Consider the following 72,089-nt stretch of genomic DNA (forward strand, 5'->3'; position numbering starts at 1 on the left):
TTTATTGGTTGTTCGTTTATTTCGGTAAAAGAAAAAAAAAATCTGCTGGAGTACTGAAGTAATAATGCGAATGCATGTCAATGACAGCTATGAGGCTATGCTTTTGTTTTTTTGTTCTAATCTAAATATGCCAATTGCAACTTATAACACTTTATCTATAGAAACTTCTGAAGCTTAGAAGTCGACTACTTTATAGTCCTTTATAATATTTTCATGCCCGATTTAAATGACACGTTTTAATTTCTGTTTCCTTGATTTTTTTTTTATTTCTATAATATTCAAGCAAACATGGACAAGGAATGAAAATTATCGTCATAACGGAACAGGTCTTTGAGTTCTATTTAATCGACCACTCCTTATGCCACGACACGTAGACGGAGAATGAAACAATCAAAGAAAATAATTATAGTTTCTGAAAACAAAGTCATTGATCAAAAAGAGTAGTATTGCCCTTTATTCATTGCCTTTTCTTGAATACAGCCAGCTAAAAGTTGACACGCAACATTGTGATACAAACAGACATCTTCAAAGAAAGTTTAGCATAATCCAGGGAGCAGAGAATTAGAATAAGAAGAAAGGAAAACCTTTTAATGTAAACCTGTGAAAGAAAGTTGAAATTATTACCTCGCAGAACATGGATGATTTTATTACAGCAAACTATAAACAATGTGAAAGCTATTCGACATTATAACGCCTAGGGTCCTATAATTAGTCTTTTTATAGTTTTTTTTTAATCGTTTGTGAAGGAGAATTGTCTTGAAGTCGACTCATGAGATTCGAATAATTATTCTCGTTATCTCACGACAACATTCTAACACATTTCAAATATATTGTTCATAGAGTTCTGATGGATAATACACGTTATACAACACAACTATCTACTGTGTATATCATTTTGACTGGGATTATTGTATCAAAACATTTATTCGTTTCAGTCGTCAGAACTTAATCGCCTGAACTGAGTGAAGCGATAGTAAAAGAACTTTACTGCGTACGGGAAAATAGTTGTATAAAAAATTCAAAACACTATATATAAAGAGAGCATTACATCACAGGATTCAGATACAGAATAATTATGGATAGCAAGGGAATTGCTACAATGCACAGCATGTGTTAAGCCCGCCGCACACTGTTCGAGTCACGACTATACGACTGTCAGACTTTGGATCCGAAATAAATCACAATAACCCAGTCTTAAAACGCTTGTTTATTTCAGAGCAAAAGTCTGTCAGTCATGTAATCGTGAGTCGTATATAATGTGCCGCGGGCTTTAAAAAGTAGATGATTAGTGTCAACGCCATTGTGTAACCCCTTGCCACCGAGCACGCACTGCATAATGTTTGTGAAAGCAATTGAAGAGTTTGTTAGCAAAAACTGATAAGTCCATATTTGCCCAATGGAGATATTTGCGATTAAAGGTCAAGAAAAATAAAGAGAATAATAAGAAAATGTGTGCTTCTTTTGACCATAACTTCAAAAATATACCTTTATATGTAGTTACCAATATATCATTTACACGGTATCATTTTGTACTTTATGACAGAGAACATAAGTCAAACTCTTTAAAAATAGACTTATCGTTTTTTGCAAACAAACTCTTCAATTGCTTATTTCCTACTGCCTGCAAAAGGACACCAAGAAATCCTACATCGTGCAGTACAATTATGAAATCCACATGCTGCACAATCATAATGGTCGTCAAAAATGGGCGTTGGACTAATCCCCTGCGTAAAATAATCGCAGACAAACACTAATGAATTCCATGCATTTTCCTCTCCCAAAATTAAGCAAAGATGGACACACGACAAAATGAAATTTTAAATTCGACTCTGATCGTATTCATGAGCATTAAAGGTCCCGTTTACCTTTGGGAGAGTGATGTCCAAGATGTCACATTAATTTTGATGCATATGTGTAGGTCTGTTGTATCACAAAAAGATCCTATACCATATAACATTTTTGCAATAAAGCCAAAAATATAAGGAGAAAACTTACTGTAGACGGGTTAATCTGGAAACTTTTTATCATAATATCAACATTTTCTGTATTTAACAATACAAAATGTACTTAACATTGATTATACGGATTCAAATTGTTACAGTGGTTGTTTGGTTATACCCCAAACTCACATTTTATAACTATTTTAAAGCACTAATGCTGGGGTTTTCTTTTTTCTGCAAATGGCAAATTATGCCTTTAATTTGGACATTCGTGGGGGGGGGGGAGTACATCTTAAGGCTATCAAAATAGGCCTACAGTTTGTGAGGTTTCTCAGTTGAGTTTTGAGCGGTGTTAAAATTTTTGGCATGAAAAAAAAAGAACTTCGTACAAAATTGAAAATTCAAAATTGTGATCCATCGCGTGTGAATTTTGGAACAGCGTAATGTCTCCTTTAACAAGGAAACCGTCAAAGGAAACAAAACAACCAACCATGCATGACTTCATATTAAACGTTTGCGATGTGCCTTTCATAATGGTATCGCAAATGCCTATAGTTACCAAGTAACATTGTTTCTTAGTCCCATGCATATAGGACACACAAGGCAAAATTAGTTCATTGTATTAAAGTGCCATCTCTTTTTCCGTATTTCTCATCTATGCCATCATGGTGTTGAGGGGCAAGGCAAGACAAACGGTCCCAGGAAGGTGCAACGTCGGGGGCAGGGCTAGCCTAGTCTTATATCTATGCTGTCTCGGTGGAGATCACGCTGTTGGTGGTCCATACAAGTACATAGTCCAATATAGAAAATTGTCGCCTTATAGGGAAACAGGAATGTCCAGTTACATTTTTGATGCCACGTTAGGGAAGGTTGAGCTAACATAACGTAGTCCCTTATTGGACATCATGAAATGTATCTACAGAGATGACAATGTAGTCCAAGGTGCACGTGACATTGGCCTAGTCTAGCTGGGGTTAGCCTTTCCCGCTTTGGTCTATGACCGCTCGTGAGTAGACAACCCAGACGATTATGGAGAACTGCATCAGAGAACCCACCAGGATTCCGGACCCGGCCCACATGCGCGCCGCCGTGGCCGCATTGCGCTCTCCCACAGTGTCACCCGCCCTGTGTCTTGCCTTCATCTAGATTAAAAAAACCCAAACGAAAACAAAGCAAAAGCATCAAATGAAGAGAATTAAAAGATATCAAAAAATACGGCATTATCCAGTTTTACAATGAATACTCATATTCAGCAAACCAGCAACTGTTTTCTGCCAGTGAAAGAGCATTTCAGTAAGTATCAATAATTCCCCTATAAGTTGCTGTATACATATCCCATAATAGCGATAACTGCTGCCATTAAAAATAAATATTACACTTATCATTACTAAAATGGACAATTTCCACACAGGCACCCTATATTACAAACAAGCACACACATACACACACACACATACACACACACAAGCAAAATAATTTATTTCTAACCCTGTTCATAATTGAGGAAATAGTAGGTGCCTTTTGTATTCTACAATGTATTGACAACCCTCGAACATGTACTACCGTTAATTGGCACTTTCAATGTTATTGCCGCTTTGACCTATCATAGTTCTTTTTGTCTGCGGAGTAAAGTCAAAAGATGATGATCAAAACCGAGAAGAGACTATTATTATCAATAGGGGAGGGATTTGGATTTCATGAAAAAACAAGTGGATGCCAGGGCCAAGTAGGCCTACAGAACAGCTTTACACTTATTGAAAGCAATCATAGTTGCAGCCACTATATAGGCCTATGCTTGAATGCCACGAAAGAACCGTTTGGTTGCCTTTTCCCACTCCTCCCACCTTTCCCCATTCATTATTTCCCGACGGCAAAACCACCTTTATGAAATGTTCCTCTTTCCCGGACAAGCCCCTAAAAGAACATGCCTCATCAAAGCGTACACGCCCTATAATACATGACGCCCCGCCCCCTACGCTCCCAATTATGAGGACACGCCCTCACCTCCATTGACTTCACGACGGCCACCATTCCAAAGGGGACGCAGCAACAGAGGAGAACGAAGACGGAGAGACACATGATGTAGTCGTGGTGGGGCTGGTCCAGGAACTGGCTGTCTCGCGGAATCGACCGATGTGAGGGATATCCCGTCTGAGGACGCAAGAGGGCGGTAAAATACGAATATTAACTGCTCCTCTTTTGTTTCTTTACAGACCATTTCGTAATTTGCTGAAGTGCACATTTAGGAAAATGACCTCTCTTTCTTTTCAGTTGCTTAGGTACTTCATTCGTTTCAGGGAGATATAACGTATATATGAGATGACCCGTCGTAATTCAATTCATGGGATTCATGTTTAAAGGCATAAAACCATTGCAGATGAAATAAAAAGTCAGCTTTAGTGTTTCAAAAAAGTTCTAAACTATGAGTTAGGGATGGAAACAACCATCGTAAAAACTTGAATCAGTATATTCAATGTCAAATATTTTAATATGCAAAATGTGAACAATAGTTATAATAAAGATGTTTTCTAGACTGATCAAATCGTACGGTTATGGCTTAGTGAGAAAATAGTAACATCTCCTGATATTCTAGGCTTTATTGCGAAAACATTTTATGATGTTTACATGATAGGATGTTTTGTGATACATTTAACTGACCTACACAGTCCCCTCTAATGTGACATTTCACTTTTTTTTTTTAAATCACTGCTCCCATTGGTAAACAGTAACTTGTTTTATGTTGCTTCAGGAGATATTTATGGCACCAAAGGAACTGACTGATTGGATCGAGAGATATTTTAAAACAAAAGTCATCCAGCTTTGAAGTCAGCCCTAAACTTTGTATTTTTTAGGTTTCATTTTCACATATGACATGATTCCGTAATAAAAAAAAAAAGAACACTCACTGTTGTTGAAATACTATGTGTGTAGTGACCGCAATGCGCATGCGTTATTGCATTTCTTGATACGTCAGCTGTCCACGCTTGGCGCGCATGAGGACAGTGACAGTGTCCTTGACATAGCTCTTGACCTTGACCTTGACCTTCGAACTGACTGCCATGATATCGTGGAATGAAGAGACCGGGGACGGTATTGGCCGAGTTCTCATTGACAACACTGGCGTACGGCGGCGGGAGTTCATGACCTTTGGCCTCTGGGTCAAATTGTGAGTACTCTGGGGGCGAAGGCGATAATGACGATGGTGCTGGGGTCACTTGATTAATTGTGGTCGGCGGGGGCGTTGTACGGGGGTAAAAAACTGTTTCCGTGTCCATTTTGATGCGAAATGTAGTAGTTGGCCTTCCTGTTGTTTATATGTCCACTCTTCTGTAAAACAGGCATATAAGAAGGACATCGAAAAAAAGATGACTTGCAAAAGTGAGATTCCATTTATACTGATGTGTCATCTCAGACAAACGCAGTTATAAACACACAAAAGATAATTATGTGTGTTGAGGGTGGGGGCGTTCTGATATCTACCAATATACAGTGTATAATTATATAATAGTAGGCCCCGTATCGAAAATGATATACACACTAGCTGTATGACGATCACTACTGAAGGAATTTCAACATCCAAAAAAAGCATTCAAACCCTGAAGTTGAAACAATGAGTTAATTTCCAAAAGGAAAAGTTGCTTTACTGATGACAATATTTTTTCCATCACCAAGAAGCCAAGAACTGGGTAGTTTAGAAACAGTCCTTCTTCGCGCCTTCTGCACACAGTGATGCTGACCATTCATAGCACACTTGGTTTATATTGCGCTCTTTTTTCCCCTCGTTTGCCATGGTTTAATGAAAAATGTTTTTTACCGGTAAAAATTCCTGAGAATTGACTGCCAGTGGGAGAACATTACGAATTGTCCATTATCGCATTATTGTTCCGTCAATTAGTGACCCGTACTTTAATGATCGATATAAGAATAGTTTTATACGCTTATTTTGATTACAGTTTTTTGGCATAATACATACCTAATTATAATCATAATAAGATATTCCATATTGACTATACAGTTCTTTTTACGGTGTATTATTGCTACTATACAGATAGGGAGGGAGATGAAGAGAGAGAGAGAGGGAAAGAGAGAGAGAGAGAGAGAGAGGGAGCGAAAGAAAGATCCCCAGAGTTATACCTGCATCTCCCCTCCCAGATAGTGCAATAAAATATCATCATTCAAGGTTCGGATGAAATTTCGGTGTATTATAGACAATGCCAGACTTTAGTCTATATTTATAATGGCTGTGCCAGAATGGACATTAAAGGACAAGTTCACCTTCATAAACATAAGGATTGAGAGAATGTAGCAATATTAGTAGAACACATCATTGAAAGTTTGAGGAAAATCAGACAATCCGTTCAAAAGTTATGAATTTTTGAAGTTTTTGTGCAGTACCCGCTGGATGAGAAGACTACTGCAGTGTATGAATAACTTAGATGTCACATGCGTACAACAATATAAGGAAAATATAAAGAGAATTTCACAAAATTCCATCTTTTGAAAAATGTACACATTCCCTTGACTCGTTACCGATAAATATTATGGGTAATACTATTCCCCCTGCCTTTAGAAAGAGGCAAGTCAATTGCTCTTTTATTATGCGAAAAAAGTGAAAATATGTTGAATTTTCTTTTATATTTTCTTTATACTGTTGTACGCATATGACTCACAAGCTGTAGTAGTCTCCTCATCCAGCGGTTCCAACTCAAAAATTTAAAAAATTCATAACTTTTGCACCGATTGTCCAATTTTCTTCAAACTTTCACTGATGTGTTCTACTAATATTGTTGCATTTTCTCAATCCTTATGTTTATGAAAGTGAACTTGCCCTTTAACAACGCATCAATTCTCTTTCAGCATTCTCTGTCATGTATAGGAGCTTTGTGTGTGTGTGTGTGTGTGTGTGTGTGTGTGTGTGTGTCGGATAATTTTAAGTACGATTTGTTCACCTGTCACACGAGCATACTAGATTCATACCCCATAGTCCTGGCTTGTGTTATAAAGATAGTCTTTGCGGCAGTGTTGCAAATATATTCACCACCTTGACCCATAGCAAAGGAATAATATTCTTGTTATCCGTCATTTATATATAGTACATGAAAGTACCATATTCATTTCATGGACTGACGTCAATCTATAATAACGCGATCCCATGTACTTCACGAAAGGCGTGGTCACACTAGACATTTTTTCCTTAAAGGAATCTATCTGTAATATCTGCACTGCAAGGACCAATGTCATACAAGATGATATATAGGATAACAAAGTAAGATATTATTTTCTAAACATTACGTGACTAGTATTAACAACAATATTGTACCTACCTGACAAATGCTTATCGCTCAAACGCCACCACGCTATTATCATAATCATGAAACTTTCTTGATTCCAGTGGATTATAAACGACGGATGAAAATATAAACACGTTCATGATAAAATCTCGAAGACAAGATGATGTCCATTACATACATTGTGAGGTGAAAAACAACCGGAAAGTGAGTTGATTGTAAGAAAAGCAGTGCTGAGAAAAATTCCCGGAATTTTATATGCGTCTATGATCTTCCATAGTACGGCTGCCACCCCAAGTGTTACAACACGTTTGGATGTATGTAATGTACGCCCACACACGCTTTCAATACACACAGGATCCTACCTGCAGGGACCCTACCGACATGCGATTACCACTCTATAGAATTGTGTCCGCCAAAGTGCTATTGATATGCATAATGGTTATGGCGGCGGCCTTCAGTCCTATTCGGTATTGATCAAGGAAGTGGTGATGTGCCTTTTTTATTTCACTCTGGGGAAAGCAAAGAAAGCCCCATTATCTATGTGCGGTAGCCGCTTGTATAGATGGAGCAGTCACAGCGAACGCGGTGTGTATTGGAAACGGGATAAACAATGAAGGCGACGCCACTTCTGTTCTATTCTGCAATTGGTCAGATTATGCATCGGAAATGTTCCACTGACGAATGGCGTCTACGCTTTCTTACGAAGGTGTGTAAATACACAATGCTTCCCCTTATCCTCCTCACCACTATTAATCTACACTGTATACCACTTTCTCCATCATCATTTCTCTCCTTATATGCATCAAAACTTCCTCCAAATCTCCACCACCACGATCTCCACCCGAATATCCCTCTATCTCTTTCTATCTCTCTCTCTGATCTCTCGTTCCCTTTCTCTTCAATGATAATCAGAGTATAATACATGTGCGTTGTATATTCTTAATAAAATGCACATGTTTATGTTACATCTATAGCTATGCATATTTATATATATTATATATGCATATTTATATATATATTATATATGTATATCACTCTCTTTCTGTATCGCAGTTTTTTTCTATATCTTTATATTATTTCAACAATGGCTGTTCATACCTCATTCTATATTTTCACCTCTCTTTCCAACATATCCTTAAAGGGACATATAAAGCATATACCTATGCGAAAATGATTTTATTTTATTGTTGTTGTTTGGGGATGGGGTCTGGCTTTTTATTTGTTTATTTGTTTGTTTTATGTTCCAATGTCCTTCTCTTCATTGTATATAAGTGGGATGGGGAACCATTCATTTCAATTTCAATTTTTAAATTCATTTGACGATTGCATAGCTTGCAAGCAATGATATAGTATTTTTGCGTATTACGTTTACAAAGGAAGATGATTTGCACTATTCATGAGATTGGTCAGCGACGGTGCGATAAAGAAATCGAATTTAAAAAAGTTAGATAAACTAATTTGAGCCATGATAATAGAGAATGTGTGTGAGATAAAAAAATTACAAATAACTGTGGCAATCACAATTTTGAAAATTACTGTCTGCAAATGTATGATAGGTCATTAAGCTAATCTATACCAAAGAGAGGGCATATAACATTTTATGGTATATGAAGAGTTTATCAATTTGATATATTTTAGATTAAATCTACCGAAAACAACAAAGATGCATACACACACGCACACACACACACACACATGCATAATTATGTGTATATGTGTGTGTGTAAATGTGTGCGAGAATATATGATATTCTTATGTTTTTATATCTTGTTACTTAGCGAATGCAGTGTTACTGGAAAAAAAAATATTACTGTATACTCTGACCTTATTTTGAAAGCTTGGAAAATGGTGTTTGTATACCTGTAGTTACATTCAGACATTACATTTCCATGAATTGACAATAAAAAAAAAACGCATTACTATATCCTAACATTATCATATCAATGATAATTACTCCAGTTTGGACAGTTGCAAAGTTTGTTTCGTCTTTGCGTTCTTAACCTTGGGGATTTTTCTGTCCAAGCTGCACTGAGTTCCTTGCTAGAGTGCAAGGCGGCCTTGAAAAGAACCACATCAGTGGGTCCTTACGATGAAGGCCACCTCACACCCCAAACAAGGTGAGCTGTAATTCACCAAGGCTGTATGCCTCTCACCATGGTAACCAGTCCTCCTGAGAACTCTTTTGCTCTTGCAGGCGTTTCACTACGATTCACTTCCATACATTATCTTATTGCCTGGAAAAGTAGCCAAACTCTTATTGTTTGGTTAACTCCAATATCACCAAGTTAAGATATTTAGGACTAAAACCATTAAAACAAATAAAAATATGCAGACGTTTCATTTGAGAAATTACGATTTACTTGCATACATCATCATCTTCTTAATGATTATCTGGAAGATTTTTTAAACTGTAATACCAAGAGTTTGGTAGTACAGGGAGATAACTCCAATTTCTTCAAGTATAGGTATTCAGGACTAAAACCATTAAAAACAAATCGAATAAATGACTTTTAGCCCGTGTTTTTTTTTTTTTTTTTTCGACGAAACCTATATTAAAGCCGAATTGGCGGATTATGAATCAGGTGATTGTTAAAGGGCGCCACCTCTTGTCTCGTTATAGAAATAAAAAAAAAATGACATAAGATGGATATTTCTCAAAATAAATGTTTGCTTAAAAGGAAATGACAGCCTATCTAAGCCATTATCATTCATTCTCAAACGTAAATCTCAAAGAGAGAGCGAGGTGGACATAGCTTCAATACGTTTGTTCATATTACTTACCGGAAAATTCCTTCAAAATACTTATTGTTGTAAAATTCTTCTGCTACAGTATATGCAGGGTCGGCAGAAGGGGGAGGGGTGGGAGGAATAAAGGGTACATCTATACCAACTCCCCCCTCCCCCGAAGTGGCATTGAAAATATTTTTAAACTGCCGCCTCATTTTCAAAATCAATGCGCTTGATCAAATTCTGATATCAATTACCATGTGCATAGTCTTACAATACACTTGACGTAGATCTCCAAAAACACGTTAAAAAAAAAGCAGGAAAGAGGGGAAAAAATGCAATCGCATGGACAGTGATGTACAGAGGTATTTCAAAATACTCTTGACCAAAAACAATTAAAAAGGGTAAGAGTTAAACAGAGATGTTGTCCATGGATCACAAAAGATATTGTAAAGCTGAATTATAAAAGAGACTATTTAAAGAAAAAATGTGAATCCCAACCTCTTTTTAAGAAGGAATATCAAAGAGTCAGAAACAGTATTACAAAACTTAGACGCAGTAGTAAAAAGAAGTATATGAATGTTATGTTAGATAAATGTAAAAATGACAGTAAGAGAGTGTGGAGAGAACTGAATAGAGTCACGGGTAGAAAACGTAAAGAAGATAACGTTCCAATGGAATTGACTGCCGATAAATTGAATGAATATTTTGTTAATGTCGGTAAACAAATAGTAGAAGGTGGTAAAAGTACTTTTCAATGGAATCATTCTGAATGTATTTATGAGTTTATTTTTGATTGTGTCTCTGTCGATAGCATTCGTAATTCTCTCATAAATCTTGGTAAAGATAGCAACCTTGACATTCTGAGTTTTGATTCTAAGTTGTTATGTATAGCTGCTCCTGTAATTTCTGAAACACTTTGTATTATATATAATAGGAGTTTGACTGATGGAATTGTTCCCACTGAATGGAAAAGGGCTAAAACGACGCCTATATACAAGGGCAAAGGAAGTAAAAATGATCCTTCAAATTATAGACCAATTTCTGTCGCTTGTCATGTATCAAAAATTTTTGAAAAGCAGATCAAAGATCAGTTACTGGCATATCTTCAGCAAAATGATTTGATTAACATAGATTAAGCTGCATTCTTGCCCCATCACTCAACTAACACTTGTCTCCATCGAGCTGTTGATGATTGGTTGGAGTCTTTTAACGATCGTGAAGTAGTTGCAGCATGTTTTCTTGATATTTCTAAGTGTTTCGATTCAATTGATCATACGTTATTATTGCATAAGTTGGAATGTTATGGCATCAAGGGCAAACAATTGAAATGGTTTTCTGATTATTTAACTGGTAGGAGTCAAAATGTTTTTTGTCATGGTCATCTCTCAACATCTGAAAGTATTACGACAGGGGTACCACAAGGGAGTGTACTTGGGCCTATACTTTTCCTCATATTTATTAATGATATTTCCGAATCTGTATATTCATGTTCCTGTAATGTATTCGCAGATGATGTAGTAATTTATTGTTCGCACAAAGATACTGATAGAGTTACATCAATGTTGCAGAATGATCTGAACTCGATATATAGATGGTACAAGAGAAACAGATTAAGTATTAATTTAGATAAGACTAAGGTAATGTTATTAAGTCCACGGTGCTCCAAAAGTTTGAACATTTTTCTTGATGGAAAAAGGATTGAACAGGTTCATGATTTTAGGTATTTGGGTGTTATAATAGACGACCATCTTCATTGGGATGCACACGTACAAAATTTAGCCAAATCTATTTCTATGAAATTATTTATGTTACGAAAAATGAACCAATTTTTGGATAAAGATTCACTTAAACTTTTGTATACTGCAGTTGTTCAACCGTGTATTGATTATTCATGCTCCGTTTGGGGAAATTGCTCTGCTAAAAATAGAATAGAATATCGATTACAAAAGAGGGCAGCACGAATTATCACATCAAATTTTGATTACGAAACTGCAAATGGGAATGACATAATCAAGGTTTTGAATTTGCAAGCATTTGAAAATAGAAGGAATTATTTTTTGTCAACGCTCATGTATAAATGCATCCATGGACTTGCCCCCACCCGAATGTGCAATAATATTGAGATGATTTTTGACAGGCATGGGTTTAATACAAGAGCAGCTGATTCTTTGAATGTGGTACCACCTAAACCGAATGTAGAGTGTTTTAAAAGCTGTTTTAGATATGCAGGAGGAAAGGTATGGAACTCTCTACCAAATGTTTTAAAGAAATCAAAGTCATTGTCAGCTTTGAAGTTGTTATATAAGGAAATGTATTTTCATTGATTTTATCAAACGCCCTGTTTTTACATAATATGTACCATATTATTTTTTGTCACACTGTGTTACCCACACTTGCCTGGTGCAAATTATGTGTGCATGAATACCTGAATGTGTGTTATGGGTATACATGCATTCGACTGTTTAGGTTAAACGGGCATGACTGCCAGATTGCATGTAATCTATTTATTAGTGTAGATTTTTACATAGAATTTCTATCTGCTTTTTATGATCGTGGACTTGTTGATTCAAGTCCTTTCTGGCAGAGTTTTTACATTCCTTTTGTACACCAAATGGTATGATTGTGTATATAATCTTGCATCATTTTATTCACTGTTTTAATATATTCTTTTGTATCATATTGTTTCATTATATCATACTTAGACTGGTTACTACTGATTTCAATTTAACGTATTGCTCCTTTCAGCTCTGATTGCTTGTTTAATTGTAGTGGTTTTTATGCTTATATTTATGTAACATGATTTTTGTATCTATATGGTTGGATTGTACAGGACCTTGATGTAAAACAGCATTCACTTGCTGATCTTGTTATCCTGTCAAAATATGATGAAATAAAATAAAATTGAAATAAAAATAATGGTGTTTACACAGTTAGTAGATCTGATGTGCCTACAAAGACAAAAGTCTTCGTTTGTGGTGGATATTTGTTTTCTATATTAGATAGGGATCTCCTGTGTTTCTTTGTTTTCATAACAACCCTACAAATTTTAAATCTTTTGTGGAGTTCGACGCTCTTCGCTGATTGAGACACCAACAAAGAAACATACAGCAGACCTGCCTTCGTCCCATCAAATACGAAGGTGTTTATGCGCATGCGCGTACGTGTGTAATAAAGACTGCATGCAAGCATAAACATAATAACGTGAAAAGGCGCCCCTTTGTTAGTTTGTTTGTTTATTTGAGTGTCTTGTTTTGTTGCTGTTGTTATTTTTTATTTGGTGGGGGGGGGGGGGGGGTTGCAAAAGAATACAATATCTGTGGTCTGTTAAAAGTATAAGTCGAAATTCATGCAAGTCAAAATTCATGTAAGTCGATGGATCTTCACCGATTCCTTTTGATTCGACTGTGACGTTGACTGTATCTTTCAAGTGATCGCAGTTATCAAGTCCGAAGACACTGATCCGAGAATCTCCTCCTTAACCGTAGAAGATGATTCCCGAGTGTACTCGGGCAGGTGTCTATGAGAGATGCGTGTTGTAGCAAAATCAGCGGGTTAAAGTAGATATTGAAAGAAATTTTAGTACAACACAACTTGCAATATGGGGATTTCATTGTGTAATGAAGGTTTTAAGTCATGTATCAAGAGAGAGAGAAACAAAAATGTTTTGTTACTTCATTAAAATATTCGTTATTCTAAAGTCTGTCCAATCAGCGCCCGGAAAGACCCCGCTGAATGGTCCGCCAGAAGGCCCGTCTCGCATGACGTCACACACTGAGTTGGATTTCAGACGCAAAAAGAGATAGCGGCATTATATCGGACAGCGTAAAGCATATCTCTAAACACGTTTACAAACGAGTTCTCTCTGCAGGCTGAAATGGGTCAAATAAACTGGCATGGTCTGCATCAAAACTCCTTGCGACATTAATTTGACACATTTTCCTAAAAACCAAAATGGTAAGAATGGCACATCATGACAAAAAGCTGTAAAACTTGATTTTAGACATTATAGACACTTACTGACAGGTACACGTCTGCATGGTATACGTACAAAGGGAATGACATATATGAAATTGTATATAATACATGTACATATACATGTATGTATATTATGAAGAGCTTCTTGCTTCCAAAAGGCAAAAGGCGCTAAATCCATTGAAAATGATGGATTTAGCGCCTTTTGGATGCAAGCTCTTCAGATATACATATATTTTTTTCTTTTCTTGATTCCCATGCCATGCAGAAAAGTAGATATTTTCGAAAAATTGTCATACAAAAGACATGATTCATACTCCCCTCCCTAGGAACTATTTGCTTCCCTTACCCATTTACCAGAATCTGCCAATCATAATACATATAGTATATGAGTGGTGCGGCTGCCGATAAACTTGCATTTTTATCTCTTTAAATCGTGTTCAGAATCAGTGGCGTACTCTGTACGATAAACACTGTAAATAATATTACGTGACAAATTTTATTTGTCTACTGTAACAGCCATATTAACCCGTTCTCTATATACGGGAACCTGGTGGACTGTGCAGATCTATGGGGATTTCAGAATGCAGTCTGGAAGAGGTTGAGTAGGTTCGGTGATTTCAGCAGCTCGATAAACGAGGAATGTTCGCGTGCATTTTAATTTCGCGAATTTCGCGAGCGCAAAGATTCGCGAAATTGCTTTTCTACACTATATGCATTGAATGCCAGTGGCAGTTTGCGAAAAATTAATGCCGCAAAAAGGCTGTCGGCTCCAATTCGCGAAAAATTCATGCCGCGAATATATCATGTTTTTACATCCCACAGTTAATCATTCCAACTATTTCTTCTTCTTTTTTATCTCGTATATCATTCAGCCACACTGAAACGTCCATGCCATCCAGCAAAACCAGATTTCAGATCCATTCTTCTTCTCCTTTTTGTTTGGTTGTCAGGGTATACTACTTTTTCATTCAATACTTTATTTGATTGATACAAGTTTTGATGGTAAGTTAAAGCTTTGCTTTTTAGAATTGTTTCAACCACCTTCTGTTCTTCTTTTCTTCAGGTATTGACATTACTTGACAAAATGCTAAGTAGAACTTAGTTCTAAAATCAAGACACTTTGCTATGGTATTTCATCCTGGAAGCTAAATGAAAGCTATCAGATTTGCGTACAAATTTGTTTTATCGATTGTTTATCTCAGATGTAAACATGAACAAAGCAGAAATAAACTCAACTCAAAAGACACCTCCCTGTTTTACTATCATAGTGTATCAATGCTGCGCAAACAAGGAGAGCGTGATCAGTAATAAGCAATAAAATCGGACTGAATTCTTTTTCATGGTCCGCAAGAGTAAACTTTTCATGTGATTTATAACAATGGCTGAATGATAACAGAACGTATTTTGACAACAAGTTATGAAGCAATAAGCAAAACCATAGGTCAAAGGGTGGGGAGGGGGTGGGTGAGAAAAAAAAAAACACCCTCCCACCCACATCACGGGAAAACACGCAACAACTACGAGATCGTGTAAAAAAAAAGATTTGAAAAAACAAGCAACTATATAAGCAGTTATAAGGTCATAATATTTCATTTTCATAGACATCAAAGAAAAAAAATTGCAATAACAACACAAGAGAAAACCTGATATGTGTGCGTGAAAAGGTAGAATGAATACCGATAATACCTGATGTGTGGTATTTTTTTTTACAGGTTATAAGATAGGGAACAGTGATTTACACACTATGGTATATGCGCGCACGCAAAAGTGGCGTGTGGTGAACTTCATAATCCGTATCCGAAAATATTTTTGATTGCCCATTTAACTGCCCATACAAACTATTATACATACTATTATGACGAGTTTGTTCGCAAAAACCGATAAGTCCATTTTTGAAGATTTTGAAGTACGGTCTCTGTCATAAAGTACAAAATAATATCTTTTAAATGATATATTGGTCACTACATAAAGGTACATTTTTTAAGTTATGGTCAAAAGAAGCAAAAATGCTCTTATTATTCTCTTTATTTTTCTTGACCGTTAATCGCAAATATCTCCATTTGGCAAGTATGGACTTATCGGTTTTTGCGAACAAACTCTTCATAATATATAGGCCACTTTACGCGGAGACAGCGACTGCTAGTGGTAAGACTGCACTATGTCTGAACCGGGTAGCAACATGTTGGGTCCCCCCCCCCCCCCCTCTCTCTCTCTTGGTAATATGCCAGTGCGTAGGAACCCCTGGAGCAAAAAGAAAGATTCCTGGTTCTGATATTTCTGCACACGCCCTCTTAGACTTTGGACGGAGGGAATTAAATGGGTAATTACCCCTTAATGACACCATGAAAATGGTTGGTAATTACACCCCTTTAACAAATACCTATCTTGTTTGAAGATCTGAGTGCTTCTCTATCTCTTTGAGCCCCCCCCCCCCCCCCCCCACCTGACACATTGATAAAGACAAAGGAAAAATGGTGATATGGAAAAAAAATACATCAACAACTGCTACACTGATATAATACATACTCAGAATAAACACTTTTACAGCACATAGTTTGTATCTTTGCCCTTTGGGTCAGTACTGAGTCTGCTTAGTGGTTAGAGTCACACACAAATTTCATAAACTGTATCTCTTCAATCATGCCATGACACGTTTCTGTTTTTGGTGTTGTTGTTTCTAGATACAAATTGATGAAACGAATGTCATATCAAAAACTGATATGGGTAGATGATTATAGAGATAGATAAAAATATGAATAGATAGATAGATAGATAGATAGATAGATAGATGGATGGATAGATGGATATAGAGATGGATAGATAGGCAGAGATATAGAGATAGACAGATAGATAGCGAGATATATATATATATATATATATATACACACATATATATATATATGTATATATATATATATTAAACAGACAGAGATGTAGGGAAAAGAGATGAACAGATGGGCAGAGAGTGATACAGAAGCAAAGAGAGAGAGAGAAAAAAAAAACAACAAGGTGGAGGAGTTGGAGGGTAGATAAATTCTAAACACCACAGGCTGTCCAAAATAATTTACCCAATTCTGGATTTGATCTCATGAACAATTTGACATAATCAGCCCGATTCAGTTGAAATGAATGTATACATGTTAACATGCCAAATTAGAAAGCTGTGGAATGACACATCCAATTGGCAACACCATGTTTATTACACCATTATCGATTATAGAGCTTTGGAGTTTTGTTTCATCAACACAATAATTTTCGCAAAATATAATTTGCTTGGATGTTACTACGATAGTCGTTTTGTTCTTGTTAAAAAGAATGGAAGATGTTGAAGTTACTTTTGCCATCCTGCCAAATAGGTGTCTTATCCAGTGAAAGGATGTCATGCTAAATCACTTTCCTTTGGCCGATGAAGTGACAAAAGACTAGTTGTTTAGTAGTAATTATTGAATTCAAGTATTCAAGTCATCTATTTCTATGTAACTGAGAAATCAAATTCAGAAAATGTGCACAAAAAAGAGCAATGCAAGAATAAGAGAATGAATTTTTCGCATAATAATCCTTTTACCCTAGTAAAGACATTAAATTTTGAATTAGAAAAAGTTGCTCAATGGATAAAAGCTAATAAATTATCTCTCAATCTCCAAAAAAACAAAATATATGCTTTTCAGCAACTCCATTGAGGCACTACCTGCTGATATTATTTTTGATGGCACACCACTGGAAAATGTTTCTTATATCAAATTTCTGGGAATAACAGTTGATAATAAGCTTTCATGGAAATTTCATATTGATAGTATATGTAAGATTATTTCTCGAAACATCGGTATAATCAACAAGATTAAATTTTGTCTTCCTTTGTCGTCCCTGCTTACATTATATTCATCCCTCATATTGCCTTATTTAAATTACGGTATTCTTGTATGGGGAAATACATATCAAACTCTTTTGGATAAATTACTTCTGCTACAAAAGAAGTCACTGCGTATTATATGTCACACTGCATATTTGTCTCATACTGATCCGTTATTTTTTGAAAATAAAATATTTAAAATTAAAGATTTGTATTTGTTTAATTTAGGACAATTTATGTATAATTACAATAAAAATAATCTTCCATATATATTTGAATCAATGTTTTCAAAAAATCAATCTGTTCATAATTATCCTACAAGGCAATCCAACGAATTTCATTTACCATTTTTTAGGACTTTGCTGGCTCAGCAAACCTTCATCTACGAGGGGCCTAAGTATTGGAACTCACTTCCCAACGACATAATAACAGCACAAACTCTGAATTTTTTTAAGAATAAATAAAAATTCTTTTTGTTGAAATCTTATGATATATAACCAAATTAGCTTCGGTTTCATTCTCTCAATCAAGTCGTTTGTTTGTTTGTTTGTTTGTTTTTACAAGTATTAAGATATCACACAGAAATCATCTTTTAAGGAAAACAATCTGTCTAACATAAGTTTACCTCAGATATTTATTTTATTGTACCAGTAACAGTGAGTCTATTCTCTTTCTCTTTTTTCTTATATCCGTTCCTATGCATTCATACCGGCATATGCACCCAATCAATCGCAATTTCAAACCAGGGAGCGTTGTATCGTTTTGTTATTGCATTTTAATCATGAAGTACAGTATGCTTGTGTCCACGATGGCGCGTGTTGTACCATAGTCTTATTTCCCCCTTTTTTTTTTGTTCTTTTTTTGTTCTTCTTCTTTTTTTCCCCCTTCCTAAGTTAATTTCATGTCAGTTGACATTGGTTTCTTTGACCTTGTGTACGTATTTTTTGAGGGTCCCATACCCTACAAGCTTTGCTTTTTAAGTGGGACCCTCCATTTCCATTCTAATCTTTGTATTAGGTATATACCTTAGAAACGAAATTCTGTTGTTACTCGTGACCATTTGTACGTTTTCTTTGAAATTGTTATAAATTTGTTCTGTAAATGTATTGTATATATTTTTTTCTGTTTATTCAATGGAAATGGAAATAAAATTGAAATAAAAAAAAAAAAAAAATCAATTTGCCAAGAACTAGTGACTCAATCAATCAATCCTTCAATCATTAAATTTGATCAATTTATCGTCCAATCAATAAATCAATTAACTGATTAATCAATCCAGCACATATTTGGTTAATAGACAGCGGCAGTTACAACTGTTTGCCATAAACATTTAGATCACTACAGTCTATATCAACGCATGCGCAGTTAATCCCCGTCCCAATTCGTCTAAGAGAGGTTGCGTGAGTCCCATCTTATCGATCAAAGACCAATAATTAAAGTAGTCCTAATCTGATTACTAAAATCAGTGGCAATTTGGGAGTTTACCAAACGGGCGGAGAAGATAGTTACGTACCATCAGCAACCCTTATTACTAAACTCCCTTTTTGATGACGCGAAACATTTTACCCTGAAATCGTGCTCTTTTGTTTTTTAAAGAGCGGAATTTCAGTTCATTTTCTCGAACCCGGCGTTGGAAAAACACTTGTCGTTGTTGCTGTTTTGAGGAGGAAAGACATATAAAAAAGTTTTTCTTTTTGGGACAGCACTTGCACCACCAAGAATGGCGGTAAAATATGGTATCGTCACATTTCTTCTCTGGTTGTCGTTATCACATACGGAAGGTAGGCGTTATGCTTTACATTTTCATTTTGATTAGATTACTCTATGGTATTTTTTTTTTTTGGGGGGGGGGGGTCACTGTCACTTTCTTAGCAACAGTATTCTTTAAGACAATTTATTTTTGACTATTTTTGATCAAAGTACATTTTGGCAAAAGTACAAGTATTAACGGAATTCAAATAAAAGCGCATTTTAATGTTAATGTTGCGTTGTCACCTTTAAAGCTAATATAATGTCAGGACAACATTAGTGTCACACAAATCTATTACATTTCAAAATCTACCTAGATTCAAGGCTAATAACGAAGAACAAAATTTTGCTTGAAAGAAATGTTTTAAATTAAGTTGTCAATTTTCATATCTGATCTACCTTCAAAAACTCGTGATATGCACGAAATCATTAAGACTCTCTTTGTATGTTTTTGGTATGGTATTCATGTTATATGAACTTCTGTTTTCTAGTCGTCATGACTATACTGTGTCAAAGATTGTACTATTGAATTAATGATTAATTAAAGCATTGCTATTCAATACTTCTAGCTTTTCCTCAGTGCATGAACGTATCGTGTACAACTTGATTTCACCTGGAATTAAGGTCCAACAATATTTGGGCTCTGTGTTGTAAAATGCATGTAATAAATATTGTAACAGGAGAGTGACGATTGTCGTGTTAAGAAAGCATCATTTAAATGATAAGACATATCTTTATAGGCCTCTAACGTTTTGCAGGATACAACTTAGAAACCACTTTATGAAATATTAAAGAGCATACAATTCTCAGGGAAATTCAAAGTTTATTTGATAAAAATCGGTTTTGGAATGACTGGGATATCTAAAAACAAGGTAAATCATATAGAGATCATAATAAAAGATGGTCCCACTTTTTATTAGGATTGCTTGTTTTGAATATCTAAGCAAAGTCAAAACAAATTTTCATTAAATAAGCTTTTAATTCCTTTTTAGAATTATATGCTGCAGCATGTTTCGTAAGAGGTTTCTCATTATCTAATAAAGATTATCATCAAAACAATGAAAACCCGAAAACTCATCTCTACCGAAACTATATTATCCCTTTAAGCCTGTCAGTGACAGGTCAAGGAAATGATGTACTTTTCATACAAGTAAAGGTTGTAATATTCCTTTGATATGTTAGATTGTGCCATCTTTTCTTGAGTTGCTTCAGAGTACTATTTCAGAGGGAGAGGCAAATGGTATTCAACAAAATGTCAGAAAGTTAGAAGAAATTGTCTGAATTTCCTCAATCCTTCTGCATTTGCTGAATACAGATATTGTAGGTCCTCTCATGTACATGTTTGGGAAAATTTACGCATTCAATTGTGCATAAGGCACAACAACTGTGGTGAAATGCGCTATAGCTCAAGTTTGATTTAAAATGATAACGATGATGATAATAATAATAATAATGATAACAATCATACTAATTGTTCTCAGTAATGATATATTTTCATAGATATTGCTGCAATCACTATTTTATTGTAATCATCGTTATGTTATTGCCTCTGCAACCATTGTTACTATCATTAAACATACAATGCAATGGATACATGCACTAAAAAATGTCAAAAAATCCAGTGTGTGACTTTTATTGCGAATCGCTACTTATGATGAAAATCACGTCGTATACTCTAGTCAATTTGGATTTTCAAATTCAACTTATTTTATTCTCCTCCACTATCCACCTCTTTCTGTCTTTCTTTGTTTTCTACATCAATCTCTAATACTGATGGAACGAGTTCCTATATATTAAAGATGATACAGTCCGATCTCTCCTATCCGGCCTCCCTTTATCCAGATCTCTCTCTATATCATCCGGATGCGATCCCCGTGGGATTTTTTTAAAATAATAATTACAGGGAGAAACGGGAATTTCAAACTCAAACAAAATTCCTACACAATCTCACATGAATTACATTATTATTCCAAACATAGCCGACATGAATTCACATCATATTTTATTTCCACCTAAATAACATGCATTCAAACATTCACTACCCTCAACTGTTGGGCTGATAGCAAAGAAAAAGGTTCAGTTTACGCTACATGCAAGAGGTTCCACGAGAAATATTGAGGGAGAATATATTATAATCATAGTGAAGGCATGGAATGAACAAACTGTACTAGATCATGAATTTGCACATCTCTTTTTTTCTTGTCGTTTTTTTTAACCTTTCACAGTCGCATTTTTGTCTGATAGCAGGCCGGAGGTGAAAAGTCCTGTGTAAACACGCCCGGGCCCGTTTTATCTTAATTACCGTTACACCGAGATAGCTTTTGACCTCTCATCAAATTTGATTTGGGAAAAGCTCAACTCTTTGTTCCCTGGCAAAACTAATCACGTTACAAAATGCATTCTTTCCTGTCTGTTTGTCGATATTATGTATGTATATGTATGTATATATGAAGGGTTTGTTTGCAAAAACCGATAAGTCCATTTTTGAAGATTTTGAAGTACGATCACTGTCATAAAGTGCAAAATAATACCTTTTAAATGATATATTGGTCACTACATATAAAGATATATATTTTTGAAGTTATGGTCAAAAGAAGCAAAATTTGTCTTATTATTCTCTTTATTTTTCTTGACCTTAAATCGCAAATATCTCCATTTGGCAAATATGGACTTATCGGTTTTTGCAAACAAACTCTTCATATATATATATATATATAGATATATATATTTTATGACGAGATTGCTTCCAAAAGGCGCAACGGATTTAGGGACTTTTGGAAGCATATACATACATAATATATATATATATATATATATATATATATATATATATATATATATATGCTACCTCTCTCTATCTATCCCAAAATCCCGAAATGAAGCATCATCAAAATCAAAACTTAATAAAAATTTCTTTCACTCCACTGTTGAATATTGTTACAAGTTCTTTGCCTATACATTGATACATCATTGATATCATGTTATATAGATGACGTAGTCATACATCCCATCAGTATCATCATTACTAATATTATAGTATTGTCATAATTTGCATCATTATTAGAATCGCTGCCATTGTTATCATAATCTTGCTATTGTTACTCTTATTGTTATAATCTACAAGGTACTCCTACAGGGAGTCAAATGGACCTGTGGTAGAGGTCAGTGGGTGAACATAGAACATAGAACAGGAACGATGAAATCATAGAAAGCCGTCATATTCTGTACCAGAGCCCTATTTTGTTGATTTAAATCTCAGTTTTATGTTTTGCCTATTTCCTCGACAGCCATTGATGTCTGCGGTACTGGTGGCTCACCAATTGCTAACCTGAGTGGGTCGATCACCTCACCTGGATATCCGTCCCCTTATGCAGCCGACGTCAACTGCGAGCTCGTGCTGCAGCCACCGGCCGGAAGCCGGCTTCGACTCCGCTTCGATGTCGTCGACCTCCGCGAGGGAAGCGATATGGTGGTGGTGAGGAACCAAGACGGAATCGAAACGGTGTGTGGACAAGACCGAGTACAGTAATGATAATATTGATAATGACAATAATAATATTAATGGTAATGACGATAATAACAATGATATCTATAATGATATTAATAATGACAATAAATGCAATAATACTTTGCAAGAAAAAGAAAACCCGAAATAGGCCTTCAAAGTGAGAGTATACATAGTTTATTAGGTAACAGATAATTTCCTGAAAAAGAACAGTGAAAATCCTGTGGGATTTCGATGTCTAGCTTGACAATGTCATCAAGCATAGACGTCCGTATAGCGTCATCGCTGAAGAGACTGGGAAGATTTGCACAATCGTTGATGGCGCTGTACTGAGAGATAGCAGAGTAGCCTAGAAGGATCGAAATGTAAAAAAAAAAGGCGAAGAACAACAACAAACAAACAAACAAAAAAGGTTTCATGAACTGGCTAGAGAACCTCGCCGTCTATACAGTATAAAATTATGAGAATGAATGTAGTCCCTGCTCCCTGGAGCGGTTCCATGACATTATTTGCTCCTGCGACAATTGCTCAAATGAAATATTTGCACTCTTTTATAAGCCAAACGTTCTACCCACAAAAACAAACTTAACCCTAATCCTAATCCTAATCCTAATCCTAATCCTCACATCAAACTAGACCTAAAACCCTACTACACTCCAAACACCAACACTAAGTCCTCGGAGAAAATTAGACCGGAGCAAACACTTGAAGAATTTGTTCGCAAAAACTGATAAGTCCATATTTGCCAAATGGAGATATTTGCGATTAAAGGTCAAAAAAATAAAGAGAACATAAAAAAATTGCTTCTTTTGACCATAACTTCAAAAATGTACCTTTATATGTAGTGACCAATATATCATTTAAAAGTTATCATTTTGTACTTTTTGACAGAGACCGTACTTCAAAATCTTCAAAAATGGACTTATCGCTTTTTGCGAACAAACTCTTCACTTATAAGCGGCCATGTTTGCCCTGAGTCGAACTCATCACTCATCACTTGTATCACTCGTAGGCTATATTACTGTTTTATATTACTTTATATTACTATTTGCCTATATGGCTCTATGGCTGTACGATTAGTAGATTGGATCTTTTTTTTATTTGTATCTATGTGGTCTGGTTTTCATTTGTGCCCTGCAAAGTTGCATGATTTCTGTTTATTGGTTTTAAAAGCTTTGCCAGATTGAACGAGACACACTTCGCGGAACAAGGAATAAAGACGGAAAAATATAATCCTCATCCAGTCACTTCAAGAATGGCTTTTTTTTAAAATTCTCCTATTAGAATTGTTTCCTACTGTGACGGGTAGACGGGGTGATTTCATAACAGATGCCGCCTGCAGCAAGAAAAGAAAATGACCATGCTCCAAATCCTCCCCTTTGGTTTGTCACCCACTATAAAAACAAAGCTCAAAACAAAACAAAACCAAAGAATAAACAGAGACAGCAACAATTCAGAAAGCATATACAGTAAATGATACATTCAGACAAGAGTTCAAGAGTAACAGGTTTAGAGTTTGAATGTTTTCGTTTTTGTGCATATTTTTTTTTAATGAAATGATAGTAGTGATATTGTTCATTAAATAACGACCTTGATTTGGTGCAATGTTCGGATGAGGATCTTTGTAAAAGAAAGATGTATAATTTTTTTTGTTTCTTATAATGCCTGAAGTTGGGTGACGGTTGTACAAGGGATTTTGATGTTGCCTCATTTGCAAATCTCATACCCTTTTCAAAATGTTGCAGATTTAATGATTGACAAATGTTGTTTGCAACACCTTGAAAATTGCAATACTGCCATGCTGAGTTTTTTTATTTATTTTTTCTTTCAAGGTATCAATAATCATACATTTATATCGCTATTTTTTTTTTTTTTTTTTTACAATTTGCATGCTTGAAATAGTTTAGTGACCCGGAACTGGGTCCGTGGGGGTCACACACACCGTTCCGGGTCAGAAATGATTTGGAATGGGGTCAGATATGACTCCATCCAGAGTCGTGAATTGGGTCAGGGTGACCCCATTCCGGGTCTTCATGACCAAATTCCAAGTCATTTTTGACCCGGAACGGTGTGTGACCCTAACGGACCCAGTTCCGGGTCAGTTCTGACCAGGATTTTTATAGAGTGTGCTTCTGATAGTCTCTTTTAAAGCATTTTCCCCTTTTGTTTTATTTCCTTCTCTCTTTCCAAGACCGTCATGGGTACCACTCTACCGAAGGACTTCATTGGAAGTCAGTTTACAATAATGTTCAGTTCAGACAGCGTCAACAACAACGGCACAGGTTTCTCGATTTCCTACGACGAGTACCCACGAGGTATGGTGGAGACTAATTATTGAAGCCTATAGACCTAAATGTATAGGTGGTATTAGAAACTGTGAATGTTCGTTGCATGATGCATTAAAGGTCCCACGTAGTACTCGTATGAGTGAACAAAGACTAGAAATGTATTACAGTATCCCGAGGGGACTACTCATGAATATTTCAGAAATGAACATACTACGAATAGCCATTCAAATTTCCAATGCACCCATTTTCGTGTGCATGATTATGTGCTATAATTTTGTACTCTTAATTCATGGTAGTCTTTTTATTTGTCTGCTTTTTATTTAAACACAAAGAAGGGCTTGTACCAACTTTCAGTCTGTGCATCTTATGACATTTAACCAAACAGAAATACAATCATAAAAAGATAAACAATATTGAGAGCAATCATAATACGTCGGCCGTGTTGCATGCGTGATGAACATCATTAATCATTCATGGTTATGTGCTTGTTGTTGTTCTTGTTGTTATTGTTGTTGTTGTATGTGTGTGTGTGTGTGTGTGTGTGTCCACGATTCCACAAACATTGTGTACATGATATTGCAGGACACTACTTCAATAGATTAATATATCGGTTTACATTTTACCTAGCACAGAAAAATAAAGGAGAGATGACTTATTAATGCTTAAACTATTTTTTTCTTATTTTTGTGAAATCTCAGAGGAAATCCAACTGAAATCATTTCTGCACGAGGCTGATTTACAAGCTGGCAAGCCTCTTCACTTACACTCAAACGACTACCCGACTCTCTATGATGACGACACTTACTATATGTGGAACATTACGTCATCGGTGTCCAATTACGTCGTATTCACCTTGCTTGACATGGACACTGAGATAGAGCGTGATTGGTTGGATATCACAGCACACAAGACGGATGGCCAACGAGAAGTGCTCTTCCACGAGTCCGGTACCACGGAGACACGGCAGATCTCCGTACAGGATTTTGCTTACGTCACAGTAGAATTCAGAGCGGATTACTCAAGAAATGGACGTGGTTTTCATATTTTGGCCGAATCTGACAGCGGTAAGTATTTTCTCACCAAAAGCCGAATAAATAATGTTAGATGAGACCAACATACAAAGAGTCCTTTAGCCGAATCATGTTCAGCTAAATGTCATTACACTATGCAATGACATGTACGTTTGTTTGTTTGTTTTTGGTGGTTTTACGCAGACACAGATATCCTTAAATCGTCTGGAATGGCCCTTCAATGTAAGCGGGACAAAACTCAAAATTGTCTTCGTTTTAATTTTAGATTCTAACACAACCACAAGACTAGTAATGCTTTCGGTGATATCGTCTTAATGCGAATAATACCTTCAGTGCCATCGCCAGATTTTGAATTTCGGGGAGTTTTTGGCACCAACGTAGGTGAAGTCCAATCCTTTCCACACCATCACTATTCATGGATGGTCTTAACCGTGTTTGTGTTATTAACGAGTAAGAAAGACTCCGCCGAGCATCTATCATTAAGTAAAAGTAAACATAGAGAAACTAACCAGAAAAAAAAAATAGAAACAACCGTGCAATAAAGTTACATCCACCTATAACAATCTTTGCTGCTGTTCAGGTAATATAGGTTATACGTCCTTACGCCGGTTACCATTAGTTACTATTTCTTTTTTTCTCAAGGCGTGGATGGCATCATCTTCAGTCAAAATTACACCATCAACTGTGGAGGGAACTTTTTCTTGGGAGACATGGGTAAGTTTATAGCACAATGCGTGAATCGTTTAGGCCTACGTAAAGGTCGGCCAATGTTCTTGCACCGATTCTTAATTGCAAAGAGAAATATAAAGGCAAAGCTGGTATATGTTTCCATGTGTTGTACGTCTGGACACAAGCGGTATACAAGTTTATTATACAATAGAATGAAAAAATAGATGAATTTAGACGGATGAATAGGTAGATAAACAGATGTATAGGTAGATATGTGGGTACACATAGATGGATAGATGAATAAATAAATGGATAAATGAATAAGTATACTAGACAGGTATGGGTAGACAGATTGACAGATAGATAAAGGAGAGGTAGACGGATAGATGAATATAGATTGATAGATAAACAGTTTGGGTGTGTGTGAGTGTGTGAGTGTGTGTGTGTGTGTGTGAGTGTGTGCGTGTGTGTGTGTGTGTGTGTGTGTGAGTGTGTGAGTGAGTGTGTGTGTGTGTGTGTGTTATTTCTCCTCGCCATATCAGTGATGTACCGCTTTTGAAAGGCCAGCTTGATTGGGCTGCACTCTTTAGTCTTTGCCTTAAGAAATCACCAGTAGATATTAAACTGGCACCGTTGTACATTATGTAGTGTTTAGTAATGGCTATTATATTTAGTGTGAGTCACAGTGCCTTACCTTACAAAAATACACCGAATGACGTACTGATTTGACAATACCAAAGCACCATTCCTTTCGCCGATCAACGAAAAAAGATAGCGTAGTATAGCCAATGGTTGTTCTACGGAAAATACTTGTCTGCATTGATTCATAAAGAACTCATTATCAACACATTGCCAAATTGTTCAGAGAGGATACAAGATTCTACGGCTGTTTGTTAATAAACAGTGATTGTTTCCTTAGTAGCTACATAAAACATATCATAATTCAATTAGAAATAAATGCAAGCAAGAAGAAGAAGGCAAAGTGTGGGTTAAATGTGAATAGGCTTACTCTTGCAACTTTTGGTTTGTGCTTCAACTGACAGAAATGCAACTGGAAGTTCCGGACGACATCGACATCCCAATCTGCGTTTGGGCGATAACGAACAACGTAACAGGGTCTCGGATTGATGTCGTGATCAATGACCTCGACCTCGAGATGGAGTAAGATTCTGTTATTTTTTTTGTATCCATGTCATTAACCTTTCCTGTTTATGTAGTTTGCTTCCTCTTTACTCATGGTCCATAAATAATCAAATACATGTATGTTGAAATGCGATTTCTTCTTTAAGTCGCTGACTCTGACTCATTTCTTTTTTTTTTTTTTTTTTTTTTTTTTTTTGGTGGGTGCAAATTGGCCGCTGCTTGGTCGGCCCGTTTTTAGTGATACCTCTTCACGGCCATGCTCTTGTATTAGATTTAAATCAAATACTGTGAACCTCGACTGAAGTCGAATTCAATTGATCCGTGAGAAAACCGTTAAATCACACAATGGAATGAAAACATTCATCCTGGGTACAGATATCTTCTTCGATTTAGCCTGTTTCTCAATCGGGTTGGGTCGACATGGGCGAGGTTGACTGTTTATCCAATTTGAAAACCACAGAAAATCATAACAAAACTTAGGTCCTGCTGGTGGGAATATGTCATTTGAACATCCTCAATTTATAGACAAATAAGTTCATATTTCTGTAAGAAATGGCTGGTTGTTTCAATCCCCTTTTCTTTTTGCCCCATGCGAAATAACGTAATTGGTAAATTTTGTTCGGTTTGGTTTATTCCAATCCATAAAGAATAAACTTGTGAACAATCAGATACAAATATGCTAACATAAAAAGTATTAGTTGTTGCACATGATAGAATCATGTGCAACAACAAATATTAGCTACGGATAATGCAGGAACATGAGGGATCAGAACGGGCCACAAACCTCCACTCTTGCCGCGGGCGGCCGCTCGGCTTCCCTGGGTCAGCAACTCGTGCACACTTGACGCGAAGTCTGTCATCTTCGTGTGTGTTTTTTTCCGTAAAATGATACAGTTACACAAATTTGTAGCTCCGATCAAAGGTAAAGTAATATAGTTCTAGTACGCCTGCAGAATTGTCGAATTTCGCTCTTGAATGTGCACGTATGCCTAAGAGATGTGGAATAACGCTGTAATAATAAGATATTCGTTGAGTAATGATGAAAATGCGAAATATTAATCAGAACTGTTTGCCGGACCCGCAATCTCTGAACAGGGCCAGGCTAACTCGGACTCTGGGACAACTCGGCCTCGCTTTGACGGCGGGGCCGAGTTGTCCCTGTGGACTGACTGATTAAATCAATGAATCATTGAAACAATATATCATAGGAAATGGTGCAAGACGGGTTCTCAAACATTTATCAGACCTATGTTTTCACTTTAAGTCGAAGCCTTGCCCGTTAATGAAAGAATCGTTCGAAAATGAACGTAGACTTACATGAAGAAAAAAAAAAATAGATCACGTAAACCTGACACAATTTAGTTGCTGTTTTCCCCGTAAACCAGTGTGGACTTCTTTGAGGTTTTCCACGATGCGTCACCCGGGGACGGATGGGGGAACTACCGGCGGAGATTGACGGGACAGGCGAGCAATGAACACGTGTACATTGAGGAAGGGGACGGTGTCTGGATGGTTTTGTATACCGGAAATACGTCATACCCTAGAAGATTTGACGTCACTGTTCGACAGGTGCAGGGTGAGTAATACTCACATTCTGATGATGCAAAGATGCTTTTGTCTTCTCATTTGTTTTTGTTGTGTGGAAGTATAACGGAGGATGAAGGAAACCAAACCTTTAATATGATGTGAATTGAGTGAAAGCATGAATGATTATCATTAGTAGAACACATCACTGGAAATTTCAGGAAAATTTGACAGTCTATTGGAATAAGTTATAAACTCTTTAAAGTGCCTGTGACGTCATCACTTAATAAGGATATTACTATACCTCATAATGGCATTTTTGGACAACAAAATAAAAGATACAAACAAAATCAAAATCAATACCACTTTTCTAGCAAAATTAAAGAACACTTGATCCACTTCTTTCATAAAGAAAGTGAAACGATATTACCGATGATATTTGACTACATAATGTATAGAGAACAATGGTATTATTATGTAGGCCTACGTTTAACGAAAAAAAAATTGTAGGGTTCTCTCAATATTTCCCTTATAGTCCATAATGACGTCATGAAATGTGGCAGTTCATAATTTTTTAATTCGTTGAATATTTTCCTCAAACTTTCACTGCTGTTTTCAACTAATAGTGTTGAGTTCGAGCGAACATCGTCTAAAAATCGTCGTAAGTTTCTTCCTAAGTTTCTTCTTAAGTCAGAAACTTAGGAAGTGCCTAGGAAAGACAAAATTGGTATTCTGAAATTTCTTCCTAGGCACTTCTTAATGCAAATTAAGCCATCCTTGTCCCCACCCACGTCCTTTCATAAGCCAATACGAAATGACGTATCATAAGGAACTAATCAATGTCTGCCAATGACAATCGAATATTACTATGACGTAGGGTCAAATACACGAGTGCGCAGCATGTCCCCTTTCTCACGCTCATTTCGCGCATCAAAGTACATGTGCGCGCAATGACTGACAAGCGCGCCTATCACGATGCTTGCAGTTTGTTATTCTTAACAACGTACTTAGGACAGGGGTGGAGCTTTCCTAAATATTTTCCTAAAATTCTTTCCTAAGTGCGTTCTAGAATACCAACTTCTTCCTAAGTCAGAAATTTGCATATTCCCGCCCCCTTCCTAAGTTTCTTCCTAATTCCACTTAGGAAGAAACTCAGGAAGATTTTCAGAATACCACTTAGGAAAAAATCCAGACTTAGGAAGAAATTTCTTCCTAGGAAGGATTTCAGAATACCACCCTGGGGTGGTATTCTGAAAATCTTCCTAAGTTTCTTCCTAAGTTTCTTCCTAAGTCAGAAACTTAGGAAGTGCCTAGGAAAGACAAAATTGGTATTCTGAAATTTCTTCCTAGGCACTTCTTAATGCAAATTAGGCCATCCTTATTCCCGCCCACGTCCTTTGCTAAGCCAATACGAAATGCCGTATCATAAGGAACTAACCGATGTCTGCCAATGACAATGGCATATTACTATGACGTAGGGTCAAATATACGAGTGCGCGGCATGTCCCCTTTCTCACGCTCATTTCGCGCATCAAAGTACATGTGCGCGCAATGACTGACAAGCGCGCCTATCACGATGCTTGCAGTTTGTTATTCTTAACAACGTACTTAGGACAGGGGTGGAGCTTTCCTAAATATTTTCCTAAAATTCTTTCCTAAGTGCATTCTAGAATACCAACTTCTTCCTAAGTCAGAAATTTGCATATTCCCTCCCCCTTCCTAAGTTTCTTCCTAAGTCTACTTAGGAAGAAACTTAGGAAGATTTTCAGAATACCACTTAGGAAAAAATCCTGACTTAGGAAGAAATTTCTTCCTAGGAAGGATTTCAGAATACCACCCCTGGTTTCCCAAAATATCCCATCAAACACACTTTATTGATGTGCGGACACCAATGCTAGAACCCCCCCCCCCCCCCCAAGGAAAAAAAAAAAGAATTTTAAGAACAGATGCGTATAAATTTTGATAATTTGTATTCATTTTTTGTCATTGTTCACTTTAAAAAAAAGATTTCAGCTGCAACGGGGAGCTTGATTTGAATGGCGCCTCCAGCGGTGAGATTCAGCTAGGCAACTTTACGGATCTCTCCACGGTCTACTGCCAGTGGCTTGTCAAGACGCCATTCCTAACGAACGTCAACGTGCGCGTAGCTTCGCTCGTGTCAGGTCAGTCCATTACCCGGAAGTAGTAACCTAAACATTATGAAAAATGCAGTTTTCCCTGTCCCTCTAACGGTTAAATTCATAAAAGAAATGATTTTGTCCTTTCCAGGCATGATGACGTTGAAATTCAACAATACCATACAAAACAAAACAAACAAAAATAGCATGTCTTTAACCCGATGAAGACTTTTCCCACACTATGATTATGTGGAGACTTCTCAATTGACGTTGCCTTCATATCATGCGAACCTATAAAAATCAATTTTTGTTCCTCCATAGATTCGTCATGCACACAAACAAGCTTGCGCAATTTGAATTTGTACTTGTTGTTGGTTTGATTTTTAAGGAGCAGGCAGTTCAGCTGGATTGATATTTACGCCTGTTGTTGTTGTTATTGTTGTTGTTGTTGTTGTTGTTGTCATTTTAATTTTTAAGGCGCTTGTCATTCAGTTTTGAATTGAGAGATAAAGGCGTAGCAAGGCGTAGCCTTCATTCAAGTAATGCGGTTCACTTATTTCCAGAATTGAATCGAACTTGTTGGACTATTCTCTGAAGCTAAACTTCAAACACTTTGTATTTCAGGATACAACAAGTCACTGAATTACAGTCAGCCAGATATTCTCATCTATTATGGGATGTTATTTTGAGGAAGACAGCATAAACTACAGTATTGTGTATTCTGCGAAAAGAACAGTTCAATTTTAGTGATATAAATTCTTTAAATTCTCAACCTATATCAAAAGCAAATATTGCATTCGTATGATTACCTGTATATAGTATCCTTGAGAGTTTGGAGATGGTTTTAATTTATAAAGTTTTAACGGTCCCGCAGAACGCATGTGATATACGACAAGCTGAAAATCGGGTCGGGATCGGATCCGACAGCAATCGGGTCGATTTGGATGATTCTGCGACAAGAACAGTTCAATTTCAGTGCCATAGATTGTTTAAACTCTCGAACTATAATAAAAGCAATTTCATTCTTATGATTACCTGTAGTATAATAGTATCCTAGAGAGTTTTAAGTTTAAACGGCCCCGCAGAACGCATGTACGACAAGCTGGAAATCAGGTCGGGATCGGATCCAAAAGCAATCGGGTCTTCTTCTTCTTCTTCTGATTAAGTCTGCCTCCTTCAATAGACTGAAGATTCTTGCAGACTGGTGCTATTTACTTTATTATACAATTTATTTACAGATATTTACAAGCACATAGAAAATATGACGAAAATAACTAGCCACTGTGATCAACCGTTAGACGGTTTCGAAATGATCCCACAGATGGCGCTGAAACAATTTCTGACGACAGGGAATTCCAGTTCCCTGTCGATATGGATCATTAAATTTCAGTGACATAGATTATTTATACTCTCAACCTATATTGAAAGCATATTCATTTGTATGAATACCTGTATTATCATAGTATCCTTGAGAGTTTGGAGTTCGTTTTAACATGCTAAGTTTGAACGGTCCCGCAGAACGCATGTACGACAAGCTAGAAATCGGATCGGGATCGGATCCGACAGCAATCGGGTCGAGACAGAAGCTGATTACAGGCGATATGGATGATGAGACCTTCTCGACTTACGGAGGCGATCTCTGGATCACCTTCACCGCAGCCGACGCCATGCCCGGCGACAACATCGAGATCAACCTCGCCTTCGACGACGGTTAGAAATGTCTTCTCTTTTTTCTTTACTCGCATGCTACAAAATAATAATTCCGACATCATTTTTGACATAAAAATTATACATTTGTGTTTCTAATGCTCATTATGAGAAAAGAACACATTGATGGTTCCTTTACTGCTTAGTCTTCAGAAACAAAACAATGTTACAAGAAAATACCAAGAATACGCACTAAATTAAGATGGTTTAGATATTTCAAACGACAGAAAAGCTATGTCAAATCATATTTCTTAGAGAATTTTTCTGAGAAGCAAAATCAAGACAATCATGTCATAATAAAACCTGTTTTTTTTTGTTTTGTTTTGTTTTGGTTTGGTTTGTTTTTGTTTTGTTTGTTTGTTTGTTTTTATTTTTATTTTTTTTTTTGGGGGGGGGGGGCTTCACCAGTGGAATGTGTCATGACGTGGAGTAAATGCAGTATCAACCTTTCATACTAAGCCCTCATATTCAGGTCATTTTACACTTGTATATACCTTTCTCCCACGATGTAAAATATAGTTTGATTGAGTTGTGTTTAAGCAATAAAATATTTACTTTGACAGCTGCCTGCGGCATCGAGACACTTCTAGACCTGTCGGGGACTATAATGTCCCCGATGCTTGAGGGCGGACTCTACCCAAATGACGCCGATTGCCAGTGGATCGTGCAGGTCCGAGGTGGTTTCCAAGTTCGTCTCCACTTCGTCGAGTTCGATCTCGAGTACGGTCACGATCGCCTTCTGATTGGTGGCACCACACCACACGAAGACGACGTTGACTCCACCTACCTGGTAAGATCCTAGATCTATTCTCTCCCTGCGCAGGGCGGCGTGTAAGATACGTATTATTCAATAATCTGAACTTTTAATTAATGTAGAAAACATTTGAATATGTGCGCCGTCAAGTAGCAATCTCATGGTTAAACGAATAAACAGAGAGCATTTTCACTTTACTGTAGGATTTTAGAGTCCAAGTACTGTCCTGTGCAGTAGGTAACAGCTGTAACCATGCTGCAAAGGGCTTAAGGCAAAAGGGTGCTGGAATGGCTTTGTAATGATAACCGGTTACAGCTGTAATTAATGTTCTCCCAACCACTGTTGAAATGTAGGTTCTCACCGGATCGGAGATCCCTTATGACGTCATTAGCCGCTTCAACGGACTCAACCTGCGGTTCGTGAGCGACGGCTCAGGGCGGAGGACGGGCTTCAGTCTCACTTACGAGGAATTTTGTAAGTTGGCCTATAAAACATCTTAAAGGGACTGTACACTACTGGTTGAGGTGGGGATTTAGGTTTATAACATTCCTCTTAAGTGAGATAATGAAAGAGCATGTAATTTTAAGAAGGATTCAACGTTTATTTGATGAAAATTGGTTTTCAAATACCTGAGATATCCAAAAAAGTGATGATAATAAAAGGCGACAGGCCGCGCCTTTTATTAGGATCTCTTTGTTTCACCTTGTCTTTTGATATATCAGCCATTTCAAAACCGATTTTCATCAAATAAACTTTTGATACCCCTTAGAATTGCATGCTCTTTGACATCTCATAGAGTGATTTCTGAATATCTCGCAAAATGTTAAACGCTAAATCCTCACCTCACCCAGAACTGTACAGTACCTTTAAAACTTCCATTATCCGGGATACTCTATAATCCAGAGGTCCCCAAGCGGTGAAGAAAAAAAGAAAACAAAAGCCCAGTGATTTGAAAAATTATATCTCTTAAAAAAATTATGCGGTATTATGATTTTCATTTTCTGCAAAATGTTTCAATTTTTCGCACGCATTTGTGCCTTCCTCTTCCTTAATTGGGCAGTTTGTAAATGCATTGGATGTACTTTGATTTCGTTTTTGATTTGATTTTAGATTTGTGTGTGTGTGTGTGTGTGTGTGTGTGTGTGTGTGTGTTTTTGGGGGGGGGAGGGGATGATACAATGAATGGCTGCAATCGAGACGATTGGAACTATATAAGAAGAATATTGATCGAGGGAATGCATGATTACGGATAAATATAAGAATAAAGAAATGAATGAATGAATATACAATCACAATGAGTTACTCATGCCTTCTGCATGACATAGTTTAAGTGCTTCAAGGTACTATACGTCACAAGAGGTAAACAAGTGCAATAAGTAGAATGGGAGGCAAAATTTAAAGGGGCATTCCAGACGATTTTCATAATTTCACATCGTGTAGTACATAAATCGACAGCTCCATGTATAGATTTGTGGAATTTATTGTGGTCTTTGAGCAGAGAAACCAATACTCTGTTAAATCTTTGAAAATTACACTGAACAGTCTTGATGGCACAGGAACCTCACATATTTCAGAAATGTAGTGTTACAATGCCGCTTGATTAACAAGTTCACATGTGTAGAATGTATGCATACCTTCTTCTTTTGTTCTGTTTTCTCTGTTTTGAGTCCCAACCTATGCATTCTTATGGTGAGGCTGCCATGTCATCATCCGTGTTCACTGCAATTTGTTATATATTTTAAAAACATTCTTATTCCTCATCCCAGTCACTATAAATCATTCTGAAACCCTGTACCCAGTGTAAGTAATTTATCGTTGTTCAAATGTAAAAATCCGAAAATCATCCGGAGGTCTCCTTTAACACAATGTCAGTGTAAACGGATGCAAAAGACCAATTTCGTGAATACATAAAGGAATATGAATTGTTAAATGACGAAAGAATCTATTTAATAGTCGGATCTAATGAATAACAAATGAAAAAAAAAAACAACAACAACGAAGCAAAACAAAATAGAGAAGTTTCTGTTCTCGTGCTAACATAGTTACCTGTCCCGAGGGATACGAGTACAATCCCGCGAACGAGACCTGCTACAAGTTCGTCACCACGCCTACGCCCTGGTTCAATGCTCGCTACGACTGCGACGACGTCGCCGACGGAGATCTGGTCGTGATCAACGACCAGGCCGAGAACGATTACGTCATGAATAAGATGCGATCTCTGCAGAACAACAGTATCTGGATTGGTGAGAAACTCATTGTAATGACATAACTAACATGTGGCATTAAGCTAGTCGTCGCTTTTAGAAACCGGTTTAACCATAAAAATGACTTTGTGGAAGAATCGTTTTGCTTGTGAATATCTTTTTTTTAAAATTTGTTCCCAATTTCTTCTTCTTTTCTTCTTTTTTTTCCTATAGTCGACAGTGCACATTGATACAAATGACCTTTCCTTTTTTTCACAGTTGGTTAAACATTTCACTTGTTTTCAAAGCAGCATAATAATAGTGCATGCATAAACTTGCTCGATGCTACAATTTCGGTTATTTATGTTCATACACAGAATGAACTCGCGTATAGATCAGGTGACCAGACTTTAGGCTGTCAATAGACAATACGTCGTTCATCCATTTCATTGTTTTGTATGTAATTCATTGACAACCCTTTTCTATTCTATTGCTAAATACCAGGCTTGATTATCAAGTCATTCGCTAGTAAGACCTAGTACTATTTATATGAATTTTACGAATTATTATTACATCACGGATGCAGAACTATAACGATGCTTGATTACAAATGAACTTTTCCAACGTATGTGCAAAGTGGAAGAGGAAAATGGCTGATTATCTATATACTCTTTCTTAAACAACTATTATGCAAGGCTTCTACGATGCTGCCATCTACGGTCAGTGGGCGTGGGTCGATTGTGCCGAATCGTCGGATTTCGGCAATTCCCGCTGGGAGCTGGGTACTGCGCCGAGCAACACATCCAGTAACGGCCGAAATTATGCGTACATGTCTACAGAGACTGGTCTCTATGGAAACGATGTGTGGACGACGGAGCGGCCTTATGTGTGCGAAATCACGAGGAAGAGTGAGTTAAAAACGATGATTTTAGATGAAACGGACCCGTTTTCTTTGCCGTACGGCACTCTGATGTCACGAAATATAACTATAATTTTAAATTAGCAGTGTAAACGTTATCGTGCACAATATCCCTTTGTCATCACGATAAATGTTTCTCATGCTTTTTCTTGTCAGTCAAGGTTAACATCTTATATCAATGCTGACTTGATGTTAAGGTTGGATGACTTAAAAAAATAGCCATGATATAGTGTGCAATAATATTATTTGATAACGGACATTATCAAAATAAAGTTAACATCAATCTTGATTTGACTATTTCCCAGACGATGAGATGTTGACTGTGATTTTGAATGATGTCGTGACGTTAGCAAAGAGTAAAATATGTAAACAGCCGAAATTTGTTAACTTTTTCCTGAAATCTTTTCTCTAATATTTTCTTTTTTTTCTATTGACGTCATAATGGGTCTACTTATCTCTCTTTGTGTCGTCATCCTCAAAGACTACGTCGACTCTGACTGCTACCCGTCTAACTTCCGAGTCACGTTGGTTGATTCCCGCGAGGTTGTTCTGTCTTTCGACCTTTCCCCGTACCTCTGTGACGTAGCTGGTTACAATGTAAGTTTCTCTTTAAGCATAGATAGATAGATAGATAAAGAGAGAGAGAGAGAGAGAGAGAGAGAGAGAGGGAGAAAAAGAGAGAGAGAGAGAGAGAGAGAGAGGGAGGGAGAGAGAGTAGCGACCTCCACTCCTCAAAATCAAAATAATTCCCAGGAAAAAAAAAAAAACAGAAACCTATTTCTACGTCAGCTGTTCACTTGTATATCCTTTATACAACAAAGTGCGTTTCCAAAATTACTGTAAAATAAATACGAAACAACGTAGCTGCAATGTTTCTACAAAAAAAAAGAAACCCATCTGGAGGGCAAAGACATTATCATTCTTACAAAATAATAAAAACAAATAAGTGCACTCCAATAGTTACTATGGTTACGCAGTGCCCTTGTCACCGATATAGAGATATGTGAACAGGCAATAAACAAAACACCCCCTCAAATTTTGCTCAGTCGCCTCTTGTTATAACGAAGTCCCATGGGCCGGCAGCTTTCTTTCGTTAAGTCGAAATTTCGTTCAAACCGAAAAAACAACAAAACGGTAATAACCATAAAAAAGCGGCTAATGTACTATAATTTCAATTTTCTGTAACCGGAAATTTCGTTATAACCGTGTTTTGCTGTATTAATGCACTGAATGTCTCCATCGCTCGTCAAAGTATGGGCTGTCATTTTTTGTTCCTTTAGTTATCTGCGTTCAGATGATATTACTTCGTGAAAGTGATAGTGATAGTGCTGTGGTTTCCTCTACTTGTACTGATCCATAATACTATGCAAATAAACATTTCTTTTTTTTGCCCGTCTCTCATATTTCACTTCTGTTCTTTATTCGTTCTAATTTGGATATTTGTCAGTATTTGCCTGTCAGTTGGTCTGTGAGCCTCTCGGCCGCTTTTCGGTTCATCTTCCCTCCCCCTTTTCTTTCTTTTTGCTCCTCTTTACACCATTAGTTCTGTGCCTTCCATTAGAAAAGAAAATTAACAAGAAAAAGAAGAGAAAAAGAAAAAAGAGGAAGATGAAAAAGAAGTTGAACTTATACAGTATTTTCTAAAATAATTATGATTATTTATGATAATGAGAATATAGTGATGTTAGAAATTGTCAATGTATAGTATGTGTTTGTTTCGCTGTGAATGTTAATATTGTGCGATGAATACGTTTGATATCCTCTATAAATCGTGTACATATTCTATAGTAATCATGCTTATCAATTTTCTGTAAAATGTCTGCGGTTCAGCCTGTGGGCTACAGTTGATATCAAAGAGATCGTATAGTTTTGTTTGAGACCTAATTTCAGGTTTTTAATTTTTTTAAATTGGTGAGATAATGAGAAACCACTTATGAAATATGAAAGAGCATGTAATTTCATAAAAAATTCAACGTTTATTATTTGATGAAAATTGGTTTTGAAATGGCTGAGATATCCAAAACGGAGTGATTCTAATTAAGTGTGGGACCCACATTTTATTACGATCGCTTTGTTTTACTTTGTTTTTGGATGTTTCAGTCCTTCCCAAACCCGATTTTCATCAAATAAACTTTGGAATCCTCTTAAAATGGTATGCTTTGTACTATTTCATAAGTGTTTTCTTGGCATCTCGCAAAAAGTTAAAAACCCACTTCTCATCTCCCCCGATACTGTACCATCCCTTTAATCAAGAAAATACCCTTTCGATTCAATTAAATTCTCTTCTCTTCTTCTAATGATCTCGTTTCTCATCACACAAAACGACGCAGATGCGATACAACATTTCCGGTTCTTACGTCGAGATGTACATAGAGGGCGCCCTTACCGATTCCGTGGTGGTGCCAAACCTGGATCCGTTCACCACGTATCTATTTGAGATCATTCCCTGCACCATCTCCTTCGGTTGCTATGGTTACTCCACGGCTCTCTCTGTCCTAGCTACAAGTATGAACTGTTAACCCGAAATGAATACTGAAAAACGAAGAATAATCAAATTCGTCAATGTAGACATGTTTCGCACAATTATAGCGTATTGCACGTATTATTATTCTGAATCAAAATAATGGAAGGCACAGAACTAATGTTTTCCTTGTTTGATATCATTAAGATAGAACCTCTGAGGCAAATTAAGCATGCCAGCTGACAAATTATTTGGCAAAGGGGTAAAATTCGTTGAAGAAAATAAACAACCGCTTGTACTTAACACAAACAATCTTCTAAATGGTACCTTACTGCCTATGTCCCAGTTTGTTAGTTTTTCCATTATCATTCCAAAGTCTGTTATTTTGTTTCTATCAATGAATGTAATTTTTTTTTACAGTTCTAAATCATGTCTGAAAATGACAAGTCTTTACCTCTTAAAGAAATGAAAGAACGTTAGTAGTAATCATAATTTGAAGCAAGACAAAAAAATCTCACTTTCACCCTTATTCTAAAGACCAAAAAGTTGTCTTTACTGTCTTGTAACTTTAAAGTAATTCATCAATCATGTCAATATGAAGATCAAACGGATTGCTCACTCTTTTCGTGTTTCATTTTGTTTATCTTATATCAGTTTCGTTTAAAGTGTAAGATTAAAAGCTGACAACGCTCTAATATCCAAGACATGTAGTTGTGAGTGAAATGCAGTATTTCGTTTTGTATAACTCGGTTGCTAGAGTTTTTATACCAGCCGCGGTCAATGATAAACCAGCATATCGATTAAAGATATAATTTCGATCTATCGATAAAGTTCGATTCATCTATAATAATGCATAACTTTACTTATCAATCTCCAGCAACCTGTCCAGCGAATTACGAAGAAGGACCCACCGGTCACTGCTATCGATTCCGGCTTCTGGACTACGGCTCTTGGTGGTCGACAGGGAGGCGGACTTGCGACAACGAAGCCGATTCCGACCTCGTCATCATCAACGACCAGGTGGAAATCGACTACCTTCGGCAGAGAACGACAGAGCTTAACTCGAACATGACCTGGTGGATAGGTAGGTACAGGAACGCAATGATAGCACGAATTTAAGCATGAAGAGGGGTTTGATAAAGAAGACGAAAATGATATCGACCATGTCCATCTTTTGTAGGTCCTTATTTCAAAGTTACAGATCTACAAAAATGTTAGTTTATAAAACAAATAGCACACGTGCACTGGACTACTTGCTGCACAGAATACTTGCCCATGGATAGACTTGAGATGTAAAGTACAGTGTCTATCTATCATCTTGCAAAGTTCAGATTCAGATTCAGATTCAAATCAAAATCTATTGTCATGCACAAAATAAAATATAATGGCATAAAATTTACATTCTGGCAGTTTCGGTTACAACCAATAACAATGTCTACATAGCTTTTACAAACGAAATGACTTACATCTTAGTAATTAAAACCTCTCTTTTTCTTGCGTTGTAAGAAATCACACTTACTTTGTTCCGTAAATTCCTTTCTCGCTCCACTGTTTGACCAGGTTATTCGGATCAGTCCGTAGAGGGCGATTGGCGCTGGGTGGACTGCAGTTCTGCTACAGAGTGGCAGGAGGAGCTCTGGGGACCCGGTTACCCGGGCAACGGACGAGAGGATTGCGGCGCGCTGGAGCCAAACGGTGAAGTCGCCTCGCTCGTCTGCGATTTGGCGCTCAGTTACATCTGTGAAATCTCTCCTAAAAGTAATATCAGAATAATCGGCTTTACCATTTGTTTTGTGATGAAACATGATCGTAAATTCTTAGGCTACTTCGAAACGATCAGATTTTTTTAATTGTTAATATTATGCACGATGTGGTAGGCCTAATTATTGTCCATCTATGTTACATTTATGTCTTATAACTTCAATTGTAGCATAAACGTTAGCATTGTTTCACTTTAGCACAAAATGATATAATAACATTTGAATGATATGAAAAAAATATGATGTAATAGCCTGTCCTAGCACAGGGTATATCTATAACGTTATTTAGTACATGTTACACAAGATTAGGTTTTGATTACAACAACTTATACATTTATGAATGTCAAGATTTTCGACTTATAATGTAATATAATAGAAAATATAATTGCGTTAACGTTAGTATATCATTCGAATTTCAAAGATACTTCAACAGCAGTAGTCGTTCTCGTAAGCAAGATTGATGCGAGAGCGTTGCCCGACATATCAATACCTCATAAAACTGCCAGCAAAATTCCTCGGATTGAGGGAAAGGGAAACAGATTTCCTGAAGAGCTTTACGACTATTTTTTTTTCACTAAACAGGCAAAGAAGAATTAGCAGTTTCACATTTTATGACACTATAACGCAAAGGAAGAATGGGCAGAGAGAGCTAGATCTTAAGGTGGGGACAAAAACAGTGAAAAAAAAAGTTTGGAGAAAATGATGAAAACAGCTGGCCATTACCAGGCATATACAATGTATATAAAGCTCCAGCACCGTGATCTTGACAATTGTAATTAATGGGTGCATAATAATACAACAAGTAAGACAATTATTGATTTTTGACCGTTTTCTGTCTGGATGTCCACACACACTAACCTGCAGGTTTTGACCTGACGGAAGCAAATCCAAGTGGACTGGCCGCCACCAGCACATCAACCGGTCTTGAGGTCACGTGGGTTGTGTCAAGCGTCAGCTGTGACGTAGTCGGGTACAGGGTCACGTATGGATTGGCTCAGGATGGAGCAGACACCAGCTTCGGTAAGTGGTAGGGCGCCACGAACGTTTGAATGGAAAAGGGAATGAATGAATGAATGAATGAATGAATGAATGAATGAACGAAAGAACGAAAGAACGAATAAATGAATTGATAAAAAAATAACTTAATGGATTAATCAATACATCCATCAGGTAATCAATCAATCAATCATCGAGTGAATAATTGAATTACATGAGTTAATGAATGAATAAATAAATGAATGAATCGTATGACTGAATATTCATCAATTAAGCAACAAAGGTGTGAATTGATATTGTCTGTTATAATTGACATTAAAATGCTTCCACATTGGCAATTCACTGAATGTGATACAATTATTGTTTAAATGAAAGTCGTTTGAGACAAGATAAGAAAAAGATTCAGAACAATGACCTTACGCATAAAGTGATTTGCTACCACAACACCAATCAGTGCTAATTCCACGATGCAACTGAGCATGACAAACTTTCTCTCTTTTTCCAAGTTACGAAGATGCTTTGAAGATTGCAGTGGGTTTAAAATTGTTTTGAAAAGTAAATCTAAAGCTGTAGATTTTAGAGATTTGATAATTCTAAAGCTATAAGCTTGGTATCATTTAACAAAGATAACAATCACGAGTGTATATTTACGTGGCGTATACATCACGCTGTACTCTTAACGTATAGGGCCTACTTCAAAGGTCAAAACCACAGAATACGATCACAGTGAAATGGTACGCTAAGGAAATCAAAATACTGTTTGGATAGAATATCAATAAAAGGAGAATATTGAAACTCAAATAAACATGGACCAGCAGTGTAACTTGTTCTATTCATTTCTATAACATCGTAAGTTCATCGCACTTTTGAGTGTGTTACTCACTTTTTCAATCTGGATTATGTCTCATTACTATACAGTGGTTGTGTATGGGGGAGACACGAACAGCGCCACCATCGACGATGTAGTCAGTGGTAGTACCTATTCCGTGACAGTGAACGCAATTCTCTCGCAGGACTACGAGCTGTCGCCTATCGATCCTGTCTTGGTAACATTCGGTATGTCAAAATAATTGACACCTTTCTTCCCCCTTCCCCCCCCCCCCCCTCCCTCTATCTCTCTATTTGATGTAATTGGGTGAAAATAGGAAAAATTGTCGTATTCCTTTCTCTTTCTCGCCATCTTTTATGCGATTATTCAAGCCTGAAAGACCTCCGTCTTTCCTCCCATTACTCCTCCCTTTCTCTCTCTTTCTTGAATATCATAAGACAAATTAAGACAAACACTTAACAAATATGTTTTTCTTCTATGGATCTCTCTCTTTTCTTTTTGGAGTAACTATAGGCTAGAAGTAACATAATTTGTTTCTTTCTGTCTGTTTCTCTCTCTCTTTTTCCTCTATCCTTGATATTTTTGCAAGTGTAGCCGGTCTCCGTATTTCCCACTTGTAACCAGCCTAAATTAGTCATAAATTGTCAAGAAATAAAGGAGAACAACTTAAAAAGTCAATTCAATAATATCAAATTGATATTTGTATTCTCCTCAGTAAAATCCTGAAAATCAGAGAATAATGGTTTTTATTTTTGTTCTTTATGCTAATTATATTTTGTTTTTAATTTCAGTGAAACGAAGGCTGCAAAGATGACGTCCCTTTATTTAAATGACTATGTAGAATTCTTCAGTGAATAATTAATTAATAACGAGCGAGACTGGGGGAGGATATAAAGATTGATTCCACACAAAAAAAAAAAATAAAGAAAGACACATCAAGAAAATCAAAGGCAGGAGAAGAAGATGATAATGAAGAAAAACTACAGATAGAGTTTACGGAAGCAGCGAAATAGTGTGACGATCTTTATGCATTTCACATTATGGATTATGAAACACTTTTTTTTTTCACTTTATAGGAGAGGAAAGCCCGATTATGCTCGTTTGTTCGGCGGCCACCATGTCGGTGAGCATTCCTCTGAGCCGCCTAGGAGGGGCCATGGCCGGTTCGGACCTCGAACTCCTCAACGACCCTCGCTGCCAAGGTGTTCTGTCACAGGAAGATCAGGCCATTGTTATTACTACCAACCTTACTGGATGCAACAACGAGATCAAGGTTCGTTCGTTTGTTTGTTAATTCGTTCGTTTGTTTGTTCGTTCGTTTGTTCGTTAGTTCGTTAGTTCGTTAGTTAGTTCGTTCGTTCGTCATACTTTCGGAAGAGATCGTGAAAACTCAAGCAAATTTTGATGTGAATTCTATTACGCATTTTTAAAGCATTGATGCACATGAATTGCTCATACAAGCTAAAACAAAAACTACAACAACAACAACAACAACAACAACAACAACAACAACAACAACAACAACCAACAACACTCTCTAATTGACATTTTAGAGTCTTAGAATGAAAGCATACAGTCGTTAGTCTGAAAGACTGGCATTATACCCTATTTACGGTGAATCAACGACAGTCCTGTTTCACGTCCACCTGTAGACTCCCGAAAATGTAATACATAATATGCATTGATATGTTAATGTATAGAGGTGGACCCGGAAGAATGGTACTACTAAAGGGTCATTTTCTTTTAATACTGGAACAACTGATGCCGTCAAATTGTTAAACATTAAAGTGTGAATTCCAAGCGTGGAGACGTAAAGAGATATAAGAATGGCGGACTTTACACTTGTGGTAAGGACAAATTTCTTAAACTGATCAGCATCAGACCCACCGTGTATAATGGCTTGTGTGGCAAAATCAAGTGGAAAAAAGTCTCCGGGAAGAGAAAAAAAAAAGATAATACTGGTTTCCATGTATAACTGCTAAGTTTATTACAATGAATCTCTTATTCTTTTTCCTAAGATGAGCTGTTGACTAAGAACCTACGTCAACACAATTGCTTCGAGTGACAGTTTTTTTCCCCCCACCGAGGTGACTTTGATAGACGTGTAGTGTTATGTAACGTCATATTATTTTCACCGGAATTGTGAGAGTTTTCGTTTGTTCGCTTTTTTTTTTTACTTCTCAAATCAAATCGAATCAAATAAAAATAAATTACACGGGTGTGACAATTTTAAACAAACATAACCAAATGACAATAAAGGAGCAATACAAAGGCGCACTTTATACTACATGCATAACAAAAATTTTCGTAAACCATTATAGTTGCATAGGTGTACCATACAGAAAAGACAGTACATAATATTAATTATGACTCAATAAGGAAGCGAGAGACCTTCAAGCGTAAGCGTGGCTTGACTTGGCTGATGGCCTCATTGGGAGGCTTTGCTTCTGTATGGTTTTGCATCTGTGTGAATATTTATTGCAATTCTGTTGGTTTTCTGTCATTTTACAGGAAGTTACCGGTCAAGAGCTATACAGCAACACTGTTGTAGAGCGCGAATATGGCGTCGTTACGCGCGTGTCCGACGTTTTCGTCCCCTTCACTTGCGCGTACAACCGTTCGGCGCGCGTAGGCATGCGCTCGTACGAGCTGCAGAACTATAAGGTGAACTCTAGCCAGGAGGCAACGGGCAAGTACGCCTTCGCACTCGACATCTACCGCGACGGTGAGTTCGCTGATAAGTACAGCGAGGAGGAATATCCGGTGGACATGGAACTGAACGAGGAGCTGTATTTCGGGGCGTCCGTACCATCGCAAGGAGGCACGCTGGATCTGGCGATCACTCGATGTGTGGCCACGCCTTCGGACTCGTACAACGATGACCAGTATGTCATCATCGACAACGGGTGAGTCTGTCTTTGTCAACCCTAAAAGGTCTGTTTGAGATACTCAAACCTTTGTTCCACTTGAGCCTGTAGCCTCCAAGGCATATGTAATAATCAACGTCGTGTGCCCGGGAGAACGTCGCGACCGCTGGCGAGACCCTATTCTTTAAAGTCTAACAACCGCCTCGCGCGCATTTCCGTTTTTCTCACGGGCACACAACAAAGGTGGCAATATCGTTAATATGCTAATTTGATAGGGACCACATGGCCATTAAATAATTATGTTTATAAAATGGGTTCAAGAATGTAGCCAATAGGAAGCACTGAAATGAGTCACGTGTGCTTTGGTTATTTTAGTCCCATTGCACTGCGTGTTAAATCCTATTGCCGATCGTCTGTGCGCGCGGCGGCTCCTTTGAATTGCATGCATACGCGCTGTCAATCCTGTAAACAACTTCTAGTTCGGGCTGCCGGCCGGCCGGCCTTTCTTGTGCATAACATGTGTGGCGTACGTATACTCTTATACGTACAATACTTATATTATGTGCTGGATTTCCGAGTGCGACATGCGTAAATGTTTGGGACGAACATCTTCGGACATCTTGACCCGCAAAGGTACGTGAAAAATGCTTTTAGTTTTCGACCCATTTTATAAAACAAATGATGCACAGGATTATTTCGTGGCGTTAGTGGAGATGCAGCTCACTCTCGGGTATTTACAATGTAGTGCAACACTAACGCACTCTATCCTGTGCATCATTTGTATACTAACAGTAAGAAAATTGAAGTTGGTAGAAATGCCCATGGTGCAAAACACGATTGTTAACACTTAGAGGACTATCAATAAGTTACCTTGACTGGTCTAATGTGGTCTATATGGAGAATCTAAATGAGTGTGATTTTAGATTCTACGGGGCAATACGTGATGTTCTTATTCTTCTTCACATAATTATGTTATTTTTAATCCGCTTTTCTCCCTTTTTTTCCCACTCACACTCTCACTTTCTTTTGTAACCTTCTCATTTACACCCTATTGCTTTCTGTTGAATGATATTTCCCGTTAACTCTTATCCTTTCCGGCTGTTAATATCCTCTCATCTTTTCCACCTCTCTGTTACTGATATTCCCTCTCTTGGTTTTTGTCTATCCTACTTTCCCACATTTTCGGGTTCTCTTTCTCCACCTTATACACTATGTGTTTTACAATTTGTCTCGTTGCCTCATTACATTGATGAATCCCCGGTTGTGATTGGTTGAATTTTAGGGAGGAGCAAGCTCCTCGGACCACCATGTGATAGCATAGGGTTGAATCCTTCGGGACAATAATTATCAATAGTGCCCCAACAAGAAGTCCATGTTGTTTATATCATTATCTCTTTTCACTACGACTATCCTTTCCTAACATTCTTATAGTTGCGCTACGGAGCAATCTACCCTCATCAACCCGGACAACTTGGACTTTGTCGGTGTCACTATGACAACGTTCCGTTTCGTGGGACTCGGAAGCAGGGTGCGTGTCATGATTGTGATCCGTGCAGTGAATAAACCATTACAGTCATGTGGACTCCCGTAACAACGAAGTCCTTTTCTGTCGTTATACATGTATCGAAATTCCATTATAACCGAACAAATAAGCAATAAGAATACATAGACCGGATACTATTGCGGTCTGAATGTTTACCTCGTTTTATCTGGAATTTCGTTATAGCCGTGTTCGTGATAACGGGAGTGCACTGTATTGTAATACATGTATTATTTTCACAATCTTGTCTTGCTTTGTTGAATGAAAAGTAATGCCAAATTGTAAACTATGACGAAAACATATCAATAGTACAAAAAAAAAATGATTATTGCTTACTGATTAGCTAGGATATCAGTTGTGAATTTACAGATACTCATAGATTATGAAGAGTACAGACGTAGATTTGGGAGGACATATAGGGACACCTATTCAAGCGATAATGGGTTCGAGTCACAGGCCTGGTGCAAATCAAATATTCTTCAATAGTCTTAGAGTTAATTTGATTTTCTTTCAGTTCAGATAAGCGTGTTTTTTTTTTTGTTCCTTTTTCCCAATAGACTACAGAGACATGAGAAAGACCCTAACAACCTATTCATTGCCAAATCCTCGAATCAAATCAGATTAAATCAAATGAAATGAATGATTTGATATGGGCCATATCATGTCTGGCTGCTTCTATCCAGTGTTATTAAAGTGTCATCTACTCTCTAAAAAAAAAAATCGAGTGAGAATATTCACTCTTAAAGGAGTGAATAAAAAAAAGAGTGCATTTAGAGTGAAATTGGAGTGAATTTTGGGTGAAAATGTTCATTTTCACTCATTTTGGAGTGACCTCAGGGATCACTCCAAAATCTTCGAGTGATCCCTGAGGTCACTCTAAAACGAGTGAAAATGAACATTTGCACCCAAAATTCACTCCAATTTCACTCTAAATGCACTCTTTTTTGAATTCACTCCTTTAAGAGCGAATATTTTCACTCGATTTTTTTAGAGAGTAATAATGAGCCAGACGCCATCAAGTTTGTGTGTTTGTGTGCACATATGCGATATGTTCGGCCTAACATTAAAGAGGATGTCATGTAGTCTTTGTGTAAGGATTTTTCTTTTTCTTTTTCTTCTGCATTCCTCAGGTGTACATTCACTGCGACCTGTTGGTGTGCGAGGCGACATCGGGGCGACCGACGGAATGCAGCAACATAACGTGTCAGGCCGGACCGTCCGGAAGCCAAAGGCGCATCGTTCGGCGTGACGTCAGCGCAGCCTCCACATTAGCGCGCAAGCGAATGACGCGGGGGCCAATCAGATTCAGGCGCAGCGCTGCCATTGATGACGTACTCGATCTGCAAGGTACTTCATACCAACTTATAGTATGATACATCAACTGTTTTTTTTTAATCTCCTTTCTCGTATCAATGATATCCATTCACGTTCTTAAGTAATATTTTCTTTCCTCTTATAGTTGCACTTTTTTTATTGATTTCAAATTACTTATTGATACTTGTCTTCGTTTCTCCATCGATATCATAAAGGCACACAGGACATGGTTTACCTCCTCTGACCCTTTCACATAGAATGATAGCATCAAAAGCTGTGGTGATTAAAATCTATCCCGACAATCTAGTGACAGATTTAAACAGATAACCTGGCCTAAGTCGAACCCTAATGGATCAGAGACACCTATTCCGCTGACATGAATTTCTACTAACAAAAAAACTTTTATGATATTCACATCCACGTTAGGAAGAATACTAGTATTTCTTCGACTTTACCAATTTATTGTATGACAAGTAGGAGGTTGACTTTAATTCATAGGCGAGGGTGAATTAATTTGCAACTCACATTAGTCAAATTTTCACAAAATTATTTCTTGTATTTCCCTTTCCTTACTAAACTCAGTGTTTTTTAATGCCTACGTTACTTTTATTCTCATGAGAAAACATTAAATCGTTATCAGAACGAAAACAGCGAACTAGGTATTTTGAATTAATGCGTATTTTATTATCAATTTTATATTCCTTTAAACATCCAGACGTCAATACACCAGCATTAAATTTCAATCCATGGATGCTGGCCGCCGTTACCATGGTTATCGTCCTCACCGTCCTGATTGGCGGAGTTATCTTTGGAGTTAAGAAGGTGACGTCAGCGATCACAGCTCAGAGGAAGTTAATGAAGGACGATGAAGCCGCCGTCCCTCTCATGGAAGGGTAAAATATGTCACCAAGCAGCTTTCCTGGAGGTCACCAAGCAGCTTTCTTGGAGGTTACCGCTAGAGGGCTTATCTTTATGGGAAAAAAAAAGAAATATATCATATCCGCGTATTCCTTACCAGCGTGTATACAGATTGCAAATGATCAGTTTGGTTTCCAATTAGGCATGCACGATATCATACCTCAATTTGTCAAAGCCTAAAACCGATTACTCATTCTAACCCTCATTCATTTCTAAGTATCGAGGAGTCAGATGCAGCAGGATCATAAACGGAAAACTCATTAAATCCTTCCTCACAAACCTTTAAATTTTCATGCTCTACACACTTTTATACTCTCTAAAAAAATCGAGTGAAAATTTTCACTCTAAAAAGAGTGAATACAAAAAAGAGTGAATTTCGAGTGAAATTGGAGTGAATTTTGAGTGAACTTCAAAAAGTGACCATTTTGACTTTAAGTCATGCTAACTCAAGCGTGACTAAGTGATATCCACTGAATTTCACATGAAAGGTAGCCGAGAAGTAAAGCTACATAATCCTGTATTCAGATTTCCTCAGAAGTTCCAGATTCATAAATTACAGAGGTTTGTTTTAGGGGGAACTTACTTTTTGTTTAGTGTTTATATATATATATATATATATATATATATATATATATATATATATATATACATATATATGCATCAAACAAATGTGATATCTCGAACATTTTTTAAACTACTGCTCGAAATGGTAGACATGGTAGAGTTGTTGCTATCCATCCTGAATAGAAATAAACTTTATTTCCTCAGCCAAATCATTATGCTGGCCTCGGGTCGCTCTAGAGAATGATATGTTCTGTCCAGGTAGCTAACCGCACGACAGGAATAAAATTGGAGACAGCAGAGTCGAACGCTGCACTCCAGTTTTTATTCAATTCGTCAATTTGCTGTGTTTGCGGTAAAACTGTATGTAAAGAAGCAATGAATAATACACGGAACATGTCAAAAATGCATTTTAAGGGATCACAGTGGGCTGAACAAACATGGCTCTAAATTAAGAAAAAGAAGCAAAGTTTGCTTCTTTTTCTTCACAAACACTACTCCATCACTGAATATATAATCATACGTGTATTGGATATGATAAGCTAATGAAGAGACAGCTCTGTAATACCGCTATCTATTCAGAGCTGCTGCAACAATGTCAGGAAAACTGTTGATGTTTGCAGGTCACAATATACATGTAAAGGCCTATACAACACACTTACAGACTTGCGCTCTCCTAAAACTTACAAGCTACCTTTCTGATGCAATCAGATTACAGATCTTGTCCCATGATGTAAAATAATTACGTTCGCTTGGAAATAAAAGTAACATACACTAAAATGAGTCGTAAATATGAATTCAGGTTCCAACAAAGAAATGAATATTTTCCTCAATCAAACCAGTGCTGTTAAATATGCTCTGATAAATTTACACTTCTTTTCAAGAAATGACTCGTGACCTGTACTATTTAGAATGCTGCCGATATTTTTGAATGTATGTGTGTGTGTCTTTTGTGGGTGGGAGGTGGTGTACACATGTGTGTACTTTACTATAAACATTCAAATATATTCGTTTATACTATGTTTGATTATATTGCTAAAAAAGATGTAAATGATGCCATGCACAGTGACTAAATAAATCAGATCAAATCAAATCTCAAGTTTAAAATACGACTAATTCTACTGTCTAAGAACTTCCAGTTATATGCCGGTCTTTTTTTCAATCAGCATATACAAATTTCTCCTTACATCAGAAATGTAAAGTTTTCATATCATTGATAGGATAATAGTTAATCATCGACCAGCAATTTCGATGACACAATTCAGTCTACTGCTCTTCTAAATTTACGATGCGTGTGTAGACTAATAGTTTAAATGTCCACAAAAATTCTTTACTGAGTAATTGTCAAGTTTCAAAACATGATTATAGTCAAATACGACAAAACTCTATAGACAAGACACTATAGCCCAACGCTTTTCACAACAAACCCATATGTTCTATGTTGTTGTTTTTTTTTTCATTCTGTAGCTTTGAACTCATTCTATTTGAAGTAACCTAATATATTTCGGCGACAAAGATAGAATTTAAACAATAAACAAAGTTTTCTTCGTAATGCAGGACCTTAAAACTGATCTTACCATTTTCCATGACATATTACAGAGGTTGAAGTTGATTATTCTATACTGAACAATACTATTCATGATATTCCATATACACAAGCGTATATTTATGGGAGAAACACTGTTTCTAAAAGTCGATTTCTCATGATTAATCTTGATCCGCGCCGATCTACTGAAAAATCTCCGTGAATGCATGTGACACGGTGAACATCTTAAATAAAAGATTGACACGGGATTTGTATTCCCTTCGCCATGGTGCCCTTTGAACGAGTGTTCTTGCGACACGTGGATCGGATGACTTGGAAAATGAGGAGCAAAATTTCACCAACCGAGATGACTGACATGCCAATGTACAAACCCATCAGACCGCCAATAGTACCAAGAAGACTCGCCACCTATTCAAACCGAAAAACAACAGTAAGAACGGGTACAATCAACGCCAATGAAGGCAACAGTTAAACTCGTGTAACATTTCCTGCTGGAAAGAAGACAGTGTCCCACAGTGTTTTCACAGTGTTTTCACAGCGTGTTCATATTATAGTCGACTCTGTGAAAACGCTCGAATGTAACATTGTAAAGATGAGATCACAGTGTAGTGTGGTTTTCACAGAGTGTTCACGTAGTCACGTTTTGTCATGTTTGACTCACTTTGTGTTTACACTGTTAAAATGCTCAAATTCAACAGTATGAAGTGATTTAACACTGTGGTTCTCACACTGTGGGATACTGTGTTCTTTCCAGCAATGTTTAAAGGGCATTCCAGACGATTTTCATAATTTCATGATCATTTAGTACATAAATCAACTGCTCCATTATAGATTTGTGGAATTTATTGTGGTCATTAGGCAGAAAAATCAATACCCTAAAGGAAAAAAAGACATAGAAAAACTCAAATAAATTACGCTAAACAGTGTTGATGACATATAAGGAGGTTCACATATTATTTTCAGAAATGTAGCAGTGTAATTTTATTACGATAACGCTTGCCTATGTATACCTATGTATAGCCTATATGTATGCCTTCTTCTTTTGTTCTTCTTCCTTGAGCCCCAAATCATGCATTCTTATGGTGAGGCTACAAACGCATATAAAGAATAGCCTTACCATTCCTTTTCACATTCCGCAATATAGACCGATTCGGGTTCGTTGAGGGCAGCAGACAATTTGTGGCACTGGGCGCAGCCATGAGCTCATTTTGAGGTGTGGTAGCCGGACCCCCCCCCCCCCCTCCCCCCCCCCCCCACCCCACGGGCAACATGTTTATCGCGCACTTAACATAATACGCGCACTTGTTACAAAGGTTCGCGCATTGAGCAAGCGTTCGTGCACTCAGTACGAGACGCCTATTGGCTAAAACAACCATGCATCAGTTTTTCATTCCGTGCGCGTGAGAGGGATGGGGGAGAGAGGAGGGGGGGGGGGGGGGGTCGGCTGAGACACCGCAGTAATGGCGCTGCCCATGCCAAAAATACACATAGCGCGTCACAGAATCGGTCTACACATGAATACAACAGACGAACGAATATCATCAAGAGATATGAAGTTGAAACCCGGGCTGGCTATCTCTTTCAAAAGTTTAGATTGTCCTACGTCATGACTGTGACGACATTAAAATGAATTGCGTCATACCGTGTATAACGGAGTCTCCATCACCCTCTCAAAGTTGAGTTTTTCAAAGTATATCTTCAGACGCACAAGGTTTTTGCTGATAAGTAAAAAAAAAGAGAACATGTGGATCATTCAATAGAGTAACCGTCTTTGGCCATTTGGGAGATTCATCGTTGCAACAATCGATATGAGGCCGAATTTACAGAATTATGGAGGCATTGCGTGTTTTGTGTGTGTGTGTGTGTGTGTGTGAGCATGTAAATGCGGATTGGATTCCACAAAGTAATTGCTTAAATCATCATGAACCCAAGCTGCAAGTATATATTGTTGTTGGCTATGAGTACGTACTATTCGTGTTATACGGAAACTCTCTAATAGGTTAAACAGTGATTTCATTGTGCTTGCAAATTCGATATAGAATATTTTACCACAATGACATCCGGCAATGTAAGGGTGTTTCTTTGTGGATCTTGAACAGGTTAGAATCTAGCTCTTCCGGAAAGACCCTAGACCGTATAGCCCTATTATGAGATACTGGATAGCAGCTAACACTATGCGATAACTCATGACATGCCATACAGAAGTGAGATGACAGGACGTACTTATATTCCTAAAATTATGATAAGATATCTTATTCATTTTCAACTTCAGCAGGCTGAAGTTCAGCATAGTACATATTGTTTTCGTGGTTAAAAAAAGGCAAGTGCTTGTTTGAATCTTACCCGACGTGCTCCTTGAATGGACGAAATCGTGCAGCTGTATCATTCTTACTGCTGAGCCGCATATAAAGATGCTCCTAGAAATGAGATATTCGTGGTATCTTTAGGGTCCAAGCCAACCCTTAAAGTATGGTGAACGAGACATTAAAATCAAGAAAATCATATAAAAGAAGGTGTCAAAGCACAGGGGTATGTCTCCTAAAACAGATTTTTAATGTGACTTATCAAAAGATATTTGCGCCACTGGGAAATCGCGAGTTAAAACTGACTGATGCTTCACCGATATTCGCTCCGGAAGAACCGTCATTTTCGAGCCCTAATATATGACGTCATGAAATGAACAAAACCCTTTACGCGTGCAGCGGGACATCGAGGCCTCCATTCATAAAGCACGTATTTCTAGGTGAGCGGATGCAATATCTGGCCTGTCTTTAGTCGCATCTGCTTTCTCGGCTGAGACATTAAAACGTCCAATTTTTACCTTATATTTTACGGAAGGACTTTGAGTTTGACATCGAGAGTGAATTGAGTGATGACAGTGACAATGACACTGATATTGTCGGGGTGGTAGAAGAAGCGAGGGAGAGGCGACGGATATGGAAGGCCGCTGTGGACACAACTCGTTTGGGGCATACATGGAAACGGGCATATGTATGCAACTGCCTCTCCATACGTATGCCCCACGTATGAACCACATCCGCAACGGCCCTCCATAGACGGAGCCCATTGCGTGGATGGAGTGCGTAGCACAGCGCCCATTTCGTGACGTCATAATTTTGGTCACCAAAATTTCACCGTCAAATCGGGTTCAGGTGGTCTAAAAAGGGTGTCAAAACACTATCTCTCCATCGATCTGGAGACGTTTTTACCTTCTGAAAAGTAATTTTTCATATTTCTCGAGACTTAAGCCCTCCAGAAATGTATAAATCACCTTGTTTATTTTTATTCTTTTTTTCTCGTTCACCTCACCATACTTTAATGATGATAATATTCAATAATGATAATAATAATAATGATAATAATACTGATAATAACAGTAGTAATAGTAATAATGATAATGATAATAATAACAATAATAATAACAACAACAATGATAATAATAATAACGATAATAACAAGGTCTTATTTGCCCAGTATATATCCTCTTTAGTGATGCCACTGCTCTACGAGAGGGCCCTGCTATTATTATTACCTTAGCGTTGCCAGGTACCCATTTACACGCCTGGATCGAGGGGGACATAGTGGGTAAGAACATCTTGTCCATGGACGTGAGCACTGGACGGGAATCGAACTCGGGTCCTTCGATCGGGAGTCGGCAGTCTTATACACTATGCCATAGCGCCCTTACAACCCTTAAATCTCAAAATCTTAAATCGCAAAATCGCTGCTGTGAGACCGTAAACAGTTGACACTGCACACATTTACTTTATCTCACTTTATGCACCTAGAAATAACCAGTTTATATGGATGCACGTCACGAGTTCGACACCCACGAGTCATACTCATGGGCCATGTTCGATGTTTGCAATATTCTATTATTCTAAAATTATACTAAATTACACTTATCTTGAAGTCATACGTCGTTTTCTTGTCTTTTTTTTTTGAGGGGGGGGGGGAGGGATCCATTAGGAGTACAGTGTTATAATTAAAGAAAATAATCGGTAACAATTTCGTTTCCGGTAGTGTGACAGACCTATCCCCTCATTTCATTTTCCCCCTTATGTAATTCATGCTACACCCTGTAAAAATACATATTTGTAGTTGGCATATAACAGAGGCTGTTCATCCTGTCGGACTCGTGGACATTATTTGCCTAGTGTCGGTCCCGTGGGCCCTTTTTAGGTGGTGTCGGACTCGTGAGCCTTGTTTGCTTTTTGTCGAACACACAGGCCTTATCTGGCTATTGTCGAGCTCATGAGCTGTATGACTCTTGGGCTCTTATAACTCGTGGGCTGTATGGCTGATGAACCATTTCAGTGTCGAACTCGTGGACCGTATGACTCGTGGGTGTTGATCTCGTGGGATAATCCCGTTTTAAGTCCAATTTAGTTTGCTTCAACCCTACCATTCTGTTCATCGTATTTTACTCTTTATTAATTTGCTTGACAGTGTGGAATGACACTTTTGAAGCTTGTAGATAAAATTGGTTAGTTCTCTTCGTCCTGGTGGTGTGTCTATTAAAATAATTTATGTGAGAGAAAAAGCTTACCTCATATCGTTCGCTGGGCCACCGAGCCGTTGAGATTCTCGCATTGTAGACGTTTTCACTTTGTGAGAGAAAATAAAACATAAAGCCACTTAAAGATACTCATCAATAGTCACAGTACATGTAATATGCATGCAGAGATTTGCTTCATATCTTTCTGTCATTATAGTTGTGTGTTTATGTGTGTGTTTCTTCAATTATTAGTCCATGTTAAATTTTTCATGTACTTCACACTTCCAAATCTGCTTGATGCAAAGGTATACGGGGCCTACAGTGGTTAACTGACGAACAAAGATCATTTACCAGTGTGATTTGGTGGTGGTTGTGTTGGTTGTGGTGTGTGTGTGTGTGTGTGTGTGCGCGTTGGTATTAATATTTTCTTTTATGTCTTTTAACATCTTGATCAAATGCAACGCAACATTGACCTTTTCAAATGATTAATTTTGAAGAGATTGTCGATACCATATTATGATATAGAAAATCTCTTCAAAATTAATTTCTTTGTCAAATCAGACCTATAACAAAGAAAATTGATTTGGTAAATTTTCCTCCTGGAGATCCTTCCTAAGCAACTTGAATTGAATCATGATTAAATTTTCGTTTTACTGTGGCTTCGAAGCATTATAAATGTTGATTATGCAACGGATGCTTGCAAGCAAGCAACCACAGGGCCGACATCTTTCAAAATGTTCAAAAATGTTCCGGATTTCCTCCAACTGCACTATTGAATAGGTTATGATACTATTGCTGCATTCACTCTTGAAATCCACAAATCATACATGTCATAAGATTTTGGGTAAATTCCCCTTTGAGTCATGTCCAAAGGACTAGACAAGGAGGATAAACGTGCTTTGTTTGAGGGGCACAACCACCGCAACGCAAGGGCTCGAACCACGGAGATCGAATTGGTAGTCCATTGTTATACCCACACGGACTGAGCCACACGAGTCACAATAGCTCATCAATGAAGTTAATGCTAAAAGAAAATGTTTGACTTATGTCAATATCGAGACAAATTTCACCAAATGATCTCATTCATATTTTGGTAATCCAGTGCTGGAAATAACCTGTACTTACTCGCACGGGTTTTCGCAATCACAGCCAAGTGTATTCCTGATGTACTTTTTGAAGACTTCTGTACGACATTTCTCTTCGTTTGCAGGAAAGGAATATGTGATATGAAATTACGGTAAGAATTTCTCTTCTCATTTCATTTAAAAGCACAATAAGTGGAGAGTCTGACTTTGGGGGGTTCAATTTTCACATCTCATCTATAGGCTATGTATGACACCGCAGGGGCGTGTCAGCCAGTAAATGCATTGCATTCTTCTTTGGACATATTATCATTATTTCCTTTTGCTCGAAAAGCCTTTCTTCGTTTTTCCCCAGTCTGGATTTGCCGATTCTTAGTTTTTCAGATAAAAAGGCAATGTGTTTGAAAGCAGTACTTTAAATGTATTCGAAATGGTAATACACTTGCGTCTGTTTTCGCTTTTTATTTACATAATAATCATCAATAATCAATAATTTCAGAAAAAACAGCTTTTTATTCGATCTTCGTCTCTTGTCATTTTGGTGGTGAAAGAAAAGTCATACGTGTAATACTATATTTGCATTAGAATAATGTAATGTATGAAGTTATGGATGATATGTCAGCCATAACCTTTTAGTTTGGCAGTCTCTCAATTTCTGTAATTAGACCTCCTGTTTGTATTTGAAAATAGCATACTTCCATTTCCATGAACCTGACCCAGAACTGAAATTGGGTTTTATCCTCTTTGAGAGGTGCACCATTGTCTTCCTATTTCCAATCCCTCGTAGGATTACTGAAAGTTTACTCTAAGACTATACAAGAAAAAAAAAGATGTCATTAACAAAAGTAACCAGCTTACGCTGTGTCTTGTTGATGGGGGAGCATATGGTACCATTGACGAGGATGTTGGTGACACACTTGCATCGCTTCAACATCTCTCTTTCCAGACACATTTTAAAGCACGAACGCTGGGAAAAGTCGTATTTATCCGGAGCGTAGTAATCCTCCCCGCCTTTCCCGCAGTCCCCGTATGGCTTTGGGAGGCGAGAGACGTATGTCTTGCGGGAAATGATCAAAATCATAAACATAATATAAGTTTTCCCATTAGTTTTTTTTGTGTGTGTGTGTGTGTGTGTCTGTATACGTCTAAGATAAACGTTGCCTGATACGCCATATCTCTCTTAACAGGTATTATGTGTAGATGAAATACTTTGATTCGTATCATATCAATAACAACATAAATAATGAAAATAAAAAATAATTAGTCCGAAAAGACAGATTTTTGTTGATTTATTGTTTAGCAAAAAGCATTGGAAGGTCTCAGAATTAATCTTCAACTATTTTAAAATTGCTTGCAATGATATTACAAACTGTATATCGAAAAGTTACACCAACAGACTTGCCTTGCTGACACGATTTGCTTGAAGAATGAACGATAGTTTAGATCATAGGACATGACTGTAATCCTTGTTGTTGATGCAAATCTTTTTTGAATAAAATAATGATTTATTTCCCTCCCCGTTCAGAAGTGATTGGTGAACATTTTGTGATGATCAATCGAGCTTTTCTGTGACGCATATCAATCATTGCACACAACCAATGCCATTGTAGGCATATGATACCACCGGCAGGTCGGACTACACGGCGCTCTGCAGCCTTTGCTGCTATAAATGCACCGACTATTTCTCAAGAACCGAAAACGATTCACTTTTTTTTTTTTTGTTTAAGAAATTATTTCGTTCTTCACGAACGGAGCGAAATCTTACAATACAATAATCAATATTTTCACATTGATTTTTAGGATTATTCAATTTGATAAAGTATTTCTCAATCAAAATCACACTCTTGCTCGGAAGATCAATGAATTCTGCTATATCGCAATTTTCAATCGATTAAAAACGTGGAGAATGTATGATAATGACGCCTGGAACAGTAGATGACGCCATGTAGTTTTCGGAGGTGCGTAGTGAACTACGATCAACTTTACTATAAGATTTTAATACGGTCATCGTATCTCCTTGGCTAATAAATCGTATTTTTATCGTTATATAACTGAAATGTCGTTAGAAAGCGTTAATTCACACATTTCTCCTAAATGTGATGTGTCCGTTTTAGAGCAAAATGTCAAGCGAAGCTATGTTTTACTTTGATTTTGTCCATTCCAACATACCCTTTTAAGTCCAATGGATGCAACCTGTCCGGTAGATACGAGAATGCCATCATCTTCAGGAAAGGGAAAAATGGACGGATGATTGATGGTTACGATAACTCCTACCGTTGGACTGAGAACACCGATATATTCTGGCTCATCCACGAACAGAGTCAGGTGCAGACCTGTAAGTTGTGATGTAGAGAGAAAAAGATTACGAAAAGAGTCATAGATAATAGATTGAACAGAAAAGGGTGTTAAAGTGCCAACTTAAAACCCTTTTTATTCTCAAGGGACGATTTAAGGATTTTGTTTTATTGCACACAGTACGTATTCAGTTGAGTACGTGCATGCAAGTTTAACGAAAATAACACGAGTATGCATAAAGCGGTATCTAATTTATTGCGTATTATTTTTGTCACACGAACATACAGGCAATATGGCATTTTGTCACAGATCATGTCAGTTTTGACACGTTGTAAAATAAATAGTAAGACGGCAAAACAATTTGCTCGCATAGGCAATGATATCAACGGAAGCAATGTAAAAACTAGAGTTTTTCTTCTTGAATATAGTGACATCGGATCTTACGAAAACATCAAAGTTATATATTCGTCACTTAGGCATTGCGTGAATCCATATCAGTTCTGTGATAAAGCGAGGCATATGATTAGTGCTCTAAATAGAACTTGCAAAGGGCTTCCTCTTGTGTTTGAATCTTCTTTTGCTTCCGCTTTTTTATGTAGTATATGTGACCATGCATCATAAAACAAACAAAAAGTCGCACCCCCTTGATTTTACGTGAGGACTCAAGAAAGGTGAAATGGGTAAACTTAGTCAATTTTGAATTTTCAATATTTTTCTCAAAGAGCTTTTCCTCTTCTTCATTATTTTCCAGTTTGGGATCATAAATTTCAATAGTAAAGTGAGTTTTCAGCAGTTTTTCTACAACCTTTTTTTGGTAGAGTAGTGTGATCAGGTTTTTCTTAGAGGCACCTTTTCATTTCTTGAAAATCCTTTGCACACTCTTCACTTTCAAGTCTAATATCTTTAGAAAGAATAAAACTACCGCTTTGAAAGCTGGCATTAACCATGGGCAGTATGTGATAATAGAGCATGCTCAATTTCAGCTTAATCTGATAGTCTCTTCATTGTTGTTGCTATATAGTGGTTTACATTGTGTTTTGTCCCATTCATGGCACAGGTACTACCACGGCTTAAGTACTTGAATAGACGCTGTACTTTAGAGCCTCTTTTCTCAGTTCAAACTTTTCCCTGCAGAGTGTGGACTTTCTTTCCAGTATTTATATTGGTCAGGAAAATCTTGAGTTGATTAATACATCATTTTAAGGCTTCTAAGAGACTGCTCTTTCAAGATATGCCCTTGATTAAAAATCTATGTCTGGCGACCTTTTGTTGGTTTTGTGGTGCAGGGACACATAATTATACTGGGAGTTAAAGTAGCTCCATCCAGAATGCCACATTCATTTAGTAGGCAGAGTGTCTTCTGATGTTTTTCTTACAGATATAATTTTGATGAAGACGCTATCGGGCTCCATACAGCAGAACACAACAAAACAGAACAACAAACAACAAACAAACAAACAAACAAACAAACAACAACAACAACAACAACAAAACCTCTGAAACCAATGAAGACCTTTTTCCCTCCTATTTTGCTATCAAGATCGTATTAATTCGACAATGTTACTACAGCGTAAATCATTAGCGTGTTTTCCTAAGTTCGAGGTCCTTTGGGATAAGAATCACTTAATAAGATGCTATTCAAAAAATTACTTGAAAATTGAATTTATTATCCCTATTATTATTCCTTTTCTCATTTTTTTTTTAGATCGAAAAGAGATCACTGAACTTCGCATGAAATTGATTTTCTGTTTTTCGAAAAACCGAATCCTTAATTTATCCTATCAAGACTTTGACTGGAAAGCATTTGTCGGCTGTATTCTTGTTGAAGTGGAGTTAAGGTTCTTATTCTTCTATTGGTAAATATAATCTAATATCAGCTTAGAATCGGTAGAGTATGAATTCCTCTCTAAACCATTGATAGTCTGCACAATCTGTTTTAATTGACTTTTGTTTTGTTTCTGTTTTCGTTTTTGGATAGCATTTGCGGATAAACGACATTTAGGTATAGGAAATATATGTGTTTCGGAATAACGAACCTTCGAAATAACGAACTTCTCCAATCAATTAATTTTCGAGTACTATAAAGGACACTACCAATATATTACCATTTCAAAGAAAAACTTTTATCTCTATGCTCGCTCCCTTTGAATTTTATGAGATCTATGAATATTCATACTCGAATAGACTGATATCATATTCTTCCCTCCTAAAATATTAACCAATGAATATGCGTATCCATGATTATATAAACTGTTGTAGCCTTCCAAATATACTTCCAGAGCACAGCTACTTTAAAGATGAAACCGTTACCTATTTTATATGACAGTTGACAATAGACATGCCTGCGTCATGGGTACTGTCACAACTAATAAGGAAATGAAAGTACATTCAAAATTATGCTGCAAAATGTTTTGCTGTTTAGAAGTAAACATCCATATTATGAACTGACAATAATCAAGTCTCCAACAAAAAGAAATTAAAAACCTCTATGCTTGTGATACACAATTTAAAAATGTAAAACAGAAATAGTTAAATTATTATAACAATAGTGATAATAATAATAATAATAATAATAACAATAATAATAGTAATGATAATAATTGTAATGGTAATAATAATAATAAATTCCCGGCTAATTTCATCACACTGGTCAAAATAGCTACCATATTCACTGGAGCATTTAGAACATTTAGAAATGCATTAAAAAAAGAAGAAAAGAGATACAGAGGGGTCCCACGCTCACCTGAGTATCGCAAGTTCAAATTACATGCATTCGTGCAGACAAGGTATACCTGAGAACATCACAAATTTGAGGCGGGGGGGGGGAGCTTTGAGGGTTTCCATGGGGTCAGTGATTATGTCCATCTGAACATTCTATTACACTTGTAAAATACCTGCCAAGTACACTGCATTTCAGAAATTTTTACTATGAAATCAAAAAGAAAAAAGAAAAAAAAACAATAACATGTAAGAAACAAGATTATAGGAGTGGCCAATTCGATCCCCGCCCGTGGATCCCTGGATCTACAGTGAATAACCTTGAAAGTACTTATACTCCTGAGGTTATTCAAATTATATCTGGTTTTAAACAATACTTTGCATAGCATGTAACATCACCCTAGTGATAATTTCTGCCAAGTTTGGTGACAAATTTAATAACTATGTTTTCTTAAGAAGACGAATATGTTGTGGTCCCCCTCCCCCTGCCCACCCTGGAACTGCCATTAACAGACAATAATGTAATGCTTATAGCACTACCATAGCTTATCACTTCAGGTTTTGGAGGAGAAGACGTTTTAGAGAAGGGGGGGGGGGCATGGGTCATGGTGCCCATTTGAAAAAAGAAAAGAAAAGAAAATGAGATTCTATCCCCCTATACGGATGCTAACTTCCAAGTTTGATGAAAATCCGTCAGTGGGTTTTGAAGAAGATGACAATATAAAAGTTTACGCACGACGCACGACGCACGACGCATGACGCACTACAGACGCCGGACGAGAAATGATGGCAATAGTTCACTTCGGCTCAGGTGAGCTAAAAATGAAAGCGAATCTTAATGTACTCGCAGTAATCAAAACTAAAATCAGCGCTCTGAATAAATAAGCTTTGCATATTTTGTACATTACGCATTGGGGAAAACACACCTCAAAGACAAGGTGTGGTCGCTCTCTTTAGAATGCATCCAAAATGCGGCTAAGAATTAAGAAACGAACATGACGGACGCCTAAACTTTTCCGCCGAGCACTGATCACATTTTACCGTATTGCGAGCCCGTGCTTCTTGTTTTGACGGCCGATTTCTTGAACTGGTTGAAAATGTAACAATTCCCGTAGCGAATGTCTTGAATCTTCGTGAAGTTTCTAAGGAACAAAATTAGACAAAATATCACCGCAAAATTATGAGCGAGAAAATAAAAAGAGATAAGACTGGTGGACTGTCTATCCTGAGATCAATCCTTGGCTATGTCCACCTGCAGCAGCGATTCTGGCTTAAAGCAAGGCAATTCATCCTCATTGCCTATATACTCCTTTGGCGAGGTCTCAAAACAGTATAGGTCCCGTGTTTGCATGAAAACAAGTACTCAGTACTCCTCTATGCCACGATGACGCTTCATAATAATTCATTTAAGCTTTCGATACCAGTAGAAACAAGTGTTTAGAGAGTTATGTGAATATAGTACATACCTAATTTGTTCTGACAAGCGCATGATTATCAATTATTTTTTAATCTTAGCCACTAAATTAACTGCAATACATATTGTACACATGTACTATGCCTAACCACTCAACTATCAGTTGGTATTGTGTGACATTTAAACCAGAATGTCTCCTTACTCTTTACGAAAGGATACGTGAAGTGTGTTCTTGTATATATTTTATACCTTCTCATCTCAATTTTGACTTCTCTACACTGGAGCGGTGGCTTTGAGTCGCCTCCGAAAAAGAAAAGAGGGGTATGACGATAAAGTGCCTTGCGAAAGGGCAGTACTTGCGGGTACTGTTCGTAATTTCGAAGGTTCATTATTCCGAAGGTTCGTTATTCCAAAGGTTCGTTAACACACAAATTTCCTATACCTAGAGGTTCGTTAATCCGAAAATGAAGAAGGTTTAGTTAATCCGAACATTTGTGGCGTTATTCCGAAGGTTCGTTATTCCGAAGATTCGTTAATCCGAAAATGAAATAGGTTTCGCTCTTCCGAAGGCTGGTTTATCTGAAAATGAAATAAGGTTCGTTATTCGAAAGGTTCGTTGATCCGAAGTGATATAGGGTCCGTAACGAACCTTCGGATCAACGAGCTTAGTTTCATTTTCGGATTAACGAACTTTCGGAATAACGAACCTTATTTCATTTTCGGATTAATGAACCTTCGGAATAACAAACCCCATCACATTTTCGGATGAACGAACCTTCGGAATAACGAATCTTCGGAATAACCAACCTTCAGAACAACGAACCTTCGGACCAAAGAACCTTCGGAATAACGAACCTTCGGAATAACGAGCTGTAACAGTACTGACAGGCTGGGATTCGAACTCGTGTCCTCCGACCTGCTAAGACGCGGCAGTTCTTCACTACAGGTTACTGTGAGAAGTTTAGTGCAGCGCGCAATAAAGTTGAACCTTTACCGTCAGGTCAAAGGCCAGGAAGTATGTTGGACATCTTGGTTTCAGTTGTTTTAAACCTTTATATCACCTGTTCATCGATCATACTTCAAGAGATAAATGAAATAGATATGATAGATAAGTTCCAACCACAAAGAATGAAGGAAAAGTCATTTCAGCCACGAGATTCACAATCTTTGTTACATCCCGAGATACAATCTGGATGAGAATTTGTCAATCAATGATATCGATGGGTCAATTATGATATAATCATATCAGCAACGAATGAGGCATGTTACAGTAAACATTTCAAAGAGATCAAGCATACTTGTTAGCCAATGTGCCAAAGTCAGAACTCACTTGTATGAGCAAGGCTCCGTGTCGAAGGAACACTGTCGAATCAAGTCCATACTAGGCTGTCCGTATTCATCAAGCTCATCCCGGTAGGGTTTGACGACGGCCTGCAGATCGCTGAAATCCGACATTTGAGATCGATTGTAGAAGCACTTCCAGTCGTTAGGGTCCTTCATACCGTCCCAGCTCTGGTAATCCATTTCCATGAAAGAAGACGATTGACTAGACATGCTGGAAGGAAACTGAGAACTGTCGAAGGCAGTAAATTCCGAGGACGAATCCCCAAACCCCATGTCCATCATGTCCATCACGCTGTCAATGGAATCGTGCGCTGTAGATTCGTTCTGGAGGTGAGCATACTGATCATCTAAATCTACCAGTCCTTCAAAACGCGTTCCTAAAACAAACAAAAACAATTATGATGTACCTAAATATTATATGGTCATATCTGAGTATGTCTATCTGTTTATACGGACGTGCATTACAGTAGTCTACAAATGAACAATTTGACCGCAAAGTCCACCTTCACACACATCGGATTGAGTGAATGCAGCAATATTAGTAGAACACATCAGTGAAAGTTTGGGGAAAATCAGATAATCCGTTCAAAAGCTATGAATTTTAAAGTATCTGCACAGTCACTGCTGGATGAGAAGACTACTTTACAGTGTATGATGTCACATGCGTACAACGATATAATCAAAATATAAAGGGGATTTCACAAAATTTTATATTTTGAAAAAGTGCACATTTCTTCGACTCGTCACTGACGTATGTTAAGGATGATATTATTCCTCCCTGCCTTCTGAAAGAGGGAAGTCAAGTGTTCGTTTAGTATGCGAGAAAAAAGAAAATATCTTGAATTTTCTTTATTATGTTCTTTATATCGTTGTACACATATGACATCACAAGCTGTAATAGTCTTCTCATCCAGCCGTGACTGAGCAGAAACTGCAAAAATTCGTAACTTTTAAACGGATTGTCCGATTTTCTTCAAACTCTTGTTGATGTGTTCTATAAAATAATATTGCTGCATTCACTCAATCCTCATGTCTATGAAGGTTGTCCTTCATGACCGTACATCTACAAAACCGGCAAAACTTACGCGCCCTGATTTTACGTGAAGGCTCAAAATAGACGAAACGGGTCGACCTAGCCAATCTTTATAGTTTCTCTCCTTTTGTTCGTTTTGTGGTTCAAGGTCACATCAATATTGTTTGATATTAGACTAATTCTTCTTAGGAGTGGTTCAAACCACATTGGTCCTCCTCCCCTGCTTATCTTTTTTACCGTTCAATTTGCTTCTTCTCATCATGTTCAGGTTGCAAATAGTGATGGACGGGAAGTGAAGTTCCTTCCTGGTGATGAGAGCGATTTTCGACATCGTCGGTCTCTGGAAGAAGTTGACGACGGTGTTCGAGCCCTGATAGAGCAGGGCGCTCAGGGAGGTCAGTGTGATGACGGCCCATGTGAGACGGGAAAGATTGGACCGATCGGATCTCAGGATTCTTGGCACGCCGTGCGTGGTCGCGTTATCAGCGAAGTCCTTGATGACATCGGCGGTACTCATCGGGGACGCGGAGTCATCCATTTTGACTTCATCTTTTGCGTCTTTACGTTGTGTCTTCATTACCTTCTCTATTTTTTCTCACTGAATGTACATCAACAGATACAACAAAATACAGATATCTTTGATCCGTTCCCTTTGATTTCCTAAAGTTTTGAACATTGTACTTATCCCATGTTATCAAGAATGATTCATGCCAAGTTTCGTGAAAATGGGGTCATGCACTTTAATTTAAAGACCATTCAAATGTCAGTTTTTGTTCTCGGGCGCTGGCCCATGGCAGCGGCCCAGCAAAAGCACAAGCATAGAACATCTAGCTGTCACAATCCACGTAACACTTTTCCCAAATCTAAAACTAATGTTTTTCCATAAGATTGAATTTGTATACATGAATATAAAACGTGATAACAACGCTTTATTATTATTTCCTTTTTGCCAGTCATAGATATGCCAATAAAACTCTTCAAGTGTTAGTTGGTGCGCTACCTAATAAAACTTTTCAGTAGGCCGTAGTATATTCCAGGGATTCATCCGCAAATCATTTAATCTTTACATATTGACCAATTTGGTCCAAATACGACATCCTAAAAATAAAAAGATAAAAAATCATCTTTGCCCGAAACAGGAATTTACAAAGTCTACTTGAATCAATAGAACCTATATCAATAGGCCTTTGATATAATTTTTTCGATGAATAAATCGATGAATATTAAAAACCCAAGTGATGCGTGGAGTGCATAATCATATTAAATCAAGGCCCGATCGACACTAATTTTTTCTTTTAGTGACCAGACAATGAAATTTTGTGGCCCAATCGGCCCAACAAAACATATCTTCTTTTTTAAGAAGTGTTGGCACGACCTCTATTTCTAGTGGCCCCGGACCACCAGACCATCAATATGTTATATTGACATGATGCAAGATATTCAGTGTAGTAAAAGAGAGAAAAATGGTAACACCAAGGGCAACTTTACATTACGGATTAATGAATATTTTCGTGAATATTCATGAATCCATAATCCATAATCCTTGTAAGGCATATATGATGTACATAAATTATATTTCATATACATGCGTGTACACAACATGTACATTAACATATTACATGCATGACATACTTTTTTTAATAAGTTGAATACTAATAATCATACTGTATGAATATAATCTTTGTTACTGATATCCTTCTATTTGCCACCCCTGTATTAGTAAGGAATAGATTTTCCTATATTCTGTCTTAATATTTTACGGTTTTTTTTTCACTATGATTATTAATCTTTTGGAACTTTTGTTTTTGGATAGACGTTGGTAAGTTGACTATTTAGTGAAATAACTAGACGCTCCATTTGTATAGGGGACAAGAGGTGAACAGCCTGTATTGTAGTGTCAAAGGCTTCAATTATAAGGTAGAGCTATTTTTGAAAGGAAAATCAAGGTCAAGTTCATTATTTGCTTTAATAGTCTATAAATTAAGCGCTATTTAAAGAAGCATGCAGGTGCCTATACACAATCAATGTGTAAACCGTTGCTGAAGCAAAGTCTGCGAGAGATTAAACTCACCACTTCAGAAACACCAACTCAATTCAAATCCCCGAGCCTCACCAAACTCTAAGCTTTCCTAGGGTTGTAATTCAGTGGAAATCAAGAATCCACCGTCACCTAACAAGTCCTGTGGTATTTGGCAATCCTTATGCCGAATTAAGGATAATAACAAGCTGAATAGTCCACAACCCAATTACGGTTTTAGTATGAAGTACCTGCGCATTCCTTGTCTATTATTTCAATAATTATTATTCCTGGCATGCTATTCTCTTCGCATGCACTCGTAATACATGCAGCTGCGTGATACAACCACTCACGTGTTGATTTTTTTTGCAGGTTTAGTAGATGGAGAGGGAATCGGGAAGTAATATCGTAATGGCTATTATTATCTGTGGGGTGTGTGCCATGCGATTACAGAACACCATCCGACGTATTTTGCGAAGCTTCTCAGATGAGAAGCCAGAAAGATGAAGAGATGTGCGTGTGTGTTTGTGTGTGTATACCCACCAATATTATAAGAAGATTACAATATGAGTGAGGACAATCCGTTCAAAAATTTAACGTGGATGTTTATGGTGGTGGCGCCATCACGGGATGAGAAAACTGTAATATTTCGTGACGTCATGCATAGAAACGATATCAAGAAAGTATAATAAGAATTAAACGTGTTATATTTCTTTCTTTGAGAAAATAGAAAGGACTTGATGAGAAACTTGATGCCTCTTTCAGGGGATATTACATTTCCATTACCATCAGTGCAGTAGTAAGAAGGAACGTGTCTTTTAGATAATAATACAATTTTGCTGATTGTGGCTCCTTCTCTGTGTTTTTTTTATAACACTGTCCGTGTATGCCGTTACTATCTCTTGTAGTTAAATGCAGCGTTGGCAGCAGGGAAAATTTTACAATTCATAGCTCTTTTAATAGTTTGTCAGAATTTCCTCAAAAGGATCATTTCACTTATTATTATGTTCATCTGATATTATCACATTCACCCAGTCCACACACACACACACACACACACACACACACACACACACGTATGTTTAGGTGAAGTACTATGACTTGTAATTGGTTAGATTGCATCACGTGATCGCGTTGGAATTTCGGTATAGGGTACAGCCGTGCCCTATGCCGTTGATTATAAATGGTATGCATTTGGTCCAACATTTACACAAAACATTACAAGTACACTTCCGCCAAGTCCTTCACAATACAGTGACTTTCAGCACATTCTTATGGAAATTTAGGCGAATAAGGATTTTCTTAGGCGATAATGAATTGATTATAATATCATTCAGCAACCGGAACAATAAATAAATACTACTGTGAAATTTTCTGTGGTAGAAATATAAATATACATCCATTATTATCATCATCCGTTATTATCATCCGTTCTCAGTTTCTTTTTCACAAACACTGATTACTCGGGGCTTACAGCCAAACAAGCTTGCTTTAATGTATAGGTCCCGTCATACTTTTCTTTGATCAAACCCATCTCGATTTCGATTTTGACCAGTTATCATTACATATAATTATTGTGTTATCACCATGTACAGTATATTGTTTGTGTTTTGCACATTGTTTACAAGGTGAAAGAACTTGTTTGATTTCTGTTATAATGTCCATAATTGAGAAGTATGGAAATAAATGAATTGAAAATTGAATTGAATTGAATTGAATTGAATTGAATTGAATTGAATAACGAATATAGACTGAATGGTAGTCTTTCTTAGTTCCATGCAAGTTCATTTAAAGATTATTGTTGGAAGTTGCTTTCAATATTGCGATCATTGTGTTGAGATGAAATAAAAATGAGATAAAATCCCTACGACGATCAGATCACCTAATAATCACACACTCACAACACTTATGATGTACAGCTGCAAAAGAGACAGGAAAATACAAAGATTTAAATATATAAATATACTACATATATACATATAAAGAGAGACGGGGGGGGGGGAAGGGAGGGGGGCATTGTGGATGTCCTGTGTCATGTACATTGTCCTGTGGGATTAGGCTGTACGGAGATAAACTTTTTAAAGGGTTTATAGGCTAATGTTGTTATAGTCTTGAACAATCAATATATCTTTCAGTTGAAATGTTACTCTTTTGTCCTTACTCAACTTCCTTTTAACTTTAAGCTTGATATGTGATTTTACAGTTGATATTCTTCGATAGTATCACTGACATTGCTCAAGAAACATTATCTGAAAATAAAGCTATTCTCTACTCAGGTGTTACGTAAGAGGAACCGACACATTATACATACCTCTACCCTTCATTTCATTTCATTTCATTTCATTCCTTATCAAGTTATTTCCATATTTGTCCGTGAAAAATATTAATATAACAAAGTAGAACAATTCGAGATATCCAGCTTGCATCCACAATGGAACATTACAAACAGAACGTGGTGGTCAAAATGAAAATTTAGATCTAAATAGAAATACAGAGAAAAATCATACGATGGAAGCTTATTAAAAGCAAGCTTGTAAAGCGTTGGTCCCCGTATAAATCGAGTGTGGAGACCAAGATAAGGATACAAACTTAGAACCAAACGAAATAAAAGAAAAAGAAAAGACAATAATACTCGGAGCCCTAGCGCATTCTTCTCAAATTTAGATTAGGAAAAGAAATAAAGCATTTATAATGCTGCAGACAAATTACTGGTTATGTTACCTCTTATAATGACCATCACAGTATGAAACTGGAAAAAAAGCTCACATCATTATTCAGTAAAAGAGGAAACAAAATACAAATGTTTTTCTATACGTGACGTCACGAAATGCTGGAGTCTTCTTACCCAGAAATTCAAAATCGCACACCTTTTGAAAGTATTACCTGATTTCCTCCAAACATCACTGATATGTTTAAATATTACCATGCTTACTCAATGTATACGTGTATATATATATATATATATATATATATATGTACATATATATATATATATATATATATATATATATATAATGTGTTATTGAAAATATTACTAACGACGATGTGTCAGCTCTTGGCTCTGAGTAGTCTGGCTGACGATAGATTAAGTCCTGTTACAGTGGTATAATGGTATAAATTATGAACTCCAAAGAAAGGTGGCGTTGCACAACTGTATTCCGTGAAATAAATTGTTTATTATTGACGAAGCTCGGTGCTTTCCGGCTCGTCAAACTGAAATAAAAATCAAGTAGTACAAAAAGTGAACAATTCAAAGGGTTACATAGACGAACAGTATTGCTGCAAAAATTACCATCCTACCAAATCACATTGTGGCAGACATACACACAATCATGGAGTTTAAATAGTTAAATAGCACCTGGAAAGGGGGGGGGGGGTGCGGATCGAGCCACCGAGTCCTTCAGTTCACTCGCGTGAAGTTCACAAAGTTGGGGTGTCCAAGGGTCTTACACGCGGGAGAGCGGACGACGGGCAGGTGCGTCACCCTGGAGGACGAGGACGGTGAGTGGGTCCGAAGGCGG

General features: G+C 37.2%; 2 protein-coding genes across 2 annotated transcripts; one reads left to right on the top strand and one right to left on the bottom strand.

The window, feature by feature from the left end:
- The first annotated feature begins 9,320 nt into the window (after window positions 1-9,320).
- Window positions 9,321-50,039, top strand: LOC139736575 (uncharacterized). Its single transcript, XM_071647322.1, has 24 exons — window positions 9,321-9,348; window positions 22,823-23,037; window positions 25,232-25,355; window positions 26,027-26,392; window positions 27,002-27,073; window positions 28,072-28,189; window positions 29,557-29,747; window positions 31,702-31,857; window positions 33,331-33,522; window positions 34,083-34,309; window positions 34,627-34,747; window positions 36,316-36,516; window positions 37,152-37,364; window positions 37,857-37,972; window positions 39,706-39,880; window positions 40,714-40,920; window positions 41,397-41,594; window positions 42,461-42,616; window positions 43,511-43,652; window positions 44,508-44,694; window positions 45,933-46,327; window positions 47,720-47,816; window positions 48,959-49,175; window positions 49,858-50,039. The coding sequence occupies exons 1-24, from the start codon at window positions 9,321-9,323 to the stop codon at window positions 50,037-50,039; spliced, it is 4,296 nt and encodes a 1,431-aa protein (XP_071503423.1).
- Window positions 50,040-53,803: 3,764 nt separating this feature from the next.
- LOC139736576 (epithelial sodium channel subunit beta-2-like) lies at window positions 53,804-67,089 on the bottom strand. Its single transcript, XM_071647323.1, has 9 exons — window positions 66,789-67,089; window positions 65,505-65,895; window positions 63,802-63,902; window positions 59,917-60,080; window positions 58,606-58,804; window positions 57,791-57,863; window positions 56,717-56,774; window positions 54,511-54,584; window positions 53,804-53,885 (listed from the first exon to the last, which is right to left on the bottom strand). The coding sequence occupies exons 1-9, from the start codon at window positions 67,087-67,089 to the stop codon at window positions 53,804-53,806; spliced, it is 1,443 nt and encodes a 480-aa protein (XP_071503424.1).
- Window positions 67,090-72,089: the final 5,000 nt, after the last annotated feature.

This window comes from Diadema antillarum, unplaced genomic scaffold (genome assembly GCF_040938485.1).
Source record: "Diadema antillarum isolate AM-2024a unplaced genomic scaffold, OU_Dant_1.0 seq00000656_RagTag, whole genome shotgun sequence".
Taxonomy (NCBI): domain Eukaryota; kingdom Metazoa; phylum Echinodermata; class Echinoidea; order Diadematoida; family Diadematidae; genus Diadema; species Diadema antillarum.

What these genes read in the sequence shown, in the direction of transcription:
- LOC139736575 (XM_071647322.1), top strand. Translation starts at nt 9,321, where the DNA reads ATGAAGGCCACCTCACACCCCAAACAAG. An exon ending in CGTAGCTTCGCTCGTGTCAG is followed by an intron (nt 31,858 to 33,330) that starts GTCAGTCCATTA and finishes ACGGTCCCGCAG; the next exon opens with AACGCATGTACGACAAGCTA. An exon ending in GAACATGACCTGGTGGATAG is followed by an intron (nt 40,921 to 41,396) that starts GTAGGTACAGGA and finishes CTGTTTGACCAG; the next exon opens with GTTATTCGGATCAGTCCGTA.
- LOC139736576 (XM_071647323.1), bottom strand. Translation starts at nt 67,089, where the DNA reads ATGGATGACTCCGCGTCCCCGATGAGTACCGCCGATGTCATCAAGGAC. An exon ending in ACGGAGCCTTGCTCATACAA is followed by an intron (nt 63,903 to 65,504) that starts GTGAGTTCTGAC and finishes TTTGTTCCTTAG; the next exon opens with AAACTTCACGAAGATTCAAG. An exon ending in AAGCACGGGCTCGCAATACG is followed by an intron (nt 60,081 to 63,801) that starts GTAAAATGTGAT and finishes CACAACTTACAG; the next exon opens with GTCTGCACCTGACTCTGTTC.